At 43.9% G+C, this 72,089-nt stretch overlaps 1 protein-coding gene across 1 annotated transcript; it reads left to right on the top strand.

The window, feature by feature from the left end:
• Window positions 1-15,907: 15,907 nt before the first annotated feature.
• On the top strand, window positions 15,908-47,238 carry LOC311248846 (tripartite motif-containing protein 16-like; the record flags this gene model as incomplete). The annotated part of the gene is made up of 7 exons (XM_084338076.1): window positions 15,908-16,138; window positions 16,834-17,208; window positions 20,423-20,530; window positions 29,160-29,393; window positions 29,697-29,856; window positions 39,240-39,749; window positions 47,141-47,238. The coding sequence occupies 7 exons, from the start codon at window positions 15,908-15,910 to the stop codon at window positions 47,236-47,238; spliced, it is 1,716 nt and encodes a 571-aa protein (XP_084194202.1).
• Window positions 47,239-72,089: the final 24,851 nt, after the last annotated feature.

Here is a 72,089-nt window from a genome sequence, read left to right as displayed (position 1 = left end):
ACAGCCTCTCCCTGAACGTCAGCAAAACAAAGGAGATGATTGTGGACTTCAGGAGGTCGGGGGTCAAGGACTACAGCCCCCTCAGCATCGACGGGGCACCGGTTGAGAGAGTCAACAGCTTCAAGTACCTCGGAGCCTACATATCCGAGGACTTGACATGGACCACACACATTAACAGTGTGGTGAAGAAGGCACGACAACGCCTCTACTTCCTCAGGCGCCTAAGGAAGTTCCAAGTCAGCCAGAAGATCCTTAAGAACTTCTACTCATGTACAATAGAGAGCATCTTGACCGGCAACATCACCTCCTGGTTTGGGAATAGCACTGCAAAAGACCAAAGCAGACTACAAAGAGTGACACGTTCAGCCGAACGCACAATTGGAGGGGGGCTCCCCACCCTCCAGAACATTTACTACAAGCGTTGCAAGGGGAAGGCTAAGAGAATTATTAAGGACTCGAGCCACCCGAACAACTGCCTCTTTGAACTGCTGCCGTCAGGCAAGCGATACAGGAGTCTCAAGGCGAGCACAGAAAGACTCAGAAGTAGCTTCTATCCCCAGGCCATCAGGCTGCTAAACGAACAATGAATGAACACTACACAACAACAACCACCAAACACACATAGCACACACATCCACACGCACACACTCACTTTAAACAAACACACTGTAGCACCCACTCCACACACTTTATAGCACACACCCACTTTAAACAAACACACTGTAGCACCCACTCCCCACACTTTATATTTATGGATGAAGGATTGCACTACAACTCGTACACCTTACTGTAAATTGTACCTAAAATTGTACCTCATCCCATTTCTGCTTTGCACTAGATAGTACTGTACATTAGTACACTGCATAGTATTGTGTATTGTATATTATATGGTAACTCAGAACATTGTACATATGTCTATACCGAACACTGTGACCTCATTTTCTTCTTCTAAATTCATGTTATATTATGTTATTATGTTATTTGATACTATCTTGTCTAGCACAGTCTCTGGAGCGTAACAGTAAGAAGCATTTTGTATGAAAGTATTCTGTACTTCTGTATGACAACTATTAAAGAACTTGAACTTGAACTTGAACTTGAAAATAAGTTATTTTAAAACAGGAGTAAACGTCAGTGAAACTTACAAGGGCAATTCTGTAATTTAATCACCCTCCAAGTGCCATTTCAGTGAGTTTTTCCAGTTTGACTGGAAGTACTCTATCCTAAATATAAGAGAAACTTTAAGAAGCTAGTTTGACCAGGTTTGGACTAGTGGTCGGTGAGTATCCATGCACAGATATCCTCCACTCTGTTGATGCAAAAAAGTATTTTACTTTGTGAACGTCTCACCCAGGCCTATGACCTGTGTTTTCCCCTTGTACAGGCATCTGAGTCCCAAGCCTCATCATAAACTGATCAAACCATGGATAACCCCAGCTATTACCAAATCCCTAAATACTAAATGTAGAGATTGTATAAAAAATATCTTCTCAGTCCCACACCATTTTATCTTGCTCAATTTACTAGAAATAAATTAAACCACATTATCAGAGGAGCTAAAAAACATTACTACAATATGGAATTATCTAAAAACAAAAATAGCATGACTCTCTTATGGAGAACAATTAACTCTATCCAAAAGAAATAAACGTAATCAGTTGCCTATAATGAATTTAAGGTTGATGGGGGTATTATCACTGACGCGCAATTAATTGCCAATCATTTTAATCGTTTTTTTCTCAGAAGTTGGTCCAACTCTGCTGAAGATTCCATTTAGTAATCATAGTCCCCTTCAGTTTATGAATCCTCCAATCAATGACAGTTTTAATTTATTGCCGGTTAGGACGAGGTTCGGGAGATCTTGATCAATCTGGGGGACTCTTCTCCTGGTTGTGATGGTATTGGAGGTAGATTACTGATATCCATTCAAGAATCCATTGTGAAGCCATTATCTCATATTTTTAATATATCACTGGAGAAGGGAATCGTCCCACAGGAACATAAAATAGCTAAGATCATCCCTATTTATAAAGATGATGACCCAGCCGTCTTCAACCATTACAGACCTATATCCATCCTATACCTGCCTTGTCAAAAATACTTGAAAAGCTTGTCTATAAAAGATGAATTGAACATCTTAATAAGCACAATATTATTTACACTCACCAGTACGGGTTCAGAAAGAAACATTCAACATATATGGCAATCACACATCTAATTAATGAAATATGCAAAGCTAAAGACAAATGAAAACACTATAGGTATTTTTTTTTTAGACTTATCAAAGGTATTTGATACAGTCAATCACCATATCCTCCTGCAGAAGCTCTCACATATAAAAAACAATGCACTGCTATGGTTCACCAGTTACCTTAAAGAGATATCAGTCTGTATCGGATACATTCTCCTTTTCTTCCTTTACTTTGCGGTCTGCCCCAAGGTTAAATTCTTGGGCCTTTGCAATTTTTGTTATATATCAATGACTTCCCTAACGTCTCAGACAGGCTGTAGAAATTTTTAATGTAGATGACACAAGTGTATTCTATTCACATAAAGATCCTGATACCATCATTAGGGTCTTAAGTGAAGAATTTAACAAACTATCAATTTGGTTTAAATGCAACAAATTATCACTAAACATTAAAAAAACAGATTTCATTTTTTTGGGTCTCAAATCTGTGATTTTTAACTCCTCATCTAAAGTAGTGATCAATGACATCCCATAGGGTGTGTTCTACACGATTCCTTGGTGTTCTGCTTGATTAATCCCTATCATGGAAACCTCATATCACTATAAAAATGGCCAAGAGTATTGGTATTCTTGGAAAAACACATCACTTGTTGAGCACTGAGGTTGCCACAATGGTATATTACTCTATGGTTTACCCATATATCAATTACTGCAATTTAGTTTGGGGTAGTACTCATCAGACTCATTTTCGTGCACGCATTGCGTGCCCGCTTCATATCCCTGTGTGCCCCCCTGTGCCCCAGTACAGTGCTTGGTCTAGATACGCCCCTGGGGGGGGGGGGGGGGGGTTAATATTTTATGTTGATATAATATCAGTGTAATTTTGCTTCCTGGTGAATGCCACATGCAAGCCCCTAGAGGGGTTTTAGGCAATTCTCCTACACATCCCTTTGTGGATCGTATTGTATTATGTAATTGTTTTATATGTGTAAATAAACAAACAAACAAACTAAAGGAGGGGCGCACAAGACGGTGAGAGTAGGCTAAATAAGACAACAACACCATACATTAATTAAATGTTTTTTTGTTTTGTTTTTTTGCAGAAAAACAATACGTTTCCCAGGGATTAATGACATATTAAAATCAACTCACAGGTATTGATAGAAAATATAATAGTTATTTTAAAACAGGAGTAAACGCCAGTGAAACTTACAAGGGCAATTCTGTAATTGAATCAAGTGCCATTTCAGTGAGTTTTTCCAGTTTGACTGCAAGTCACAGGAGAACTCAGAGACTGAAGAACTCACTGAGAAGAACACAGGTGAACTCTGCAGATACCCCCTATTGGCCGGCTCGCTGGCCGAGGTGTCAACGACGAAGGTGTCAATCGGTGGCAGCGTTTAACATTCCAGGTACAGGCAGTAACCAATCACGCATAGGCTCAGGTTAAATAATGTGGCCAATCACATCATTCACATGATCATCCTGATCCCGCAGGCAGAGTAAAGCAAACATCTGTGTTCTGAATTTCAGCCCGCCGATCGCTTTGTAGAGAAGCGAGGAGAGGCATAACTACCGACCACCTGAGGCTGTATGTTGTTTTATCTTGGCAAACAAGGGCTTGCTCTAAGAGGACATGATGAGAGTCCGAGTTCATCAAATCGTGGAAACTTTTTAGAGCTACTGTATGTACATTGTTTTCAACGGTCTTTCTCACCAAGACGAAACGTCGCATTTATCTGCATTAAGGTAAGACAATGGTTCATATATTATTGGATGCCTTCATTTGAACACTTAATTTGCACTATATATAAATGAGTGGGGCTCGCTGTAGTATAGCCTAGTAGTGTGTGTGTGTGTATATGAAATCAGAACCTGGACAGTTTGCGTGCAACCAAAAATAAGGGGCGTTGGGTAGGAGTGGGTGGGTGGGGGGTTGGATAGGAGGGGTGGGTGGGGGACACTGTACAACTGTACAAGCAAAACTGTACATTGGAATATTGACAAGACCATACTTGGTCATTTTTACTGTACATTGGAGGGGGTTGTGTTCGGACATTTACAGGGGCCAGTTTCGAATTTCAGTCAGTCTCCTGTAGGTGTTTTTTGAGAGTGTTTTTTAAAGTGGGTAGTGATTCACATTCCTTTACAGCTTTGGGTAGGGCGTTCCACATTGATGATAATTGCGAAACGTGTCTAGTCCCTTTAGTCCCGTGTGATTTCCTGTTATGCAAAGAGAGTAATCTTCGGGTAAAAATGACTAGTGGGTATGAAAGGTGCTATACAAATAAAGTGCATTATTATTATTACTACTTAGGGGGGGGGGGGGGGTTGGACATTACACTCGGGGGCCAGTTTCGAATGGCAGCCTACTGTAGGTGTTCTTTGAGAGTGGTTTTGAAGGTGGGTAGTGATTCACATTCCTTTACAGCTGTGGGCAGGGCGTTCCACATTGATGTGGCATAATTGCGAAACGTGGAGTTAGTTATTTTGGGGAAGGAAGTTTAAATGTGAATAGTTTATCGCCGGCCACTAGAGGGCAGCGTCTTACCAACCATGCTGAGCGGCCATCTTTGTTTTCACTCATTCACTACATATTATATGTATTATATTATATGCATTATATATATATATATATATGTGTTACCATAGTGTTGCTATCTTGTTCTGTTTCAAGTTCAAGTTTCTTTAATAGTTGTCATGGTACATGGTACAGAATACTTTTATACAAAATGCTTCTTACTGTTATGCTCCAGAGACAAGATAAGTATGAAATAAAATAACATAGTATAGCATGTAAATTAGAAGTAAAAAAAATGAGGTCACAGTGTTCAGTATAGACCAGACCATGTGAGCGGATCGGCGCGGGTGAGAAATCCGCTCTTCGCTCTTTAAAGCTTGGTCCGCTCCGCTAATTGCTCATGTTGATCCCACCGCTCAGCGCGCCGCAAATGCTGAAGACAATTAATGCAACAGGCTTGTTATCAAACGAACTCAGGAAATCACATAGCTAATATGCCTATGAAAATAAAAATATAACTCGACATAACTGTCTACAAAGTGTCTCACAGTAAAACACAAACGAAATACTCAATGTGCAAGTTTCATATAGCCTTTGAAAAACTCGAATACAATCAACCAATATAAAAGTGCTGTTGGATATGCTACATTTATATAAATGTATAAAATCTAAAACAGAGTGCTACATTCTTATGTATGAAATAAAAAATAATGGCCATTAACTTTAGGCAGGCCTATTGCATTTTGCAATAAAGTAGGATATTATAGGCTATTCGTTTTTGTCACTTTGTGCATTTTAAACAAAATAAAACAATGCTCATGTGCCTATATCTGCCATGCAGTGCCACGGCAGCTACATTATCTTTGAGTTCACTTTCAAGAACACGAGTTTAGCCAATGTCTGAGGCTTCAAACTCATGCGGTGATTTCTTGACATCAAACCAGCAGCGGAAAACACCCTCTCTGCGCTCGCAGAGCCACTGGGAATACTGAACACTTTGCGGGCAACTTTACTCAGGCGTGGAAGGGACTTGGAATTGTGTTTCCAAAATGCAATGACATCTTTGACATCGTCAGGGTTTGATCTTGGGGACGAGAGGTAGGTTTCAACTTCAGTTTTCGCATTGCCTCCTCCCGTGGGCTGATTCTCTGAGAAGTATGATCCAAATATACGAGGCCTCTTGATTTCTTCGGGCACGTCAGATTCTCCGCCGTCGGACTCGGGTTGACCTGCTGCCTCTCCAGCACCAGCGACTGCTGCGGTCATCTCCTCTGTTTCTTTGACGAGGAGGTCGCGTATTTCTCCAAGTTTATTACAAACCAACTCATCACGGATTATCCACTCTGTTTTGAAACGAGGATCTAACAGCGACGCGAAGAGGAGGTGTTTATCATCATAGTACATTCTGAAGCGAGTGGACACGTTATTGGACAGTGTTTCCGCGAAAGAAGCTATTCCTAATGAAGGGCAGCGTTGTTGTTGACAAGCAGGGAACTGATTTTAATTTTTTTTGAAATAGAGAAGCTGAAAAAGGTAGCAGGATGTAGCCTTCAATATATAAAGAAATTATATTGTCAACAGATATGGTTGAAAAACAAACAATGTTTTAAATGTAATAGTAGTTACAATTTCTTTAATTGAATCAACTTAAACTAGAAAAGTAAATACAAACTAAATTAACAATGTAAGTTACATTGTTAATTTAGTTTGTATTTACTTTTAGTTTAAGTTAATTCAATTAAAGAAATTGTTTTACACACAAACACAAAAGCAAACTTAAAATAATCAGACAACTTGTGTTTACTTGAAGTTTGTGTGTGCATGACTCCTAGTGCACAGCAAGGGAGGTTTGGTGATGAACCTGTGGTGCGCTCACACCCACTCGCGCGCGCAGTTAAATACACACACACGTACGCACACACACACACACACACACACACACAAGCGCATATACGCAAGTGCAATCTCACATGGCCTGGTGCATTGTGGACCGGTGCCGTCTGGTCTGGGCCCTGTTTCTTGTACCTGGATAACTGAGTTAGCCGGATAACTTTAACTGGATAACTGGGTTAGCCGGACTTTCCGGTTTCATGTACGTGGATTTTCCAAATCACCATGACAACATATCCAAAAGTTTGAGCCTGGTCGAAAGCAGAGTTCAAGTTCAAGTTAGCCGGATCACGCAGAGCCACGCCCCCGCAAAGAAAGTGACAGCCCGTTTCCTGAAACTATTCCCACAGTCTACGATCTGCATTATACCATTCTGAATTACGTTTTTGTGCTCCATTCTTCCAGAGGGGGCTTTTGAAGTGTAAAATAGATCCAAAATGCTGATACTAAATTCACTTTGTCCTAAATAATGCACGTTATATATACCGTGGCGACGGTGGCGCTCGCTCGTGCGATGTACACATTATGTGGTTATTTTAATTGTAACTGGGATTAAGATGTCTGATGAGATGCGCTGTTTGACGGATTTGAGAAATTGAATGAGCCGTTGACGTCACATTAATGAATGAGGATAAAGAGATAAACTTCATTCAAAACAAAGGATATTCTAAACACGGGTCTCTCGTTCATTAATGTATAAACAATGAATTTATCCCATCTGGCCCAGTGGCCCAGCGGTAGTGCGCAAGCCTGCCAACCCAGCGACTGGGGTTCAAATCCCGGTGTTTCCAATATGATTTTTTTGAATATAATATTAATGATTATACGCCAAAGTAGCCTGGTTTTAAGTTAAAATATTATAAATCTACATGCATTGAGGATGGTATTCTTTATATAGCTCTCAACGTGCACCAAATTGAATTATTCCTATATTGCAAAAAGTAGGAGACGACTAGGGTCTCGAACCCCGGTCGTCCGTGTGAAAGTCAAAAGAACAACCCGTTAGACCACATTGGAGATAAGTTAAAGATTGACTATACATCAATCAATGGGTAAGAGAGCCGTATCGTAATTCTGTATAACAGTTAACTAATTATTTTCGCTAGCAAGATCTCATTTGATTATTCAATCCAGCAGGCAAGTTTAAAGAAATATAATCTGATTGATTGAGGTAATGAGGGACTTAGAATTAGCCTATAGATAACGCATTTAACTTGTCGGTGAGGCGATTGAGCCGTATTGCAATCTGTCAATAAAGTCTTAAATCAATTAATCAATCAATGCCGTTGAGAATCAGGATCTCTGCCATCGATACGTGCTGGCTTTTCACCTAAAACGGCCGCGCGCATTTAGCCTGAGTCGCAAGTCTGGCTTGAGTTAACGAGACTGAATCCACCTTTGTGAAACAGGAAAATCCCGGCTTCAAACATCGGGTTAACTGAAGCTGGATAATGACATCTTGATCGACTTAGTTGAACCACGTACAAGAAACAGGGCCCTGGTCTGGTAGACGCCTCCCAGACCAGTGCCGTGCGCACTGAGGAGCGGACCTGAGCGGCTTGGAGCGGAGGAGAACTCTCGCTCCGGTCGTCGCGCCGACCAATTTTAAAACCCACTCCTCGCTCACGTCAAAACGGCCCGCTCCGCGCCCCGCGCCGCGCCGCTCACATGGCCTGGTATAGACATATGTACAATGTTCGATGCAGAATAGACGTAACTGAGTTACCATATAATATACAATACTGTGCAGTGTACTAATATACAATACTATATAGTGCAAGGCAGAAATGGGATGAGGTGCAATTTAGGTACAATTTACAGTAGGTGTACGAGTTGTAGTGCAAATCCTTTATCAATAAATATAAAGTGTGTTTGTGTGATCTAAAGTGTGGAGAGTGGGTGCTGCAGTGTGTTGTTTGTTTAAGTGAGTGTGTGGGTGTGTGTGCTGTGTGCATTTGATGGTTGTTGCATAGTGTTTATTGTTCGTTTAGCAGCCTGATGGCCTGGGGATAGAAGCTTCTTCTGAGTCTTTCTGTGCTCGCCTTAAGACTCCGGTATCGCTTGCCTGACCGCAGCAGTTCAAAGAGGCAGTTGTTCGGGTTTCAGGGTGTCTTCATCTTTGTCAAGTATTAAATACTATTAAATACTATACTACTATTATTTTATGTTGTACAACATGCAGGTATGCAATATGTGCAGTGACCAGAAAACTACAGTTATTGTATTTGATGTCCTCTGTAGGTATGTGGCACCATACATAATGCAAACATGTTATTTTCATTAACTCATTCAAGGGTACTACGACTATGCTTGCACCTCATGGTACCAAAGCACCTCAAAGGCGTTAAAAACTAAATTAATACAAACATTTCAAAACAAACTGGTCAGACTACTGCTTGATCTGACTCCTAGAACCCACCTCACCCCTGCCCACTTTGACAACCTAGGATGGCTTAGAGTAGACGACAGAGTACAGCAACTTGCAATGGGCCTGGTCTACAAGATACAATACACGACTAAGGTACCCATGTACATGTCAAAATACTTCCCAAAGGTCAGTGAATACCACAACACCAGAGGGCAGGGTTCGAAATTAACGGGACTGCAGCAGCAGCAGGACCACATGACTCACAGCAGGAAGCCATGATACTGATGTCAACGTGGCACTGCAGCCCAGGAGATCAGCGTGTTTTTGCGACAGCGCCACCTACCATGTTGGATGACAATCAGAGTGTTTGAGTACCTTGAATGTGAATCAGAAGTTTTCTTTGTTTAATTTAACGTTAACAACCATTCCGAGGTGCGTAGAAGTTTAACGACCAAGGCAAACGTTTGCAAACTATTTCAAACGTTAGATTTGTGTTCACCGCAAACGCAAACCTTTGTTCAAGTTCAAGTTTTGTTTTATTTGTCACATATAGGAGTACATTATTACAGTGAAATGCTTGGTTCTGTATGAGTCCTCCCACCCACCCACCCCCTCCTAATGTACAGTTTCCTCCCCCTCGTATGTATATATTTTCTGTTAGGATCTCTGTTTAACAGTACTGTATATTTGCATATTTTGTATGTCACAAATGTAACAGTACTGTATACCTACCTGTATGTCATGTATGTCATAAATGTCATGATATATATCTGTATATCTCTGTATGTTGTGTATGTCATAAATGTCATTATGAATTGAAAAATGGGGGACCCTGATGTAATCAAGACGAAAGTATTTTTCTGGTTTGCATCCCCTTAACAATTGTGTGTATTGAGCCATACTGTATTGTACCCATTCTGCAATCTGTTAATAAAGTTTTCAATCAATCAATCAATCAATCAATCAGCCCCCTGAGAATGTGCTTCATACAGTAAAAAAGTTTAAAATAAAGTCCAAACACTATACAAAGTATACAATATACAAATTAAAGTACAACCTATATGTAACTGAGGGGTTACAAAACCCTGACTGTATTAAAGATTGTGATAGATTAAACCACTGCTAGTTATGTACTTTAATTACTGGCCAGACAGTACATCAAATATAGATGGTGAACACCCACAAGAATACGGCATTGACAAAGAAATAGTATTTGAGGGTAATTTATTATTATTAGGCAACATTAGGTTACAGAATGAGAATTAGGGTTGCGCTTGTATGGCGAAGAATATACGTAAAGTCAGTCAAGAGCATGAGTCACTAAGAATAGCAGGAATCCTACGATGGGTCTAAGTTGACACCACCTGTCGTATAGTAGCAACTATATAGGGCAACACTGGTACCGACTGGAGACAATGGGTTCCCTCCGGGGGTGTAAGGCCTGGAGGGTAGAGGAATGTTCGGGTACTCCGTCTGATTCAATGAGGAATAAAGAGACTCCAGGTACAGGAGTCGGTTCTTGTAAACTCCCTTGATCAGCAGCAAAGTAATAATTGTAATCCAGATGCTCGACAGCATTGATGACAGCTAGCCAGCCCCGTCCACGAGGCCGGCCCGAGTTGTAATCCTCACGAGGTTGAATCCCAAACGATAGTGGAAATCAACGATGCTCTTCTCCGGGTACCACGTTCCAAATCAATATAATCCAACCAGTAATGGCTCTGCAATCGCCGACGCCGATTCTCCTGTGTACATGTCCAACGGTTCTCCGCCTAGGACTCCTCGGGTGTGGGCGACGTATTTAGGCCACACAGCCTGGTTAAGTACACTAGCTAAAGACACGACGAACCGCTGGGTAATGCTACACACGGACAAACTGTGGCCGCACGATATACAATAAATGAACGACTATTTACTTCACATTAGATTAAGTCGAACTCAACGTTACTTCATTAAACTCTGACACTTTTACCATTCTATTCGCACGTGGTTCTAAATGCTCTGTTAGACGCAAGGTTGCTCACTTCACTGCACGTTGACTCGTGGTGAAGGTGGGGTAAGGTACTGAACGAGGCACGGTGTGCGCACCTTGCGCTGTATTTATACTTAAGTGAATATCTAGTCCCAACCTCAGTCCTTGTCTGGTATCACTACGCTGACTCCGGGCATGTCCTGACATGCCTGCAGTTGTCTTTGAACTTGCCGTTGGGGGCTTGCGCGCTGGCGCCTGGGGGCGCTGTCCAATAGGAGAGCGAATATTACTCTGGTCTGAACGCAGGTAAAGGGATATTCCGTGTATATATATAAATAATATACAAAGTATATCAAACAATAAAGGTAGATTCTCAGTTTAATCTGGCCCTTCACAACACTATAAGTAGTACAAAATGCAAGCTATGAAGTACAAAATGCAAACTTAATAAAAAAAATCATAATAATAGGTAGGGATGTAGTGCAAATCTTTTTGTAATAAATAGATTACAAATATGGCGTAGTGTTAAAAAGTGTCTAAAGTGAATGTTAAAGGTGAGTGTTTGTTTAAAGTGAGAGTGTGCATGTGGATGTGTGTGATTGATTGATTGAAAACTTTATTAACAGATTGCAGAATGGGTACAGTACAGTACAGCTCAATACATACAATTGTTAAGGGGATGCAGACCAGAGAAAGACTTTCGTCTTGTTTACATCAGGGTCCCCCATTTTCAAATCATCATAACATATATGACATACATGACATACAGATAGACAGTACTGCTACATCTATACATTTATGACGTACCAGATTTGCAAATGCAGTACTGTTTGTGGTACAAAAAGTCGAGTATATACATTTTACGTAGAAACTGTACATTGAAGGAGGTTGGGTAGGTGGGGGGGGGGGGGGGTTGGGGGGGGGACTGTACATTGGAGGTGGGTGGGGGGTTGGGTAGGAGGGGTGGGTGGGGGACACTGTACAACTGTACAAGCAAAACTGTACATTGGAATATTGACAAGACCATACTTGGTCATTTACTGTACATTGGAGGGGGGTGGGTTAGGACATTTACAGGGGCCCTTGAAAATGGACAAAATGCCCTCCAAAATCAGTTAAGGGGGGCACAAAATGCCCCAGACAGTTTACTAATTATATATATTTATCCGGTAATGGAGCGTCTCGTCTGTGTGTCGTACGGTTCAAATCATTTGGTGGAGCCGGGAGAGGTGAGCACTGGCTGCAGCAGCAGCAGCACTGCAGCCAGGTGCTAGTCAGTTTGTGTAAAAATGGCAAGCACAATATAAATCAATCTTCATTACGACTTTAAAAACATAGCCATTAACATTACATAGGCCTACACACATCTTGCCATAACGTTAGCAGTTTGTACAACACAACGCATGTTTTAACTATGGTAGTGTGACCGGTGTACTCTTGACGGCGTTGTTTATTAATGATGACAGACATGGATGACTGTTGATGATCTTTATTTCCTCCTGTTAGATTACAATTCAACACATTGCACCAGCATTAGGAACAGCCACCTGCACTGCACGTGAGCTACAATTGGGAAAAGACGTGATTCCATTAACTACCATGTCACCAGCGCACGTGGGTGCAAACCTCCTTACATGCTAGGCTACTAATGTGCATTTATACAGTTCCCTAACCCAGTCAAAACTCCCACCAAACAATTGCACAGGTACATATTATCAACAGGAGTTACATTACAAACTCGTTTTACAGTTTAGGAATGTAACATACAATTTTTTTTTATTGATCTTTTTCCCCCTCCATTTTCCTCCGATTTTCTCCCCATCCCAATGTTAGTCGTATGCCAATTCCCAATCCCCTTCCTGGTCGCTGCGCACTTACCCCCCACAGTCAGATCATCTGGGAGAGTGGAGGCTACCACGTGCTTCCTCCGACACACGTCCAGCCAATCACCGCTTCTTTTCACCTGGCAGCGCGGATCCTCCCTGAGAGGGCGTAGCGTGTGGAAGGATCACACTACCCCCCTCAGGTCCTATCCGCGCTTAGCAGGCGCCCCGACCGAACTGTAGGAGTCGCTGTTTACAACGACCCGGACCCACCCCGCCAGCTTCTCCCACACTCTAATACTGCCAATTGTATTAGTGTGAACGGCCAGCCAAGCTGGTGACAACCCCGGAGCTGGATTCAAACAGGCGAATCAAGCTCACAGCTCCGGGGTTGGTGACGAACGCAATCTCCGCTACGCCACCTAACCGCCCTGTAACATACAACTTCTAACAACTTTGAGACCGAAGTCTATCATTGAACATAAGAGCTAGGACCTCACCCTCTCTGAGTTCCGGAGAGACTGACGTATCAACCAAGAAGCAGGCAGGATGTCTGCTCCGGAAAGGAAGTGTGTCGATTTCAAAATAAAAGCCTTAACTCCCAAAAGTGCAATAAAACAAAACGAAAGGAATGAAATCAACTCAAATCAATAAAATAAAACGTTTAGGATTATTAGTGGAAAGTGTATTTTGTGATGGGGTGTAATTATCTATACAAGGCAACAAGGCACTTGTTACAGTAGCACTAGCCCCAGCTAATACAGTCAATGAAATGTTACCGTAGCTACTAGCTAGCAGAGGAGGGAATGAGAGTCTGAGAGGCGGGGTGTTTAAAGACAATGATAGGCGTTTATTCAACATCCAAGAAGGCTAACATACAACTGTGTTTTACTAACTCCAACCGGGACGCTTAATCATTTTAGGCAACCAGCTTGCGCCTAGCCACGCCCCCGCGGAGCTCTGCCGCGGCATTATGCAGCCGTAATCCCCCCTCTTTTAACATCGACGGTTAGCTCAACTGGTTCGCCGCCTTGCTGTGGATCCTGCGGTGCGTTGGTGACAAGTTCGAATCACTTCAATTTTTTTTTTTTTTTTTTTTTTTACGTGCATTCTTTCGCCGGTTAAGTTTAGGCATTAAGGTTAGGGTTAAGTTTAGGCATTCTTTCGGAGTTGGTTAAGGTTAGGTTTAAGTTTAGGCATTGTTTCGGAGTTGGTTAAGGTTAGAGTTTGTCGCAGAGCATGGCAATAGAATGCAGCCTATTTCCGCACTGCCGCTCTCTCGCGCTGCCGTGGTCACATGGGCGTCGTGGCCAATCAGAGAAACGCTGAACACAAGTTGGTTGCCTAAAATGTTGACGCAACCGGGACTATTGCCGCTTTCGTGCTGCTTGTTGATGTTATGAACTCCTCCTAACGTGACCGGAGCTGAAGGTGCCACACGCTAAAATGTCCGTGGGGACCCGGCGCCAACCCATAGATAGTTCCAACTCAACGAATTACGTAATCCACCACAGTTGCACTCAATATTTAAATAATGTTAGTCTAAATAAATGTAGACAGATACATAATAATTTCAAGCAGGAAACGAATCTTTCCATTAAGAACTGACAATCAGGGAATTTAAACATGGTTGACATTGTTTTTTTGTGTTTATATTAAAGAAAGGAAAGTCTAGTGCTGGCTGAGCATATTGTTTGTTTGCATCTAAGTTAATACTTTGACAAATGTAGCCTATATTTTTCAGTCAGTTCGGTCTTTGTGTGCCAAACATTATTTAAGGCTGTAAACACTGTAACACTGTAAACTTTTTTTTTAATATATATATATATATATATATATATATATATATATATAAATGAGAAGCATGTTTAGATTTGAGTGTTATTTTTTTTTTTTATAAAAATTAACATATATCGAACCGAACCGAAAACCGTGACCCCAAAACCGTGATACGAACCGAACTGTCCATTTTGTGAACCGTCCCACACCTACCGTTTATCATAAAAATGCAGTGCCCCCGAAAAAAAAAAAACCCAGAAAATCAATTAAGGGGGCAAAAAAAGCCCTTGAATTTTCTTTTTAATTTCTAACCTTGCCAGAGGGAGTTCCACAAATCATGTTAAACACAGATTCGGCTCAAACAAGGGACTAAACATGTTTAGAAATTATGCCACATCAATGTGGAACGCCCTACCCAAAGCTGTAAAGGAATGTGAATCACTACCCACTTTCAAAACCACTCTCAAAGAACACCTACGGGAGACTGACTGCAATTCGAAACTGGCCCCTATAAATGTCCTAACCCAACCCCCTCCAATGTACAGTAAATGTCCTAACCCAGTAATACACGAGACCCTCTTTTTGGGACCAAGTAAGGTTTAGTCGATATTCCAATGTACAGTTTCCCCCACCCGCCCACCCAACCACCTCCAAATGTACAGTTTCTACGTCAAATGTATATACTCTCTTTTTTTAGACTATTTTTGTATCACAAACTGTACTGTATTTGTAAATCTGGTATGTCATAAATGTATAGATGTAGCAGTACTGTATCTGTGAATGAATGAATGAATGAAAACTTTATTTAACATTGCAGAATGGGTACAATACAGTACGGCTCAATACACACTGTATGTCGTGTATGTCATATATGTTATGAATTGAAAATGGGGGACCCTGATGTAAACAAGATGAAAGTATTTCTCTGGTCTGCATCCCCTTAACAATTGTGTGTATTGAGCTGTACTGTATTGTACCCATTCTGCAATCTGTTATTAAAGTTTTCAATCAATCAATTTTCAACGTTATATATTGTACCAGTTGCATTTCCTGCTATGTCCAGCAGGTTGTGCAAGTTTACCAATTTGGTTTATAGACCTACAAATGTATGTTATAGGCTACTGTGTTCTGGTACATTGTGTTGGCAAGTAGAGATTGTATAATACATGTATTTTTTTATAAATACTGTGTCATTGAGACATTATAAAAAGAGCAGTCTTGTAGCTATCTGCTGAGGTATGCAAGATGTGCAGTGACCAGAAAACTACAGTTATTGTATTTGATGTGTCTTCTGTAGGAAGTAAATAGTCGACAGCAGTCTCTTCAATCTCGGACCAATTGAGAACCGTTACACGTGGGTAAAATGGCTGACCAGCAGGAGGGTGTTGTGTTGGACAAGGACCAGTTCTGCTGTTCTATCTGTCTGGACCTTCTTAAGGAACCAGTCGCGATCCCCTGTGGACACAGTTACTGCAGCAGCTGTATTGGAGATTACTGGGACCAGGGTGAGAATAAAGGAGTCTACAGCTGTCCCCAGTGCAGACAGCGCTTCAATCCAAGGCCCGCACTGAATAAAAACACCATGCTGGCGGAGGTGGGTGGCTCGATGAGCAGGTTGGCACCTTGCATGGCTCTGCCGTCGGTGTGTGAATGTGTGAGTGAATGGTAGAATGTGAGGAACAAATTGTAAAGCGCTTTGGATAAAAGCACTATATAAATGCACCATTTACCAGTTTAAGAGGGGAACAGATGACCTATGGCCCAAAACTGGGGGAGGGCTCTCAGTGTCTTTACTGAAAGGTTTGTTTTAAAAGTTTAAAAAAGGTGTTTTCTTCCTGTGCAGGATATTGAGCTTTTTGTTCTATGAACATTTTAAACATAAGGGCATTTTTGAATGTGCAATAATAACAATGCTAACTATACGAATCCTCATTTTTACTATGGATGTGTCAATCATCAATGAATTAATGAAAAAGGCACAGAAAGATCTTGCTATGCCCCTGTATACATAGTGTTCCTGCACATTTCAGAACTTTTCTCCAGGCCTACATTTCTTTGATTGAATTTAAAGTGTTTGGTCAGTGTGCAATATGAAGTAACTTATGCTAATAGTAGACTCAATAACAACAAATATCTCTGATGGTCAGTTTTGCGTATCGGTACTGAACCCCCCCTCCCCCCATGTACATGAAGAGAGACAGAAACACGTGTAATTTCTCATTGCAGATGTATTGTTTTCCTTGTTTTGTGCTCATCAGTGACTGAGCCGTCCTCCTTCTGTCCTCCTAGGTGGTGGAGCAGCTGAAGAGGACAGGGGGCCAGCAGGCTTCTGCCTCTGCTGCTCTGACCTACGCCGGACCAGGAGACGTGGCCTGTGATTTCTGCACTGGAACCAGACGCCACAAGGCCCTCATGTCTTGCCTGGTGTGTCTGGCTTCTTTCTGCGAGACCCACCTCCAACCTCACCACAGTATCCCTGTGTTGAAGAAGCACAAGCTGGTAAAAGCCACGGCCCGACTGCAGGACAAGATGTGTTCTAGTCACAACAAGCTGCTGGAGGTCTACTGTCGTACGGACCAGCAGTGTATCTGTCTGCTGTGCGTCATGGATGAACATAAAGGCCACGACACGGTGTCGGCTGCAGCAGAGAGGACTGAGAAACAGGTAGGACCAGAACATCTACTTCATGACGAAGATCACATTTAAAGAATGAGGAAGGTCCACAATGAACAAAGGTGTTTAATTAGATCATCACGAAACACAAGTGAAACAAGGTAATGATTACTCAGGAAAATAGACTAAAGAACATCAGAGTCAGAGAGTCAGAGATTTTATTTGCCATGTCTGGACAAATCCACATTGGAATACAGATACAGAGCAAACACTGTGTCTACGACTAATCCAATACAGGAGCAGAGTAGAAACGGTACAGAATAAAAAATAAAAACATAGACAATATAAAAGGACAAATGCTAAGGTTGATATCAACATCCCCTAAAAGTGCATATCATAGTAAAGTGCATAATGCATAGGGGCACAATTTTCAGTAAAAGTGCATATAATCAAAGTGCGTGATGCACAGACACACAGAAACAGCACTTCCACAACCTGACTAATAACACCAAAATAAAATAGGATAATATACAAATCTATCCTTTGGAGTTATTCAGGCTGCGCACAGCACTGGGTAAGAAACTCTTAGTAAACCCAGAGGTAGAGCATTGATTGATTGATTGATTGAAAACTTTATTAACAGATTGCAGAATGGGTACAGTACAGTACAGCTCAATACATAACATTTTTAAGGGGATGCAGACCAGAGAAAGACTTTCGTCTTGTTTACATCAGGGTCCCCCATTTTCAATTCATCATAACATATATGACATACACGACATACAGATAGACAGTACTGCTACATCTATACATTTATGACATACCAGATTTGCAAATACAGTACTGTTTGTGATACAAAAATAGTCTAGAAAAGAGAGTGTATATACATTTGACGTAGAAACTGTACATTGGAGGAGGTTGGGTAGGTGGGGTGGGGGCGGGGGGGGTTGGGTGGGGGGGGGGACTGTACATTGGAGGTGGTTGGGTGGGGGGGTTGGGTAGGAGGGGTGGGGGGGGACACTACAACTGTACAAGTAAAACTGTACATTGGAATATTGACGAAACCATACTTGGTCATTTACTGTACATTGGAGGGGGTTGGGTTAGGTGATAGATAGATAGGTTAGGTGATATGTGATAGAGCTGTAGCGTCTGCCCGACGGGAGGGGGACAAAGAGGCCTGCGGCATCATACTGCATAACCTAACAAGAGATGCAGGATGTTGCAATATGCTCTCAGTGCAGGCCTCCTCCCTTCCGGTTCAAAGATCAGCCTTCATGTTGACCTACTTCTAACGCAGTTATACAATAAAACATTCCCTTTTGCTCGGCATTCACAGGAGTCGGCACAAACAAAGTGCAATGGCCAAGCCTCACCCAGTGCGATCTCATCAACAGCCCAATTATTTTACTTGGCAACAGCTTTGGGCAATGATCATCATTTAGAAAATGTATATATAATATAAATGAGACATTTTGATTGATTGATTTTTTATTTTATCTCGAACCAACACACATAACTATCACAACAAATTTGATAAAAGCAAAAACAATATACATACATACATACATACATACATACATACATACATACATACATACATACATACATACATACATACATACATACATACATACATACATACATACATACATACATACATACATACATACATACATACATACATACATAGATACATACATACATACATACATACATACATACATACATACATACATACATACATACATACATATATCTACATACATACAAACACATACATATACACACAAACACACTCACACATACAAATAAAAAGAAAGAAACCAAAACATAGAATTTGGTTCGAGAAGGGTAGAAAGAATTAGTGCTTATCTAGTCCTGCCCCTTCCTTACATCACACAATTGACAGATTCTTGCTCTCTATCTATAGTGAAAAAAGTTGTAGAACGCGCTCACCTCACTAGACTTGACACTGGGTGCTGTAACCTGATATCATACATAACAATAGGGAAACAATGTCCAGGCACGCACTCCAGGTTTTTCAAATTGATTGGCAGCCTGAAATAAATCATATCATATCATGACGTTTCGGTGTGAACATATAGTAAATGATAAAAAAAACGGAAAAAACTGAGAAGAGAAAGCAGTATTTGCAAGGAATAGAATATGTCATCATAATCGTAAGTAACAGTACTCTTCCATGTATTTGTTTAAGAATGTTTGTTTATAACCGCTTTTAAATGTTCTAATATTTTTACACAATTTTAACGTCTCATGCAGGCTGCTCCAAAGTGACACCCCACAGACCGAGATGCCCATTTGCTTCAAGGTCGTACGGACCCTAGGGTGTTTTAGGAGCTGTTTCCCTCTTAACCCGTAGATACCACCTCTGCCTGTGAACATGTACTGAATGTTACTAGGCACTGTATTATTGATTACTTTAAACATAATTTGCGCTGTTTTGAATTTAACCAGGTCAGTGAATTTCAAAGTTTGATTCTTTAAAAACAGAAGGTTAGTGTGATGTGAACAGCGTGGCCAAAGGCCGCCAGCACGTCTCTTGTTTTCCAGTAACCAGCTAGTGTTACTCAGTTGTGTTTTGAGAAATCATGACATGACTGGTTGGGCAGTCAGAGTAAACGCTAGCGTTTTCTATTGGAAGCAACTTGTGTATCGCTGCTGTCGGGACAAAACCTCATAACTCCATTTTTTGAATTTTTTTTTTATTATATAAATCAACTCCGTAGATCATCCTCCATATGTGTGTGTGGGTTTTACAAAGTTTAAACAATGGGAAAGCATTAAACCGATCATCTGTCTAAACCTCCTAACTCTATTCACCCTCAAATCTGTGTTAGTTTTCTTCATCTGCTGAAAAGTTGGGTTTTTGGAGTTATGAGGTTTTGTCCCGACAGCAGCGGTATGCTAAAGGCACATCAATCCCAATGAAAACCACAAACTGCAAGAAAGCACTTGTGACTCACACACCTCCTGAACAGACCACAAGAGACGATATAAAACATATGTATACATGCCATACCTCCTTCACTCATTGGGGGGACATATTTATTCCCAATTATATAGCATGTCGCGGACATTCTAGTTTGTTACTGTTTTCTCTCATCCGCCATGTTTAAACAAGATGCAATTACCTCTCATGGCCACAGGGTGCAAATCTTACACTATAGATAAAGCTGTCGCTAGTGTAGCTTTAAATGAAGTCCCTAACTAAAACTCTTCTTCCTACGTTGATTTGTTACAGAAACAGCTGGGGGGGAGTCTTCTCAAAGTCCAGGAGAGAGTCCAGGAGAGAGAGAAGGAGAGAGAGAAGGAGCTGAAAGCACTCAGACTGGCTGTGGAGACACTGAAGGTGAGGTCATATGAAACTGGACTTTGAAGAAGAAGTCTTTATTTGTAGCACATTGCTACATCGTCATGCAGCGAACACACACATGCGAGATGGGTGACACATCCTGTAGGACACATGCATTTTTTTCGTCTGGTAATCTGAAGGTTCCCGGTTCGATCCCAGCTCTTCCTGGAAGCATGCCGAAGTGTCCTTCAGCAAGACACAATGGGCCTCATTTACGAAGCGATATAAGAACATATTTAGTTCTTAACACTTTGATCGCCATGGTTAAAATTCATAATTTACCATCCCTCGCCATCTCTATTTGTCTATGGAGAAGTTCCCCTTCTTTGCAGGGATATAACTTTTTAAATTGTATTGCTAAATTGACATTATCATGGCCCATTCAATGTCCTATATCTATTGTTCAGTGTGTAGCAACGTTATACTTTTTCATTCACATATTCATACTAAAATACGGTCTAAAGTATAAGTATGTTTTTATCGTTTTCTGCAGCTTTCTTCAGAATGTGATTTATAGCCCCAAATGCATTATATGCATGATGAAATACAGTTTGATAGCGATCTGTGCCAGATAAAAAATTTCAACTGGAGGTACTTCTAGAAGTTACTACGTATCATCTGATCTTGACCGGATGGGCGGGGGGTCGTTTATAATTCCGTGGGCAGCGTTAGATGATTCATCCAGTGTGGGTCATATGATCATCTTAGCAGTTTATATCGAACACGGTAATACTACACGCTAAAACTCACCCCAGTCTCCTCGGGCCGTTGGGCGATCAGCGTGGAGTAGACAGTTTTCGATTATGGGATGTTGATCCTGATTAACCATTTCCAGGTTGTATAATACTATATGTCCAAATAATGTTGTTTATTGAGTTAGGGCGAGCGATTGATTATCCAGTGTGTGGAGATAGAGTCAGGCTAACGATCGCGAGTGCCCGGACGACATATGGATGAGCACTTCCTGTTCGACGAGTTCGACGAGTCGGCCACCAGATGGCGCTCTTGAACCGCTAGAGAGTTGAGTGGAGCTTTGCAGTATATCTCAGGGCCCCGGAGGGGAAATATGATTTCGATCACAGATTTTAGAAATATTGATATCAAAGACGAGTTACGGCGTCTTCGGCAGAATGAGCATGGCTAGGAATGACGTCTAAACACGTCATCGGCGATTAAAGTGTTAACTAGCATTTTTTTTTTTCTTACTTTTTTTAACTTTTTTTCTTAACATTTATAGACGAACAACACTTACACCATATCTACAATGACATCAACAACACAACAGTACATCCACATGGGCCCCTTGAATTCGGCCGCGCTCAGCCTCCCAGACCTCCATGAGAGGGACCCCCCTCCCGCCATCCACCCCTAGAAACAGGGCTCCCCCACATCCCAGGGCCGTCTCACGCGTGGCAGAGTATTCAGCGACACGGGTACCTTGAATTTGATTGGGCCAGGGCCAGTAGAGGGGCGAGGGGTGGTACTCCCCCCCCCCCCCCCCCACCCCACCGAGCCAAGCCCGCTACCTCCCATGCCACCCAGCACCCCACCCCACGGCCGACGACCCCACAACATCCAAGACCCCACTCTCCCGGGCCAAACCGCGGAAACGATGTTCCCCCTCCCCCGACATCCCCCCCCCTGAGTTAAGCCCATAGGAGCCCCCCATATCCCAGGCCGATGCGCGTGCCGCCGGGCCCCCAGCGACACCGGTCCCTTGAATCAATTGGGCCAGGCCCAGTAGAGGAAAGGATGGGGGACCCCCCCGCCCACGAGCCAAGCCCGCTATTTCCCATGCCACGAGAGCCCCATGCCCACCGACCCCCCCCCCCAACACACAGGACCCCGCCTGGCAAAGCCCAGCCGCTCTGATCCCCCTGAGAGAAACCACTTCCTCCTCGCCCGACCACCAGGCCCCCGGCCCACGAGAACCCCAAGCCCAGGTCCGCAGAAGGCCAAAGCACCACGCCTCAATGATCCCCCGCGACCCCAAGCCCGGTGCCCCCCAGGCCCGGTGACCAGACCGCCCAGGCCACGGCGTCCGAGGACCCCTGGAAACCCCACCCCCCACACCAATCCCACAACACGCAAGGCCCCCCCTCCCCCAGGTCGAACCGCCGGAACGATGCCCCCCCCCCCACTGAACCCCGCCTGCCCACCTCTGTACCTCCCATGTCACCGACATCACCGCATATATTTATGAAAAAATAAACGAACAACACAATAAGAAAAAATTAACTGAACATAAATGGTTATATGGTTAGCACTCTTTCCCCGATTGGCGGTTTGGGGGGGGATCAGCCCTCCCACTCGAGAAGCCCCCCCCCCAGAGATGGTGATACCCTCCAAAGGAGATTCTCCAAGCCTCTCTTCATGTCCAACATTTTGAATTCTTGTCCTTCATATTTGTCCATGTGCACATTTAAAGCAACTGCTATTCTAACATAAGAAGAAAATAATATAAAAGAAGACTAAAGACAATTGGCGCTTCCCAGGTAATTCTTTTTAACCCTGTTTAACCCCCGTTGGCGGGCTGGAGGGGTAAGGCTCTCCTGGAGAGGGCCCCTCCTATAACGACGTAGATATCCCCAATGTGGATTCTCCAATGTCCCTATTATTATCCAACATTTTATTTGAATTTCTATCTTTCATATGTTAGTACATTTCCAGAGCTCCCGGTCCGGTCTCCGAATGTGATTCCCCATGTTCCCTGTCATCTTGTTTGTGTGTCATGTGTGCTAGTGTCTACCGTTTAGTCTAGTACGTGTTATTTGTATTATATGTCCCGAATCAAGTCCCAACCTCCCCAACGAATGCGTTTACCTTGTCTGTTCCCAGTGGTCTGTGTGTTATCTGCAGTGTGTCTCGAACCATAACCTCCATTCTAGGGCTGTCTTAAATACTTCGAAGCTTCGTTCGATGGCACAAGCTTCGAACATTAAAAAAATTATCAAAGTAAAAAAAATTATAATAATAATAATAAAAAAAATGTAATACTTTTTTTATTTTTTTTGCCTCCAAAATCTTGCGCCTCCATTCCAATGAAACGGAAGTAAGCGGCGCCTCGACTCCACCTCTCTACAACAAGCACGTGGAGATTATCTGTGTTGAAAACATGTGCAGCAGACATGTCGACGAAGAAGCGAAGCAATGACGTTTGTTATTTAAGACTATGTCGGACAGATTTGTGTTCATTGTGCTGCTTTTTTAAAGTGTCCCGACCCATATAAAAATATGTCTTAATAAAACGTGCTTAATTAAGTCGAATTCTGCCTTTGTCTCTATCAACTACATATAAATATTTATATAATTGTTTGCTTGATAGACGAAGGTTGCAACATAATTATGTAATGTCATGTCGTCGGCTGTGAGAGCAGCCCCACTGCACCCAGGCAGCGCAGCCGAGTGAAACCTTGTTGGCTGCGTCACAGTCACGAAAGGGGCTACTTAATTAATTAATCCAATCCACTTTATTTATAGAGCACATTTAAAAACAACAAAGTTTACCAAAGTGCTGTACAAGTCCCACAACATAAGATAAAAACAAAAAAAAAAATATATATATATATATATTTTTTAAGCTTCGAATTAAAATCGAAGCTCGGCCCCGAAGCTTCGATTGCCAAAAAAAGCTTCGAAGGTCAGCCCTACTCCATTCACTATCAAATAATATGCTTAGTTGTGCGTCATGTGTGTTTGTGTCTACAGTTTAGTCTAGTACGTGTTATTTGTATTAGGGTGCTTTCTCACTCACCATCGGGGTCGAATCAGCTCCGTTCCGTCTTGGGTGTGAACTCCCCCCCCCCTCTCCCCCCTCTAGTTTGTGTACACACTTCAGTCTTGGTTCGCTCCGGGTTCTGTTTACGGTTTGCGTTTTGAGCTTGTAAGCTTGCCGTAGGCGATGATGTCATGCTCGAAAATGTAAACACAGGAAGTGTGTTAACACGGCCATGAACACGGCGGTGGAGACTGAATGCTGATATAAAATAAACAAATAACCAATAAATATGAAGTTATATTTGAACCTCTGTTGTCAAGCCTTGTCAATATAACCCACCCCCTTTTCTCACAAATGGAACTGGTGTTGTGGAGTCCGCTTTTGAGCGTTTTGCAAGGTTAACGATAACGCTAAGCTAATGGCTAACGCTAGTTAGCTTAGCCTGTTCAGCAGCTAACATTATCCCATCGCTCGTGGCAATTATATTGCATGTCATTGATCTACTGGTCGACCACGGCCGACTGGTTGGGCACCACTGGTCTAATAGAAATAAATGCATTCGAACAAGAAACCAATGTATAGACATAGCAATGGCAAACAAAATTGCCAGGCCTAATGCGAGCCAGGGAAGTGTTGCGCTTTGTAACGTGGCTTCATGTTTTCATCCACTGAGCTGTGAGGCTCCACATGCTTGTTTTGGTTGAGGTCTGAACTCGCAAATTGCCCATAAATATCGTTTTTGTGGGTATTGTCCAGTTGTTGCTGTGTGGTTTTATCTGCCCAAAATTCAAGCAAGCATGAAAGCATTACAGTAACGACGTTGTGTGTGTCACGGCTGTCACGCCCCCCGCTCCCACTAGCGCGCACCCGAGACCACCTATTTCACCGGTCCAGGTTCAGCGCCCCCGGGGACGAATCAGCAGGGAACGGGGGGGAGCGTTCTCACTCAGACAGACACACCCCTTTTGGGTGCGAAGCGGTGCTGATTCGACCCCGAATGGTGAGTGAGAAAGGGCCCTTATATGTCCCGAATCAATTGGTGTGTGAAACCTCGTTATTCAAGTTCTGGCTGGTCCGGTTGATCTCGGTGCTCGGATCTCGGTTGGTGTGTGTGGCCTCCGTGTTCGCATCTTGGCCGCCCAGGCGACCTCCGCGCCTGCATCTCGTGTGCGGATGGTCCGGCCGACCTCGGTGCCCGAGTCCTGGTTGATCCGGTTGTATCCAGCGTCTCCCCGTCCCTCCCCTGGGGGCTGTCCGTTTCACCTCTCCCAAACCAGCTTGTATCCCTTGCTGCGTCGCATTCATCGTGTTAACTTCCATGTTAGCTTGCAGCTCCTTCTCCAGCCAGACCTCGCAGCGGTCCAACATCACGTTAGCTTGTATCCCTTGCTGCGTCGTATTCATCGTGTTAACTTCCATGTTAGCTTGCAGCTCCTTCTCCAGCCAGGCCTCGCTGCGGTCCAACACCACGTTAGCTTGTATCCCTTGCTGCGTCGTATTCATCGTGTTAACTTCCATGTTAGCTTGCAGCTCCTCCAGGCCTGCGTGCTAGCTTGGATAGCCCGGATAGCTCGTGTGTTAGCTTTGATAGCTTGGTTAGCTAACTCAATAGCCCCTGTGCTAGCCCGCATGTCCTGGGCGATCTGCATTTTAACTTGGATGTCAGTCTGTATGCTAGCTGCCCACTGCGTCATGCTAGTCTGAATCATTCACTTTATATTTCGCTTTGAATTGTTTTACTTCCTTTTCTTGATATTCACCGACCGGGAGCTCTTTCATGTGGCTGCTCACCAGAACGTCGCAAACCGGAAGTCCTTATTTTGTTCTTACCTGGGCTTCAGCAATGTTTTCTATTTTTGCTTTTCTCTTAGGCAAGACCAAATTCTAAGAGTGTTCGAGAGCACTCTTACCGAGATAAGAAACTCGTACCCAGATAAAACATTTATTTAAAAGCCTACCATTGGTCAATTGCTCCCAAATCCGACTTTAAAATCCCAGTGTGTTGAGATAACAGTCGGTTAAGCAAAAATATAAGAAAAATAATAAGAGTATTGGTGAATGAGGCCCAATGTGCCCAGAGATGGTGTAGTGGTTAGGACCCTGCCTCTGGAACCACATGTACCCCTGTTAGCCTGCGATCCAATCCTGCCAGAGCCTTCTTTCCTGTATCTGCCCTATTCTGCATCCCTCTCCACCATCTTACTGTCTACATAAAGAAAACATACTCTCTTAATAATAATAAATAATGGTTTTAATAAAGAAAAAGACACTGACGGAACCAACAAGCAGGTTAGTGCCTTGCATGTTAACCTCAGCCTTCGGTGTGTGTGTGTGTGTGTGTGTGTGTGTGTGTGTGTGTGTGTGTGTGTGTGTGTGTGTGTGTGTGTGTGTGTGTGTGTGTGTGTGTGTGTGTGTGTGTGTGTGTGTGTGTGTGTGTGTGATTGAATACTTTATTGACACAACAGTAGGACAACATTTTAACTAACAGTGTCATAACGCTGGTCAAATGGATAAAACGCAATAAAGCCGTGGCTTGTTTCCATTGTGGTCCATTTACATGGAACATAAAAAGGCACAAAAACACGAATGGACATGTGTACACAGACAGGACACCCTAAAAGTAAGTACAAAAAGAGATAAAAACTAGTGCTGTCAGGCGATTAAAAAAATGTATCTAATTAATTACAGGATTTGTAATTAATTAATCTAATTAATCACATTTTCACAATCATATTTCAAATTGCATGTGTCCGGATGGCAGAATTCAGTACTGTATCATCTTCCATTTATTCATTTGCTTAGATTTTTCAGGTCTGGTCAATTTTAGCATGATGTTATTCCCAGTCAAAGATAAAAAAAAAATTTAATTGATATTCTCATTTGGTTCATTACAATTTACTCAAGCTTCGTAACAGACACAGTATTTCTGACACTGGGAATACATTCCCTGAGATCCATAGATGTCCCTAGAATCAGATACCAAGAGCATGCAAATGGACCATATTAAAAAAAAGTCTGTAAATGTGTATTCTACGTTCTTATGGAATGAATGAGATAAAAAAATATATATATTAAAAAAAGAGAAAAAAAATTATTAGCTTTTTTCTGTATGAGCCCCTGAGAGTGTGCTTCATACTGTAATAGATAAAAGAAAATAAGTAAAAAGTATGCAGAATAAAGTAGTGTTCAGTCAATATACATATACAATACAGAGTCAAATTAGTAACAGTGAGGTACAACGCAGAAATGGAATGAGGTACAAAACTTAGGGTAAGGTGCAATGAGGTATGAATGAGTGCAAATCTCTTTGAATGTGAGGCATAAGTTGTTTTGTTTAGTTTAATTTATTCGGATCCCCATTAGCCATTGCTACAGGCATAGGCTACTATTACTGGGGTCCACACAAATCAATACAATACTCAATACAATACAATCAATACAATACAATAAAACAATACAATACACCTCAATAACGCATACAAATATTATATAATAAAATATCTAAGTTCACCAATCACACATACCCATCTACTCTAATGTTTCAAGACATATATGTTCACTTAAAGTACAACAATACATCTCAATACAACATACAAATATATTAAAATTAGGGATGTCCGATATTATCGGCCTACCGATATTGGCATAAAAATGTGATATCGGAAAATATCGGTATCGGTTTTCAAATATATATATATATATATTTTTTTTTACATTTATTTAAAGGGGAACTCCACTTTTTTTTGGAAATTAGCTTATTTAACATCTTCCCTGGAGTTAGACAAGAAGATGCATACCTTTTTTGTCTCTGTGCGTGCATTTTAGCTTTGGGAATAGACGCTCCGTTAGCATAGCTTAGCTTCATCACTGGAAGTGAGGCAGGACAGTAGCCTTACAGTGCCTTACAGTGTATTGCAAGGTCTGACATTGACCAAACTTGATATGCATGACCTTGGTGGGCTCTAGGTCAACTCCTGAAAAGGGGGTCAATGTCAGACCTTGCAATCAAAAGTTAGGGGGCGCACTGAAATTATGGCAAGGGTTATTAGCCCCCTAACTTTTGATTGCAAAGTCTGACATTGACCCCCTTTTCAGGAGTTGACCTAGAGCCCACCAAGGTCATGCATATCAAGTTTGGTCAATGTCAGACCTTGCAATACACTGTAAGGCACTGTAAGGCTACTGTCCTGCCTCACTTCCAGTGATGAAGCTAAGCTATGCTAACGGAGCGTCTATTCCCAAAGCTAAAATGCACGCACAGAGACAAAAAAGGTATGCATCTTCTTGTCTAACTCCAGGGAAGATGTTAAATAAGCTAATTTCCAAAAAAAGTTGAGTTCCCCTTTAACCTTTATTTACCAGGCAAGCAAGTAAGAACAGATTATTATTTTATTTATTGTCAAAGTATGCATAATGTTGTGTTAATTACACGACAAGAGATATGTAATGTTAATTACCTGAAATTATTCAGTTTTTGGGGGGGGGGGGGGGACTCTGCATATATCGGTATCGGTTGGTATCGGTTGATATCGGTATCGGAAATTAAGAGTTGGACAATATCGGTATATCGGTATTGGTAAAAAAGCCAATATCGAGCATCCCTAATTAAAATCTAACTCACCAATCACACATACCCATCTTCTCAATCACCCACTATGTTTACTTAACTGACGGTACGATTCTTTCTTATATGATTTGTGTTTTTTAAATGTCTGTTTTTCTTCAACCCTAGTTAATGCAGGTGGTAAGGTATTCCATGCAGTCATGGCTCTATACATCACAGTCCTTTTCATTGCATTTGTTCTTGGCATCTTTACAGTACATCTTTCCATTGACACATAGTTGTAAAGCTCTTTAGAAGAAAGTGCTATAAAAGTGCAGTCCATTCATGTCTTTGTGTCTTAACAGAGTTCTGCCCAGACAGCAGTGAAGGCCAGTGATGAGATCTTCTCTGAGATGATCCGCTCCATACAGACGAGGCGCAAGGAGGTGAAGGCCCTGATCGGAGCCCAGGAGAAGACTGCAGTCAGTCAGGCTGAAGGGCTCCTGAAGCAACTGGAACAGGAGATAGAGGAGCTGAGGAGGAGAGGGGTGGAGCTGGAGCAGCTGGAGCACGCTGACGACCACATCCATTTCATTCAGGTTCACTAGATGTTAATATATTCTATTCCTTTTATATTTAAACCATATAGATCTACTTTAAAATGTCTGTTTCTGCCCATGTACTATTTGCAGTAGTAAAGTCAATATAAATGTACGGTGAATCACTAGTATCCCTGTGGTTTTACCAAAGAAATACTATGTATATAGTTATTTCTATAGTGATTCACTATAGTATTTCTACAGCCATTTGTACATCTGGAAAAAAAAAGAAATACTAGTTTTACTGTAGGTGATTTTCGTATGATTCTGACTCTTTGTTTAATATAATTTATCTCTATCCAGGGTTTCCAGTCCTTCTCCAGTCCCAGTGTATCTCCAGACTTACCCAGTATCGCTGTCCATCCTCTACGTGACTTCAGGAATGTGAGTGATGCTGTTTCTGAGCTGAGAGACGAACTGACGGACATCCTGAAGGATACGTGGCCGAAGATATCAGGAGAAGGTGAGATGAATATATATATATAGACTGTTGTAAAACATGAAGATATCAGTTGTTACCAAGTAAACAAATCATGGAACGTTAGCCACGTTAGTTAGCCAGCATCAGCCAGGTCCTGTTAGCTCTCAGAACGTTAGCCACGTTAGTTAGCCAGCATCAGCCAGGTCCCGACGTTTGCTCTCAGAACGTTAGCCACGTTAGTTAGCCAACATCAGCCAGGTCCTGTTAGCTCTCAGAACGTTAGCCACGTTAGTTAGCCAGCATCAGCCAGGTCCCGACGTTAGCTCTCAGAACATTAGCCACGTTAGTTAGCTAGTTAGCCCGCACCATCCAGGTACTACTATAACATTAGCTCCCAGTCCCAGAACGGTAGCTAGTTAGCCCGCACCATCCAGGTACTACTATAACGTTAGCTCCCAGTCCCAGAACGGTAGCTAGTTAGCCCGCACCATCCAGGTACTACTAACGTTAGCTCCCAGTCCCAGAACGGTAGCTAGTTAGCCCGCACCATCCAGGTACTACTATAACGTTAGCTCCCAGTCCCAGAACGGTAGCTAGTTAGCCTGCACCATCCAGGTACTACTATAACGTTAGCTCCCAGTCCCAGAACGGTACCTAGTTAACCCGCACCATTTTTAATCAATAGAAATTGTAATCGATTGTACATCGATCACTCAATCCAATCAAATAGCAACAGATAACAGACAGAAAGAGTGAGAGATAGATGCATACAAAGACAAATAAATAAAGACAAGTGACATCACAATAGAAACCCAGAATGAGCCTCCCTGTGAACCCACTCGTCAGGACCTCTGGAACAGCTCAAGGAGCAAATCAGAAATAAGTGATGAGTTCTATTGTTTCATCCATGTTGATAATAACATGCTGTGACTGATATTTTGTGTCTCTAGTTTCTCCAGTGGCTGTTCTACTTCAACCAAAGCCCGGGACGAGAGAGTACTTTTTCCAATGTGAGTTCAACAATGACATCTTTCTATCACTTGTGTTGTCGTGTGTCGGCTGACGGACAGACTCTGACATAATAGGGAGGTGTAGTGGTTACGTCATTGCTGTTTCCGGCCGGTCCACCATCTTGAAAACACAATGTATTTGCCCATTTCTAAATTGTCTAGTTTAAACCAAGTAAAGCATGAACATTTGCATGGTGTACCTTTCTGTGCGTATTCATCCACAATCTATAGCTCTACATGAAGATATTCGCAATTAATAGTAAAAAGAAATCGTTGAATAAAATTTTAACCAAAAATGCTTAAACGATAATGTTAGTGATAGAAGGGAACACATCTTGTGCAAGAATGGAAAGCTTTTAAATGTTCATGCGGCAGAATTGTTACAATAGCCGATGATCCATTTTCCCAATGATGAATCCTTATACGGGTGGACCTCGCGGGCGGTCCAGAGTGACGTCAGACTGCACCTCCCTTTTTTGAGCAGCAGGGACAATGACGCCTCTGATAGCGTGGGTGGCATTTTGCCCTTTAGAAGGGAGTCGTTATATACTCTCAGTAGGAAAGGGGCAACCAACACGGAGTACGTTTTATAAAATTCTGTAGTATAGCCATCTGGCCCTGGTGATTTACCACTTTGTAAAGATTTGATTACCTCAGTCACTTCAGAGATGGTTATAGGCATGCCTAACTCTTCAGCTTCCGCTTTATTCGCTTGAGGGTACTTGAGAGACTTGAGGGGGTTTGGGCGATCCCAGTCCTGCTGGGAAGACTCCGACGTGTAAAGTTTGGAATAATAGTCAGAGAAAATTTCAGAAATTTCCGTAGGGTCTGTTGTAGTGACACCTAATTGGGATTTTATCTTGGGAATCAGTCTAGAGGCACTCGCCACTCGTGCTTGGTATGCAAGTAATTTTCCTGCCTTGTCCCCCTGCTCGAAAAAACGTTGCTTGGTGTGCAGGAGTAGTCTCTCGATCGTACTAGTTGAAAGCAAATCATATTGTGATTGAAGCTGGAGTCGTTTTTTATATAGAGCAGGGGTGGGTTTAGACGAGTACTGGATGTCTAATCGTTTAATCTCATCTGATATACCCGTTAATTTGGATTGTTCCTGCTTCCCAAAATGAGAGGCAAAGGAGATAGCCTGTCCGCGGAGATATGCCTTAACCTGTTCCACCCCAGGTGAAAATCTGCATAAAATGTATACCTAGGTAAATGGAATATTGCTCCACTTCTACAAGGGCTATTTGCATATTCTTGGTATCTAGGAACATCTATGGACCTCAATGAATGTATTCTCAGTGTCAGAAATATTGTGTCTATTACTAGGCTTGCTTAAATTGTGATGAAACAAAGGAAAATATGAATTATGATTTTTCTTTTCATCTTTGACAGTGAATAAAACCATGATAATAATGACCAGACTGCCACTGCCACTGAGCTCATTCAGTACCCTCTTGAGATCATGTGTACAAAATATCTAAGGAAATTAATAAAGGGAAGATGATAAAACTGAAGGTTCTGTATATACAGTACTGAATTCTCCCATCCGGACCAATGCAATTTGAAATATTATTATAGAATATAGAATATATGCTTATACATTACCTTATTATAGCCAATTCGCACATTTATATATATATAGTATCTTTCAAATGGCTGAGTTCAATTTGGATATAGTATCACCAGGCGTGCATAATAACAGATACTGATATTTACTGTAATCGACTGTACTTTTTTATTTCCCCCACAGTGTAACCATTTTGAAACTAATTTCAGATCTAATTCTTCCTACATGGTAACAATAGTGAGGAGAAACTGACTGCGTTTCAATATTTGTCAAAAACGTTACCTTTTGTAGCTTATTATCGCGAATCATAACAATTATTGATATGATTCATTCAGAACGCTGAACTTTGAACCACCATAGTATGTGACAGGAAGTGTAGATCGGAGAAATTTCAACGCTGGCCGATAGCTATGAATCTCCTCTACAAAATGGCAGCAAAAAAACTACAATTCCCATGGTTCAACATTTCCATTTCCGGTTCCGGGTCAGATAGACGATTGCATATCGAAAACTTAAAACGATATAAGAACACTTTTAACCTATTGCTAAACTATTGCCAACCTAACGTTTTACATTCTACATGCATTTGTGACATAGTAGTGATGTTAATACTTGAAAACGGTTGATTTTAAAATCACAAATTATTTCCATCATTCATAAAAATATGCCAAAAGGGGTCGGTACTGACCCTGTGGGGGGGAACAAAGGCCTCCCAGAGTATGTCCCTGCTAATTTCAGTTGTGTCATTTATCGGGGAACAAAGGCCTCCCAGAGTATGTCCCTGCTAATTTCAGTTGTGTCGTTTATCTCAAAGAAGATTTTTATTTGTGTATGAATAAAATCCTTAAATTCAGGTTCAGATAATAAGTGGGAGTTGAATCTCCAAAATTTAGAGGGTTCTTTCCCAGCAACATCTATGCTATGTGTTTGTATGTTTTGCAGATGTGTTTGTCAACAACCTCGGTGTGGGGGGGATGGGGTGGGAATGAGGGAGGGGAAGGGGAAATTAAAGGGAAAAAAAGAAAAAAATATGGAAAATGTACAATATCTACAACTGAAACTGTTCAATAATTTTTTTTCTTGTAATAAAGAAATAAAATAAAAAGAAAATACTGCACCTACTCTCTACCTACTCAGTACCTACTCAGTACCTACTCAGTACCTACTCTCTACCTACTCAGTACCTACTCAGTACCTACTCAGTACCTACTCAGTACCTACTCTCTACCTACTCTCTACCTACTCAGTACCTACTCAGTACCTACTCTCTACCTACTCAGTACCTACTCTCTACCTACTCAGTACCTACTCTCTACCTACTCAGTACCTACTCAGTACCTACTCAGTACCTACTCAGTACCTACTCAGTACCTACTCTCTACCTACTCTCTACCTACTCAGTACCTACTCAGTACCTACTCAGTACCTACTCAGTACCTACTCAGTACCTACTCTCTACCTACTCAGTACCTACTCAGTACCTACTCTCTACCTACTCAGTACCTACTCTCTACCTACTCACTACCTACTCAGTACCTACTCTCTACCTACTCAGTACCTACTCAGTACCTACTTACTACCTACTCACTATCTACTCAGTACCTACTCTCTACCTACTCTCTACCTACTCAGTACCTACTCAGTACCTACTCTCTACCTACTCAGTACCTACTCAGTACCTACTCAGTACCTACTCTCTACCTACTCAGTACCTACTCAGTACCTACTCTCTACCTACTCAGTACCTACTCTCTACCTACTCAGTACCTACTCTCTACCTACTCTCTACCTACTCAGTACCTACTCAGTACCTACTCAGTACCTACTCTCTACCTACTCAGTACCTACTCAGTACCTACTCTCTACCTACTCTCTACCTACTCAGTACCTACTCAGTACCTACTCAGTACCTACTCAGTACCTACTCAGTAGCTACTCTCTATCTACTCAGTACCTACTCAGTACCTACTCAGTACCTACTCAGTACCTACTCTCTACCTACTCTCTACCTACTCAGTACCTACTCAGTACCTACTCAGTACCTACTCACTATCTACTCACTACATACTCTCTACCTACTCTCTACCTACTCAGTACCTACTCAGTACCTACTCAGTACCTACTCTCTACCTACTCAGTACCTACTATCTACCTACTCAGTACCTACTCAGTACCTACTCAGTACCTACTCTCTACCTACTCAGTACCTACTCAGTACCTACTCAGTACCTACTCTCTAGCTACTCAGTAGCTACTCTCTACCTACTCAGTACCTACTCTCTACCTACTCTCTACCTACTCTCTACCTACTCAGTACCTACTCAGTACCTACTCTCTACCTACTCTCTACCTACTCAGTACCTACTCTCTACCTACTCTCTACCTACTCTCTACCTACTCAGTACCTACTCAGTACCTACTCAGTACCTACTCTCTACCTACTCAGTACCTACTCTCTACCTACTCACTACCTACTCACTACCAGAGGTGGGACCAAGTCATTGTTTTGCAAGTCACAAGTCAGTCTCAAGTCTTGGTACTCAAGTCCCGAGTCAAGTCCCAAGTCAAGACAGGCAAGTCCCGAGTCAAGTCCCAAGTCCTAACCTTTGAGTTTCGAGTCCTAAACAAGTCATAATACGCGTTTTACCAAAAAAAATCATTATCAACTTGTTGGCAAAACATAATCTAATTACTATAAATGTAATAATATTCAGGATCAGGGTTAGTTTTACAACTAGATACATTTGGGCAAGAGCTGCTTGAGAAAACCAGTTCAGGAGTATATTGAGAAAAAAAATAATAAGGATCACCATATCCATTTTAAAGGTAGGATAACAATAACCAAGATATTGTCTTCCCACTTGGACCAATCATTTATTTAACGTCTGCCTGCCCTGTATATACAGTCTAATGAGTCTATGGCACATGATCCATAATAGCAGGCCTTGGTTCAACTAACTAGTCTACCTTAACCCTTTATCAATTTTGGGGTATAAAAAATCTGTACTGAAATGACAAGGCATCTTTGCATTTCGTATATTAGGTAGTTTATTAGGTATTAGAATTAGGTAGGGCCTAATTCGTGTGTGAGTTCTCTCTCTCTCTCTTGGATCAAATAACAAACTCAGCAAGGCCAACGGCTTCTCTGTTACAGTGGGTGACAATATTGTCACAAGGAAAGATGAAATTACCTACCTGGGTTCCATCCTAGAGGCAAATCTTTCCTGTGACAAAATGGCAACAAATGTAATAAAAAAAAGTCAACCAACGAACAAGATTCTTGTACCGGATCTCCTCTCTGGTAAACAAGAATACCCTGAAGACTCTGGCAGGAGCACTCATTCAAGGGTACTACGACTATGCTTGCACCTTGTGGTACCAAAGCACCTCAAAAGCGCTAAAAACAAAATTACAAACATCACAAAACAAACTGGTCAGACTACTGCTTGACCTTACTCCTAGAACCCACCTCACCCCTGCCCACTTTGACTACCTAGGATGGCTTCAAGTAGACGACAGAGTACAGCAACTTGCAATGGGCCTGGTCTACAAGATACACTACACCACTAAGATACCCATGTACATGTCGAAATACTTCCCAAAGGTCAGTGAATACCACGACCACAACACCAGAGGGAGTTCCACAAATCATGTTCAACCCAGATTCGGCTCAAACAAGGGACTAAACACGTTTCGCAATTATTTAAATGATAATACTTTTATTAATATTAATTAGGCTACTGCTGGCCATTCATCAAGCGAGACATTGCTGATTATGTATTTTATAAGACAAGACTACAGCAGCCGTGTATCTTGGATGTAATGATTGATTGATTGAAAGAAAATTGTATTAACAGATTGCAGAATGGGTACAATACAGTACAGCTCAATAAACTAAATTGTTAAGGGGATGCAGACCAGAGAAAGACTTTCGTCTTGTTTACATCAGGGTCCCCCATTTTTAATTAATCATAACATGACATACATGACATACAGATACAGTACTGCTACATCTATACATTTATGACATACCAGATTTACAAATACAGTACTATTTGTGATACAAAAAGAGTCTAAAAAAGAGAGTATATGATAACGTTAGCACACTGTCGATGGCTCATTGATTTAACTGTAGCTAGCAAGCCAAGTTACTTACTATGGGGGACCCTGATGTAAACAAGACGAAAGTCTTTCTCTGGTCTGCATCCCCTTAACAATTGTGTATATTGAGCTGTACTGTATTGTACCCATTCTGCAATCTGTTAAATAAAGTTTTCATTAATTCGTTCATTCCTTACCGATCTTTGTGCAGCTTCTTAGTTCAAGTGTCGAACGAAGTTGGATGTTGCATCTCCATCTGTGATCCTCGAACCGCACGTTTTGCATACTGCGATTCGTTTTTTGTTTATCACCGCATAGTTTTTATAACCAAACGCAACAATCCTGGGTAGCATTTTACATTTCCAACTGGATGCGCCGTTCTGAATGAGTGAACTCAGCTGTAACGTTACTTCCTGACTGTGGATTGCTCGTGCTATCGCGCAACGTGATTGGTCGGATTGTTTCAAAACAAAGTGGATCTGGGAAATGAAGTGTGGATTTGCACAAAATGAATTAATATATATATACATTTAATAACATTAATTTTTAATCGTTGGGCATGGGGGGAGGTATCGAGTCTTTTCAAGTCAAAAGGCTCAAGTCCAAGTGAAGTCCCAAGTCATTGGTTTTAAAGTCCAAGTCAAAGTATTTTTTGTTTTGGTCAAGTCGAGTCTAAAGTCATCAAATTCGTGACTCGAGTCTGACTCGAGTCCAAGTCATGTGACTCGAGTCCACCCCTCTGCTCACTACCTACTCAGTACCTACTCAGTACCTACTCACTACCTACTCTCTACCTACTCAGTAACTACTCAGTACCTACTCACTACCTACTCAGTACCTACCCACTACCTACTCAGTACCTACTCAGTACCTACTCAGTACCTACTCTCTACCTACTCAGTACCTACTCTCTACCTACTCTCTACCTACTCTCTACCTACTCTCTACCTACTCTCTACCTACTCAGTACCTACTCAGTACCTACTCTCTACCTACTCAGTACCTACTCAGTACCTACTCAGTACCTACTCACTACCTACTCACTACCTACTCTACCTACTCAGTACCTACTCAGTACCTACTCAGTACCTACTCTCTACCTACTCTCTACCTACTCAGTACCTACTCAGTACCTACTCAGTACCTACTCTCTACCTACTCTCTACCTACTCTCTACCTACTCAGTACCTACTCTCTACCTACTCTGTACCTACTCTGTACCTACTCTGTACCTACTCTGTACCTACTCTCACTACCTACTCACCTTGGAACCCGTCTAGCACACTCAATCAATGGATGAATGATTCAATTAACCAATCAATCAATCGATACATGAAAGATATTCGCAATTAATGGTAAAAAGAAATCGTTGAATAAAATTTTAACCAAAAATGGAGAGGCAGTTAAATCATTTTGTGTCCTGTAGGAGGTGAAGGAGGTTGAAGGAGGTGAAGGAGGTAGAAGGAGGTGAAGGAGGTGGAAGGAGGTGAAGGAGGTAGAAGGAGGTAGTGGATCACAGTGATGCAGCAGGACAGTGGATCACAGTGATGCAGCAGGACAGTGGATCACAGTGATGTAGCAGGACAGTGGATCACAGTGATGTAGCAGGACAGTGGATCACAGTGATGTAGCAGGACAGTGGATCACAGTGATGTAGCAGGACAGTGGATCACTGTGATGCAGCAGGACAGTGGATCACAGTGATGTAGCAGGACAGTGGATCACAGTGGATCACAGTGATGCAGCAGGACAGTGGATCACAGTGATGTAGCAGGACAGTGGATCACAGTGGATCACAGTGACGCAACAGGACAGTGGATCACAGTGATGTAGCAGGACAGTGGATCACAGTGATGTAGCAGGACAGTGGATCACAGTGATGCAGCAGGACAGTGGATCACAGTGATGCAGCAGGACAGTGGATCACAGTGATGTAGCAGGACAGGTCTCTCTTTCTCTGTCTCTCTCTTTCTCTCTCTCTCCCACGGCTCCCACGGGCCGAATATTACCCCGATCCTTGCGAGATTAAATCCACAGGTACCTCTCGGCGTGCCGAAGCTTTTCCTAAATCACTTCCATCATCGAAAACGAGGGGAAAAGGTCGGCTTGCGACCCTGAAAATGTTGCGTTATTTTAAAAACGCTGTATTAAGTGAGCCTATTATGGGATCCACGCAAGCTTTCTACCGTGGGTACATCTGGGCGTCCCGCAACTTTCACCCATTCACATGTAGCCCCGAAAACGCTTAGAAAAGGAAAGTTGAAAGCGTGGAATAAACTCGCCGAAACGGTAAAGTGTCCCACGGGCGCGCCGTGATTCCGATCCGCGTGAAAATATTCACGGCCATAGAGGAGACCGTGGGACACCTTTTTGGAACCGAATATGTGTCTCGAATTTGCTCCCACGCGGCGCGCAAAATCGCGCGCCCAGCCTAGTGAATGAGAAAAGCCTGCCCCTAGTGGAGCAGGACATTCCCTACACAATTACAACAGTACAGGACACAAAATGATTTAACTCCTACTGCAAAAATGCTTAAACGATAATGTTAGTGATAGAAGCAAGAATGGAACGCTTTTCAATGTTCATGCGGCAGAATTGTTACAATAGCCGATGATCCATTTTCCCAGTGATGAATCCCTGTACGGGTGGACCTCGCGGGGCGCTCCAGAGTGACGTCAGACTGCACCTTCATGTAGAGGTTGTGTGTTTAACTTGCTCTGATTTGATGTCATGTCTTTTTCTCCCAGACGCCCGTCCCCTCTCACTGGACCCAAACACAGTGGAGGACTACCTGTCCCTGTCAGTGGAGAACAGGAAGGTGACTCAGACAGGAAACAACCACGACTACGCTGACCATCCTGAGAGATTCCCTACCTGGCCTCAGGTGTTGTGCAGAGAGGGTCAGTCTGCACGCTGTTACTGGGAAGTAGAGTGGAGCGGCACCTTGGTTCAGACAGCAGTCTGTTACAGAGACATGAGAAGAGATGGTGCTGATGATGAGTCATGCTTTGGATACAATAACAAGTCCTGGTGTTTAAAGAGCTACAGCTACAGTGCAGGAGGCTACATGTTCTATCACAATAGTGTTCCCACTACAGTCTCAGGCCCTGAGTCCTCCAGGATAGGAGTGTACCTGGATCACAAGGCAGGTACTCTGTCCTTCTACAGTGTCTCTGACACCATGACCATGACCCTCCTCCATACAGTTCAGACCACGTTCACACAGGCCCTCTATCCAGGGATATGTGTTAACCCTGGTGCAACAGCAGAATTAATGAACATATGGTAGAGCCTGAGACCAGCGTATCTATTTTTGAATATAATTGATACCAATTAGAGATGTCCGATATCTTCGGCCTACCGATATTATTGGCCGATATTGGCATTAAAATGTAATATCGGAAATATATTTCTTTTTCTTTTATCTTTTTATCTTATGCAACAAAAAACAAGGTTATGTGTACTGTACATGCATACTGTACAAGTAAATTAAATACAAAATGACAGTAGCAATAGTATACAAGGAGAATTACAATAAATAAGGGAGAGAGAAGGAAAGAGAGAGAGGGAAAAGGGAGAGCGAGAACCAGAGGGAGAGAGAGAAGAAAAGGGGAGGTGCACAGATAATGTTTACATTTAGAAAGCCTTGTTGATGCATCCAGTGAAATTAACCAATGCGTACTTTTATTGTCAAAATGCATAATGTTGTGTTAATTCCACGACAAGAGGTATGCAATGTTAGTTACCTGAAATTTATTTGTATGTGCCCATTTCATCATTCATGTCTTTTCTATTTTTTTTTTTTTTTTTTTATTGGTCTTTTTCCCCCTCCATTTTTCCTCCGATTTTCTCCCATCCCAATGTTAGTCGTATGCCAATTCCCAGTCCCTTCCTGGTCGCTGCGCTTTACCCCCCACAGTCAGATCATTTGGGAGAGTGGAGGCTACCACGTGCTTCCTCCGACACACGTCCAGCCAATCACCGCTTCTTTTCACCTGGCAGCGCGGATTCTCATTGAGAGGGCGTAGCGTGTGGGAGGACCACACTATCCCCCTCACGTCCAATCCGCGCTTAGCAGGCGCCCCGACCGAACTGTAGGAGTCGCTGTTTACAACGACCCGGACCCACCCCGCCAGCTTCTCCCACCCTCTGATACAGCCAATTGTATCAGTGCAGACGGCCAGCCAAGCTGGTGACAACCCCGGAGCTGTGAGCTGGATTCGAACAGGCGAACCAAGCTCACAGCTCCGGGGCTGGTGACGAGCGCAATCTCCGCTCGACCACCTAACCGCCCTATGTCTTTTCTATTCTAATAAAACTGAATCAAACCATAAACAAGGTGGCCTGTTGGAATGTTGGATCCTAATGTGAAAAACTGTGATTTTATATGTCTGCTCATTTTACTCTTGCTATTATTTTACTTATTTTTACTTTTGTCTTTACGCCCCACTATCCGCTGGGTCCATACTATAACCTGTATCATGTTTTGTAACAGATTACAGAAATTCAAGAAGCCTACGTGAGGTTCTGATATGATTTGATTAATATATCTGCATTTATCCCACTTTATGCTTTGCTCTTGCTGCTTGTTTTACACTGATTTTATGTCTTATTTCTTACTGATGTAAAGCACGTTGAACTGCAATCCCCTGCATGAAAGGTGCTATAAAAATAAAGTTATTATTATTATTATTATTATTATTATTATTATTATTCAGTTTCAGTTTATTTAAAAAGGACAGTACACATTAATAAACATTTCTGTAAATGTGTCAGTTTTAGCCAAAAACATATTATTACTAAATAGACAACTATCGTCCTGTCTCTCTTCTCTCCTTTCTTTCTAAAACACTTGAACGTGCTGTATCCAACCAACTTAGTGATTATCTCTTACAGAATGACCTGCTAGATCCTTATCAGTCAGGCTTCAGGACTGGTCACTCCACAGAGACGGCCCTCATAGCGGTCACAGATGCTCTTCACTTAGCAAAAGCAAAAGGCCTCTCCTTTGTCCTGATTCTCCTGGACCTGTCGGCAGCCTTCCACACAGTCAACCATCAGATCCTCCTCACGTCCCTCACAGGAATGGGAGTGGCTGGCTCTGACATCCTACCTCGACGACCGCTCCTACCAAGTGTCACGGAGAGGGACCCTGTCGGCCCCGCCCCCTTCGGACAGGTGTCCCCCAGGGCTCGGTCCTTGGACCCCTCCTCTTTTCCCTCTACACAAAATCTCAGGGTAACATTATTACGTCTCATGCCTTCTCGTATCGAACAAGCGAGAGTAGACTATTGCAGCCGGGGGGGAGTCAGAAAGTCGAACACTTCATAGTTGACAACAAGCCTTATAGCCTGCTCGCCTAGTCTCGCATGGCAGATATCGCGTTCATGTTCCCACACACACACACACACACACACACACACACACCTGTCCAGCTCATTACAATCAAGGGGCGTGTCACACACACACCCACCCCCACACACATACACACACACATGCAGATTCCTCATGAGCAACGTCAGAAGGATCTGCCCCTTCCTGACAAAAGAAGCCGCTCATCTCCTTGTCCAATCAACAGTCATGTCTCGCCTTGACCACTGCAATGCACTGCTTGCTGGTCTACTGATCACCACCACCAAGCCTCTTCAACTCATCCAGACTCACCCGTCTGATCTCCAACCTACCAGAGTCAGCCCATGTCACCCCACTTCTTAGGGACCTGCACTGGCTCCCCATCGCCGCACGAATCCGCTTCAAGGCCCTCGACCTGGCATATTGTGCAGCGAAGGGAACGGCTCCCGCCTACCTCCGGTCAATGGTCTCGAACTACACACCCTCAAGACCCCTCCGCTCTGCATCTTCTAACTACACACCCTCAAGACCCCTCCGCTCTACTTCTTCTGGCCGCCTCAGAGCCACTCCTATCCGAGCTGCGGGAGGGTCGTCAAAGAGAAGCTGCATATTCTCGGTCCTCTCTCCACAATGGTGGAACGAACTTCCCACCACAGTTAGGACAGCCGAAACCCAATCAGCCTTTCGTCGTCGACTAAAGACATACTTCTTCAATCAATGGGTCTCATTCCACAATATTTTCCAAAGAGTTCTCTTGGAAGACTTATCTTGTAACCGACTGAGACAGAATCAATGACAAGTTCACTCTGAGTCCTCAACACGCTGGTAATATGTCTTAAGTGTCTCAAACGTTCGCACCTGAGATATCTGCGTTGGGGAATGGCACCAGTCTGAAACGCGAATGCGCGTCCCCGTTCAGGTAATTTGCATACAAAACGCCTCCAGAGCTCCTTATAAGGCAACTAATGATGCAGCCGTGGGAAAATGGATGCGGAAGCGTTTTGCGACCCATCGAAATTAGATTAGATTAATTGTATTGTCATCATATATAGTACAGCTCAGGCACCTGCTGCAGCGCGCGCAGTATACTGTATAGCCTACGCGCGTAATGAATGAACGCAGTAAAGGCTTATTATTCCATTAATTACTTGTTTCATTAGGATTTAGTAGATACTATATATATGCTCTGCCCTACGTACAGTATAAGTACAGACTGTACTTATACTGTACGTAGGGCAGATCATATATATAGTATCTACTAAATCCTAATGAAACAAGTAATTAGAATAATATAAGCCTATATACTGTTCATTCATTAGACACGTAGGCTATACTGGCGCACACAAGACTTATGGAATATTAATGCAGTCTATTTCCACGTGATTAGCTTTAGTTCTTATTTATTTATTTATCCACTGTAATTTCAGTGTTGGTGTATAGGCTATATAGTGTATTTCAATATAAGTTTAATTGATTAATGATATATTCGAAGGAATGCAGGTTTATATCTATATATATAGCGTCTTTGAGCACCTGGAAAAGCGCCATATAAGATAGATGTATTATTATTATTATCAAACAAAGGTCTGTCCCATTGTATACCAATCAATGGGATATATTGCATGTTGACCTGCATTCTTTCAAATGTATATAATTAATCATTAAAACAGATATGTAACACATAAGAAATACAAATTCCACAGAAGGCATAAAATAATTATTATTTTCAATCATTTCACAATAATTGCATAATTGTGTTTGAATATCTAAGTAATTAAAGTAATTATACATGTGTCCAAAATAGCTGGTTTAGATATGGTTAATCCAGCTGCCCTGTGATCAGATGAATCCATATTATTTATTTTTCCGACATCAAATGCGTAATTTCTCATCGTACAAATATTGTCATATTTATTTTAATTATGATTAAGTAATTAATTCCAAGGAGGCCTGTAGCGTTGACACGAAGGAATCACTATGAGAACACAGTCTGTCAAGTTAATACAATTTTCAATTAGTCAATCAATCATAAGTGTGCTCCTCAGCAGCACTCTTAAATCTGCTCTCAGCCACGCTCAAATCCCATCTCAGGAAAATTTGTGGGAATTGCGCTACCAGCCCTAATATGTCTTAAATGGGCAGAAATCTGCCTAAGAGGAAATCTTTGGTCGTAAATCCGTTCGGGAATGAGACCCAATATCTGAAATGAAAAAAAAAGAAGAAAGATAACCTTCTTAACTGTCCTCTACTATCATGCACTCTTCCTACTATACTAACATGTCTCTACTGCTCTGCACTCACCACTGCAGCCCCCAGGTGGCAGCACTGTTTGATGAACATTGTTAGTCAGCTGTAAGAGTTGTACCCTTCCTGCTGACCTGTTGTACAGAACGCGTAAGTCGCTTTGGATACATAAGTCAGCTAAATGACTAAATGTAAATAATCGTCCTTGCCTATATCACTACCTACTATGGTAGTATGTCTTTACTACGATGCACTCAAGACTGTAGCACTCAAGCTTAGCACTGTTTGACAAGCAGTGCTACTTCGTTGAAGGAGTTGCACCCTTCCTGCTGACCTGTTGTACAGAACTTTTAATGAGAATGACTAAATGTCATTGGTGGAAGAAGTACACGGTTCCTTTACTTAAGTAAAAGTAAAAATACTCAGATAAATGAGTAATCTGGTAAAAGTAAAAGTCCTCCATAAAAATTCTACTTGAGTAAAAGTAGAGACGTTTTTGCTATTGATATGATATGATATTTGCATTTATAATGCACCCCCAGCTAATATTTATTTATCGGTTCGGGGCGCAGCCCGGGGGAAAAATAATACGAATAAATGGACAGGACAAAGAAAACGGAACCAGGCAGACGGACAGACAATCGAAAGCTGCTCCGAGCCTCCCCAGTGAATGTGGTAACAGATACTGCTTGCCCGAGAAGGGAAACCCCGGGAGCGGAGTTTTTTTCTGATGCACAGTCCCACCCAATCCAATCCAAATTATGTGCAATACCATCCGGGAGACGATAGGCGGCGGTATTTGCCCTTTTCGAGCTCAGACCCATTCCCAATGATAACGTCAGGCTGGATGGATGAAAAATGTATGGATATTGCGAATAAAAGAAATAACGATTAAAACCAGAGTTTTCTCTGGTCTTGGCACTCAACGCATGGCGAGTTAACCCGACTTAAGGACTATCTAATTTGCATAAATGGCATGTTGATAAAGAAAATTCAAGTGAAAAGAGTTTTGATGAATAAATCCATGGCCTGGGATCATCCTGCTTTTCTTTCTTCCATTTCTGCTATAAATATGAGTTTCAAGCAAAATTTTCACAACTATCTAAAATCAGGATTTTAAATTGCTCATGTATGCAAACATATAAAAACACATTTCATTCATGTTTCTACCTTGTTTAGTCAAAAAGATATGCACTTAAATAGATTTCAGCCTGGCGCTGGCGGCCATGTTGGATTTCTCAATTTTGAGGCCTTATTTGAAATTTTGGAGCTTGGTATACAGCAGATTTGGATTCAGCACCCCTTAAAACCCTTTGAGTGCCACGGACGACATATCTCGTTTTATCAGCCCAGTGCCTGAGTGCCCACGACGACAATTATCGTTTTATTTTTTTATTAGCGATCTGAATTCATATTTCATCAACCGAGTCTCCCGTTGGTACACCAGCCCCATCAGGAGCTCATATTGGAAAAAAGCGCCCCCTATCGTCTATCCCTGTGTAACTGCAGGTCAGTCGCTTAGACTGACCTGGGATCTGTAGATCTCTAGAGGTGGAGCCACCTGGCTCCTTGTGCTGGCAAGCCGTCTGATGAACATGGAAGTGATCGCGGGACGGAAATCAGCCTGGAATATAGATTTACAGCAGCCAATAATCAATCAATAAGCGTGATCGATATTTGGAATGGCGATCAGGAATTGGAATAATCTTTTTGGAGAACATCTGATCTGAGGTAAGGAATCTATTTTACCAGTCTTAGGATAATAAGACCTGTTTTCACAGCGATTTCAGCATTTGCCCTATGTGTGATGTGGCTGTTTGGCTGTGATCGCTGATGAGGAAATAAGAGAATCGATTTTTCAGATCGCCTATATAGCGTGCATACGTACACATATACTATCGATAATCTAGCGTTTATTTGAAAACGATTCATAAATAGGCCGAAAAATTACGTTTTTGTGTATTCTAGAATATTCCAGTAAATGTCTTTTATCACGGAATCTTTATATTTTCCTTGAAAACGAGGGCTTTTCAAAATGCTATAAAACGAAAATGAACCGATAAAAAAACAATCCGTTTCGACAATGTTGACTGCAAACAAGTCATTGATAAGCGACGGGCAAATTAGACACATAGCCATAATTTAAAACATAGATTAGGCGTTTTTAACGCTAACATTGAAGTGGATGATGGCATTCAACAGGGTAAATCAACGTTAATCAAAGGCACTGAAAGTGTTAATACCCCTAGAAATGTTGTGTCAATGTACCCTGTCTACTGGGGTCAAACAAAATTGAGAATAGAATAAACACAAGTGCAATAAAATAAGACTTCAAAGATTTGTGAAGCCCCATCTACAGTGTGACATCACAATCCCCCAATTAATTAATTAATTAATAATAATGGTAGTTTTCTCAGAAAGGTTGTTCATCACTGGGTAGCTCATGACAGTCTTGTTTCTCATACATGGACCTGCTTTTAGCAACCCAGCACAATATCCAGCCCAATAATAATAATGATAAATAATATTTGTATACCACATTTCATACAAGAATTGCAGCTCAAAGTGCTTCACAGCAGTAAACAAATAAATAAAAAGACAGGCATAAAATGAGCACAAAATTGTTCAAGTACACAACGCATGTAATGACATTTTTGTATTTCGAGCTCAGACTCAACAGTGCACAACAATGAAAACAAGAATGATAACAATAAGTAGTAGCAGTAATTTTAAATATAAAATGAGATAAGATGAAATAGTAAATTATTTACAGAAAGGTGCGTGTGTGTGTCCAATAACACTAAGTAGTAGTAGTAGGGAAAATAAAATATAAAATGAAGTAAAATAAAATAGGGGTGTGTGCCATGGCGCTTTGAAGCAGTTATGGTTCACAGTTATGGTTCGCTCCATAACAGCTCAATCCACTTCTAAATCCTGTTATGGAGCGATCCATAACTGTGAACCATAACTGCTTCAGAGCGCCATGGCACACACCCCGGGGTTAACATGCTATCGCTCTTCCGTCAATTCCTTTATGTCTCGACCCTTGAAGATTGGGCCACCCCCAACTACATACAGCAGCTGGGGATGTCGCACCTGGGACACCCTAGGGAGGGATCTTCAACAGGGGAGCGGCACCCAGAGCACTAAGGGTCCAGGTCTAGCTCCTTCACAAGTGCTCGTATCCTGGATCAGTCCCCCTCGCACTGGCCGTCCAAAGGCACCATAACTGCTTTAAAGCGCCATTCATAATTCCCTTGTATCAGCCATGTGTACTCATATTTGCATGGCATGATTTAAACGCACCATTCGTAGTTCCCTTGTACCCATGGTACAATCTTTAAGACAAGCATACGCTACTGGCGGGATTAACCAGTTAGCCTCCATCCGAGGTGGGCCCACGCGGAACCCAGTTTACGGCACCCGGGGACGCCGTGAGACGTGACCCGAGAAGCGAGGCGCTCCCTGGACCGGCAGTGTGCCCAGTATCACACCTGCACTGTTATCGCTGCACAAACAACCCTGCTGCCTGTCGCACTGTCCACAGATGTGACCCAGGTTTCACTTAGTCTTACGGAATGCGAGACGGAATGCGAGAGCGTCAACGCAACCCTTTGTACAGGACTAGGAGGTACCTCCAACCGAGGTGGGCCCACGCGGAACCCTGCCTACGGCACCCGGGGGCCGAAGTGCCCCAAGAAGTGAGACGATGCACCTTCGCTCCGGCAGTCTTGCCCCGCTGCACTGTTATCGCTGCACAAACAACCCTGCTGCCTGTCGCACTGTCCACAGATGTGACCAAGAGACTGCACTGCCTTCGGCTAGGGCCACAGCGCTCAACACGACTCTTTGTACAGGAATAAGAGGTAGAATACGGAGTACTCTATAACACGGAGTACGGTTCTTGGAATATGTGTTTCCTTTGGCCGGGGGCCAAAGTATTCGGACTACCAGGTCAGACGGGCCGACTTAATCTCGCTGTACGAGGGAGGGCTGGCTGGGGAGGACGAATGGCACCGCGCCACTCGTACAAATGGCCCGCGCCACTCGTGAGTTTCCCCCGACCATAGAGGCGAACCCGCAGGCGGTAGGAACCTTCCGGCGTATTAGGCCGGAGGCCTTACCAAGGCAGGTCACGTTTTCCATTCGGTCTAAATGTTAGGACTGGAGCCAGTGTTGAATGCGCAGGCCATGCACCACACGCCCATCGACCACGTGTGGGAGCGTACGATACGGTCTCTGGTCCACTGCGGCCCGTGAGCCGCTCGGATCAGCCGCCTATGCGCGTCGTCCACATAGGCGACTGCCTTGCTATACGTCTCAAGACATGACCTGGCAAACCACTGTTTAAGTATCAGTGCATCCTTACTTAAAATATAAATATGAATCAAATGATGTTAAATTAGCGTACCACCCTCGCAAATAGGAACCCCAACTAATATCTTAAAAAAAATGTAAAACACGTGCTTGTCACCTTTGCTATATAAAATTACTTACTTCCTGACTAGGGTATTGAAATCTCTACCCGGGCATGGTCTCAAATAACACAACTCAATACTCGCACTAGACGGTATATAAATAATCTTATGAATACACATTTCAACCCTCTTGTATACCGTTACCTACTGTTTAATACAATACAAAGCAAAGCACTGTACCAGCCATAGTAACAGCACAATATATTGTGTTAGCACACAGTGAGTGAGGAAACCGCAAGTGTCTTTATTTTGACCCAATGTCCGAGGACAACCAGGCATACTTAAAAAGAAAACACAGCAAAATTCTTAATTTTCCATAACTTTATTTATACTTTATAATTTATATATAACAAATTGATACAGATAATACAGGTTAAAATCGCAAAGTTGTAATATCCAGTCTATAGTTTGGAAAGTGCAATGTTTATAATCCCAGCACTGTTTGCATGTGACTTTTCCTCAAACGGAAAAAGGGGAGTCAGAATGCAATCTGACGTGATTGCATTCGCAGGTAAATAAATACAATGCAACAATAGACCATATTACAACTGAAACAAAACATATGAAATATATACAAATATCTTTATTTAAACAATTTTAAAAGACGACGGACAGAGACAGAGAGACTTACAGAAACAGAGTGGGAGAGAGAGACACAGAGAGCCTCTTTGAGTGGTCTTTTACAGCTGACTCTGTAGGAAGAGAAACACCAGACATTATTATTCGAGCTGGGTACAAATAAATTATATATATACACACACTCACTCTAATTTCAAAATTGAGGACGAGCACTTCATTGAGTCCCTTCACTCCATTCGCTAGTGGACCAGGAAATTACTGTTTAAATGGCTAATCGAACAAATTGATTCTACTGTCGGACGGTCCGAAATAATCAAATCTGTTAAAGGAATTGTTCTTCCCACTACAGAAACAGTTCACCAATTTACATCTTACAATAGCGGATGCTGCCCGATACCCAGGCTATCTATATACAGTATAGCATAAAGTACTTACAGTGAAGTCACTGTAGTCAGTGTAGCCTGTAGAGGGGGCCTCATGGGGCCATCTGGACACACACACAGAGAGAAAGAGACAGTCAGAGGAGAGGTGAGACACACTCTGTTAAGACTCCTCCATGTAGAGGACCTTTCACCAGGCACAGACCAATATATCCTTTTGATATACAGTACAGGGCCAATAACGGAATGTGATTTTGGGAACAGTGTCCTGGTGTGATCTGATGATAAAAGTCTCATTGAAATGCCAACTGTAGCCATAGAATGGGGGCAGACCTAATAAATACCACACATGCCCAATGTGGTGAATAAAGATCTTCTGTAGTGTTACAACCAGGGTTGGGCGATACACCAAGTCACCAAACCCAGAATCTGAAAATGAGGTTGTTTGTCTTAAAAGGATAAGGGCAGCGTTACATTTGGCTTTTTCTTTCTTATAATAATTTCTATGATAGCATTTGTTCTACCGTCAGTACTCTTCCTCCCCTCTTCAACCACGAAGCCCTACTGTAGCCATGTCTATATAACAACAAAAACCACTAATCACACACACATGGAAAGGGAAACATTCCAGAACCCATAAATCAACGTCACAGAATTGTCCCAGTAATGAAAGCTAACTAGCCGCATGTGGCGGTCCTCTCGTTCACCCTTGCAGATCCCTCCCCTCCGGCCCCTCTTCCAATGGCTTGCTCCTGCCTCCTCTGCCACGTGTCCTTCCCCTCCCTGGCACTCTAGCGAGAGAGCGAGAGGGCGGGGCCGGCCGGCCATAGATTGATGGGGGGGCTGGGCCTGGGCGCGTGTACCGCTTCCGCAACGGAATTCGGTTTTCGGGTTCTTCTGATTGGCCGCAACCCCCACGTGACCCGCCCCCCTATCCACCGCTCTGCCGCAGAGCGAGCGGCCGCGGACTCGCTCGCTTCCTCAATTTATATGCATGGAAGTATAAATTTCTCTCAGCGCAGGAGAAAGAAGATAATGAATATGCACCAGGGCCGTACTTCCCACAGCGGGGCCGCACTGTCCCTGGGGCCTCACCTAGGGGCCCCATCTCCACCGGCACACCAGCCACCATACCCTGCAACAACCCGACGAAGGGAACGCATAAATGATGGTAAATGTTTTAACTGCGATAAAGCAGGCCACATAGCCTCTGAGTGCCAGGCCCCAAAGAGTGACAGGACCCTCAAGTACGAGCAGCGGGTAAGGAGGAGGGCCGGGAACAACGATTGTAACAACGACCATGACAATGACATCCTCTTAAATGAGGAAATACCATTACTGCACTTCAACGCCAGCAAAGATTCGGGCCCACCCATGGACGACGTCCCAAACCCTTATGCATAAGTAGGACCTACCCCACCACACCAACGACGACCCCGGCCTGTACAAACAACGCCCGCTACGAATATCCTACCTCCCTACTCCCTGCACCTGGTGTGCTGCTGTATTCAACTATGGGGAGATGACTGCTACTGTACTCAACGGCATCCAGCCTCCTTGCAACAGATATATCGTTCTGTGTGTGAAGGAGTGAGAAGACACCTGACTGCTAATGTACTCAACGGCATCCAGCCTCCTTGCAACAGATATATCGTTCTGTGTGTGAAGGAGTGGGAAGACACCTGACTGCTACTGTACTCAACGGCATCCAGCCTCCTTGCAACAGATATATCGTTCTGTGTGTGAAGGAGTGGGAAGACACCTGACTGCTACTGAGGACGACAACAAGGGAAGCCAGTGTGCATATTAAAAAGTCAAATTTCTGATTTAGATATGGGTACATATTCAGAGTTTGAAAATACTACTTATATTAAGACTGCCATTTTATTTTATTTGTTCTTTGTTTCCTATTAACTGCTGTCGGCGCTTCGGGTCACTGAGAATCGCTTTATAGGGCGCCAGCGACCAATCTGTCCCCGGCCTGGGACTCCTCCCCTTTTCAATTTGCACCTGAACTTTTTTTCCCTTCTTTCTTTCTCAATAGTTATTGTTCTACCTTATTATGGTTGTTTTTTTATTGTACCTAAGGATGCAACATTTTGCAATTACCTGCTTGGAATTATCGTCCTACTTAGCCAAGTATGACATTATGATGTATTAATGTTGATTGATTTGATGTTCTGTATGGTGTCTTGAGACTGTGGTTTAGTGATATTGATGGTTGAAATTACCAGGATGTGCCAAAAATGGCACAAAGTGGGGAATGTGAAGGGTAATTTCACATCCTCCCTCCCCTCCTCCTCCTCCACCACCTCATCGTCCTCCTCCTCCTCCACCCCCTCATCCTCCACCTCCTCCTCCTTCCCTCCTCCGCCTCCTCCTCCCCCTCCTCTCTTTGTGAAGTCAGGATTTCTGTTTAAAACAGGGCACCAATCATCTGGCCTGATAAGTTTATCAAGGTCAGCGCCGGCTAGAAGCCCTTTTTTGGAGCCTCCCAAGAATGCATCGAAGGAGGCGTCTCTATTCCACTGTGTTAAAACACATGACACTTTTGCTTTTTGTCACTTTCACTCTGACAGACCTGTGAATATGCACTCTGACAGACTGAAAGTCCGTCCGTATGGGCGTACTGTATATATATATTTTCTTTTCCAATAAACCTGTATTGTATTCATTTAACGTGAGTATTCTGGCTGTCTTATCTCCTGTTTAATTATTTCAGAATACCTGATTCGCAGTGTGACACTGTTTTAGGCTGCTGGATGTCCGTGGAGAACCTGGTGGTTTGCATGCTGATTTAAGGCCAATCTCTTGTCTCTGTATTTTACTTAAGCATCCCTGGAGACGTCAAAATCCACCACATTACGCATGGCGGAGAATGACGTTAACACGTCATCGGCAGAGAATGGGTTAAGAAGGCGACGATATTATACTTAATCGATTGGCATTTCGTCCCTATCCACGCTACAATTAAAATTTCAAATGCATATGATCGGTATATATTATGCTCCATCATGCATGAAGGAAATGGGGAGGGGGGGGTCGTTTCTGATTAATTGATTGTCAATAGCGGCTTTCTTTAGTACAACATCATACGTTGATCAGATGGATTGCAATGAAAGAAATGGACAATCGAGCTGGAATTAACCTTAGATTCCTCTTACCTCTGGCCGATGATAATGGAGGAAAAATATTCCAATTATTTGATTGCCATCTGCTAGATCGTATGTCCATTTGGCCAACACCATAAACTCCAAAAGCATAATGATTCTTGTGTCGCGAAGGCGATTCAATGCACTCGACTGTTCATCTGGATTAACGTTACAAGAAAACTGCGCCGGGATGACATTCACCGATGCACAGAGTCATACTTCCTGTAGAAAAGTAAGTTCAACATCGGCCAAAATCCACCAGGCGGCGGTATCGGGCCGTTGCAATCGCAGACAGAGTGTCAGAGTTTCCCAGAGCCTTGCTGGATGAATTATGAATAGCAATAGAGAATAAAAGAAATAACGATCACAATAACGAGTTTACTCGTTTTTGGCGATATTCGATTGGTGGGCAATAATGAGTTAACTCGTTCTTGGCAATTAATGTGTTAAAGGCTATTTAGGTTTAGAATTTGTTTCCATTAAGCCTATATGTAGGCAAATGTTTTTCTTAACATGCAAGACGAGACTATTGCTGAACTTTTTGCAAAACACTTTGCGCCGCGGTAATACTTAGGCTATTTGTAGCATTCAATTACACAAAAATGTGTAAAATAACATTATACTTATTCACATATTCCTATCCTCGCAGTTAATTTCATAACGTGTTTGAAGTTGCCTTTTAACACTTTGAGCGCCACGTCACAGCTTTTCTCGGATTTATTTTTTTAATTTTTTTTTGTGATCTGAAATCATATTGCATCACCCGAGCCTACCGTTGGAAATCCAGGGGCCGCCGGCGATCAGATTAGAAAAAAGCGCCCCCTATCGTCTCCCATCGTCTCCCAGATGGTAAATCACCCTTTTGGAATGGACTCAATGAAAATGGATGGGGGGAAAAAAATATTCCAGTCCACATTTTCCAGTCCGCTGATGCAGCCGGAGTTACCAGAGTTCATTCTGGAGCCTCTGAGCTGCGGCGAGCATGGGTTATACTGTACACACGTTGGATCAATATACTTATCGATTTTTTCGAATGGTGATCAGGAATTGGAATATACCATTTGGATACCATCTGATGTCAGGTAAGGAATCTATGTTATCAGTGTTAGGATAATCAGACTCGTTTTCACAGAGATATAAGCTTTTTTGTGATATGTGCTCTAGCTGTTTCACTGTAAAATCCATGAGGAAATGAAAGCAACTATTATCAGCGTGCGGCTCGAACGTGCATGCGTATAAACTATTGATCATCTAGCGTTTATTTAAAAACGATTCATAAATAGGCCGACAAATATCAACATTCTGGAATATTCCAGTAAAAGGCGATTATCATAGAATAATGTTGTTTTTCACCTGAAAACGGGTGCTTTTCAAAATGCTCTCAAACGGAAATTAAGCGATAAAAAACCAATCTGCCTTGACAACACTGACTGGAAAATGATTCTTTGATAAGCGACGGGCAGATTAGACATAGCCATAATTTAAAACATAGATTAGGCGATATTAAGGTTAACATTGGGAGTGGACCGTGGCATTCAAGGGGGTAAAAAGGAAAACACGGCGTGGCACTCAAAGTGTTAATAAATGTGACAAGAAACTTTGGAATATTGCCTGCATCCTTTTTTAATTTATTTATTCGCGGTTCGGTCGGGTCCGGGTCATTGTTTTATCTGCATGATAAAGGTTCGGATGAGCTTCCATTTCTGCGTTGGGTGGGTGCGGGTAAAAAAAAAAACTGACCCGTGCATCACCAGTTCCCGGTTTGATTCGGGCTCCTCCCAGCAGCGAAATGTCCTTTGACGAAGACACTTAACCCCCAACTGCTCCTGATGAGCAGGTTGGTACCTTGCATGGTCACCTCTGCCATTGGTGTGTGAATGTGAGGAATGGGTGAATGTGAGGCATAAGTTGTGAAGCACTTTGGATAAAAAGATGTTACATAAATGCAGTCCTTTTCAAGAAATGAATATGACGACAAACTGAAAAGTCAGCATCTATCACTATAAGCAAAGCAGGCACGTTTATTTATACAGCACACTACATACACACAAGCAATTCAAAATAAACATTCAAAGAAATAATGTGTGTTCCTCCTTATGACAATGATTTGATTATGCTGCTATTATGCTATAGAAAGGAATTGCTTCTCTGTGCATGTAATTCCGCTCCCGTCGTTCAAACTCTGGCCCTTTCTTCTGTGTTCTGCCCTGGTTTAACGCTCCTGAATGTTGTCCAATATCCTCTCCATATTGTTGCTCTACAAGCAGTTCTTTTCATTGCACTATACATTGAAAAAAAGCCTCCTGACTAGAAGATGGGTCACGCTTCCCAGAGAGGCGAACATGCACTGGTGTTTGGATGCTGATGCCATTGCGCAAACTGGGTAGCAGTGGATCACTGTGCCATGACAAAGAAAATTCCACCCCTGGTTTTAGGTCTCATCATTATTTAGGAGAAAGACCAGATTTAAATTGCAGGCAAGGACAGAGAATGCTGTTTTATATCAATAGGCTACAATCCTTAAAATGGTTCACCCCTGATTTTTGGGTACCGGTCCATAGTAAATGGTCCATTTATTATAATTCTTTATATAGCTTTTATCCAAAGAGCTTTACAATTTGTTCCTTACATTCACCCATAGAATCACACACCGATGGTGGAGGCGACCATGCAAGGTGCCAACCTGCTCATCAGGAGCAATTAGGGGTTAAGTGTCATGGTTTTTGCCTTATTTCACCTTTCTGTGAGGGACAGCTGTCTATTTTTGCTTTATTTCACCTCCCTGTGAGGGATAGCTGTCAATCCCTGTTCCCTGTGGTTAATTGCCTCATGGGTCGACAGGTGTGTGGGCTTGATAGCACCTGATGCAGTGCAGCTGTGCCTATGGCCATGTGGAGTCTATTTAAGTTTGGAGATCGCAGTGTCAACTGCTTTTTCATTTCCTTGTGCTGGCTATACTTTTGGTCAGGCTTCTTATATTTAAGTGTAGTGCTGCCCTATTCAGCATTTAGCCTTCTTTAGCTATACTCGTTTTCATCTACTGGCTTAGTTTACACTTTATTTTATAAAGGCTGAGTCCTTTATGGTAGTGTTTTCTTTTGTTCTTTTGGAACTGCCCATTGCACATAAACTCCCTTGGTGGAGGTTTATTGTTTTATGTTTGCAATATAAACTCTGTTTTTATGAGTTGCCTTTGTGGCTTATTTATTTTCTCTACAATACCTCTAACACTTTGATTGCCCAAGCTTAATTCCTTTTTACCCCCTTGAATGCCCAGGGCCACTTCAATGTTAACGTTAATATCGCCTAATCTATGTTTTAAATTATGGCTATGTGTCTAATCTGCCCGTCTCTTATCAAAGACTCATTTTCCAGTCAACATTGTCGTAGCAGATTTTTTTATCGCTTCGTTTCCGTTTTCTAGCATTTTGAAAATCACTAGTTTTCACGGAAAAAATAAGACATTCCATGATTTTTTACTGGAATATTCTAGAACGTTGTCATTGTTCGGCCTATTTATGAATCGTTTTCAAATAAACGGTAGATTATCGATAGTATGTGTGCGCATGCACGCTTGTGCAGCGTGTTGAAAATCGATTCTCCTAGTTACTGATCGCTCGCACAGCCAAACAGCAATATCACATAATCACATAAAAGCTTATATCTCTGTGAAAACTAGTCTGATTATCCTAATACTGGTAACATAGATTCCTTACCTGAGATCAGATGGTATCCAAATAGTTTATTCCAATTCCTGATCGCCATTCGAAAAAATCGATATTTTTATTGATTCACCGTGTATACTGTAAAAACACATAATCTCCGCTGCTCTGAGGCTCACTAGTGGAGCTGATCGACCCCGGCTGCGTGAGTGAGTTCAAGCCAAAAGGGTGAATTACCATCTGGGAGACAATAGGGGGCGCTTTTTTCACATCTGAGCGCCTGGAGTGGTTGGATTTCCAACGGTAGCCTTGGTTGATGAAATATGATTTCAGATCGCTAATAAATTTAAAAAAAAACAAGAAAAAGCAAATATTCTCGTGATGGGCCTTCAACCAGCGGGGGGTAAACCCGAGAAAACTCGTGATGGGCAATCAAAGTATTAATGAGTGTCGTCCTGTTTTTTTTTACATTACTTATCTTCTTGAATACTCACTTTGAGGATTCCACCTGTAAAGGTTGTTTTGTGTTTATTTTTCCCCTTCTCCTAAAACGTCTGCATAAGCAGTTAGTGGTTATTCATTTTACGTATAACTTTAAGAGTCCCTATTATCTGCTCATGACCCACACACACACCCACAGCCCTCAGATTAACACATTAACACTTTCTTCGCCAGGCTTATGTACATCATTATACCCCTCTCTGCCAGCTCTATTTGTCTATGGAGAAGTTCCCCTTCTTTGCAGGGCTATAACTTTTTAAATTGTATTGCTAAATTGACATTACTATGGCCCATTCAACATCAAGTATCTATTGTTCAGGGTGTAGTAACGTTATACTGTTTCATTCACATATTCATACTAAAATACGGTCTAAAGTATAAGTACTAGATGGCGCCGCTATGCCCGGTCGCCTGTCTGTGCGCTCCGTCGAGATTGTGCTTACTTTTGTTAACCAACAGTAGGTGCATTTAATGTGTATGACCGTCAGTCACTTATAGACATCGGATTACGGGAAATTTACCGATTGGATTACTCCCTGGATCAGCTTTCTGAACCGCAGCAATGGCCTGTGGAGATTCTCAGGACAATGGGACCAGATCCTGACCCCAGGAACAAAGGAACCACCAGACGGCGTGGGAAGAGAGCTGGGATCCGTAACAGGCTGAGATCCAGACGACACCGAACGCCACTACCCAGTATATTGCTAGCCAATGTACAATCAATTAACAATAAACTTGACGACATCCGAGCAAGGATTCAATTCCAGAGAGACGTTAGAGACTGCAATGTTCTCTGCTTCATTGAAACGTGGCTGTCGCCAGAAACCCCAGATCACGCCATACAACCGGCCGATCACTTCTTCATCCACCGCAAGGACAGATCAGCAGAGTCCGGCAAACAGCGTGGAGGAGGTATCGCCTTCATGTTTAACAACAATTGGAGCGATCCAGCTAACGTGAAGGAATTATCGAACCACTGCTGCCCAGACCTAGAATATATAACCATCAAGTGTCGTCCTTTCTTCCTCCCGAGGGAGTTAACGGCGATCGTCCTGGTCGGAGTGTATATTCCACCGCAAGCCAGCAATAGTGTCGCGCTCTCCAGACTCCACGATGAGGTAAATAGAATCCAAGCGGCGAACGTTAACGCCGCCATTATAGTTGTTACAAAGGATCAGATTAAACCGAATATATATATTTATTGATTGATATATATTGCATAGTATTTGTATATCGTTTGATATCCCTTGTATATTCCTTGTACATATACACGGAATATCCCTTTAGCCTATTACAGACCATAATATTTCATTCTCCTATTGGACAGCGGTCCACAGGCGCCGGGGCCGTGCCTCCAGAGTCAGGTTCAAAGCCACCGTCAAGACATGTCTGTACATGCCCGGCCTTGCCCAGGGATACGAGACAGAAATGAGGTTGGCACTAGATTGTTCGCCGTGCATATAAATATGGCGCAGGTGAATACAGAAGTAGAGTTACCCAATAAGTTGAAGCCTCACCCACGATACTCCGTGCGGTGAAGTATGGCCTGTTTGGCCCCAATATAGAGCATTGAGACCGCGTGCGAATTAATAACTGAATTGTCAGAGTTTGGCGCTATACCGTCGAGTGCGACATATTTCTATTAAGTCAGTAATAGTCTATTTGTGTATAGTGTATCGTGCGGCTAAAGTTCTACAGTGACCAGCATCACCAACGCTTCCTCGTATCAGCTAGAGTGCTTATCCAGGCTGGGCTGCTTTCATGGCGCTTTCACCCGAGGAGACCTAGACGAGAACCGTGTGGACATGTACACTGGATTAATCTACCCGACGACTACATAGCCCTTTGCGGCTGGATTATATTTGTTTTGGTCCTGTGATTTATGGAGCGGAGAATCGCAGACGCCTACACGTGTTGGATTTACCCTGTGAGGAGACCAGTCGAGTCTGCGCCTCAGAGAGCCTGAGGCCGGCTAGCTTTCTTCACTGTGGAGCTACAGTCTACGGAGAACAGCTGTATTCGTCTGTGGATCAAGAGACTATTGCACCGTCTCCTGTACTTGGAGTCTCCTTAGTCATCGTTGACCAGACTCTCTACTACCGACAGATCCTCTACCCCTGCTGGCTTACAACCGGGGGGACCCTTCCAGTATCTCCCGCTATATATTACTAGTGTACCATAGATATAATTCCCTAAGATTCAGGTTGTATAATTACCTCCTGCGTAACCAGAGAATGGACATTCATTATTGATTTGCCTACGCACATTCCTTTGCCTTATAAGCGCATCCAAAGTAAAATACAGAGAAGTATATTATGTACCTTTTGCTGCAATAAATACTTGATTATACCTTTGTGTGGAACCGATTCATTGTGGGAAGTGTTCATCATATTTATATATCATGTACTGTATGGCCAGTAATTAAAGTACATAAAGCGGTAGTGGTTTAATGATACCATACTTATCAATACAGTCAGGGAATTGTACCCCTCAGTTACAATTGGTCCTTCGAGCCGGAGGGTAACTAGTGTAATATTAATATAGTGGTATTAATATTGACATGGCCTATGATGAACACTCCACAAAACGGTTCTCCTAAAGTAGATCGCCCGCAGCGTAGACGGCAGACACCTCAGTACTTAGAGGATTACGTTGCCAATATACTACCTAGCTTTCTACAGACGGTAAACGCGGAAAAAGTAGATAGTAAAATTATGTCCGACCCTATCGACCAGGCTACCCCGCCAATAGAGGCCCTAGTGGGTTCTAACGTAACTGACCAAGCTCACGGTAGGGACCAGGAGGGACCCGACATGACTTTACCCCCCGCCAAGACCGAAGAAGTAGTCCCCGGAGAGCTCCAGGATAAAGACAGCTCTCCAGGGATGGAACTCTACCCACTACAAGAAGAGGAGAGCACCCCGGAGATGGATCTCCAGGACTCGCCACAGGAGAACAGATCTCCAACGAGTACTGCCAGGAGCGGATCACCTCAACCAGCGTCTTCCCCCAGCGAGGCGGACAAGATGCTGGCACAGGCATTCCTCGCCAGCCTAGCAGCCTCAACAGAGCGCGATCGACTCCAAGCACAGACGCTTAGTGAGCGCGAACATTCTTCCATGGAAAGAGAACGCCTTCAGGCGCAGCAACGGAGCGACGAAGATCGTATACGTCTAGAGATTAGACGCCTTCAGACGGAAGAGAATATGGTAAGGGACCGGGCCGAAGCCCAGCGCGCCGCCGCCGAAGCCCAGCGCGCCGCTGCCGGTGCCCAAAGAGAAGCAGAGCGCGACCTCGCTCTCACCAAGCGCGAAGCCGAGCGCGACCGATTACAAGCGCAGATAATGGAGCAGCTGATCACCAGGGCAACACCCCCTCCCTCCGCACGGGGTTCCAGGGCCTCGTCAAGACAAGGGTCAAGGGCACCCTCCCCTACCCGATCAAGCGACCCTGAGCCCGACCACCAGAGAGAGCCTATACCCCCCTCCGAACTCCTTCCCCGACCGGTCCACGCGAGACCCAGCTACAAGGAAGAAACGGTCTACACCGCGGAGAGGCTAAATAGACGACTACAGGATCTAGAGGACCTGCCAGAGGAAGAAGAAGAGGGAGAGGAGGAGAGTCAAGCCCGACAGCAGCACAGTACTCCACATGACCAGGAGGTCCAGTACAGCCCAGGCTCTACCCCCGCGGCTCTGCGCTACAGACCCCCGACTCAATTCACGGGTGAGCTTGATGCACGACCAGCCCCGAGGAACAGCACCTGGATACGCGGGCCATGGTACCCAGCAGGTACCAGCTCACCAAGAGGCGTAAGAGGAGACTCGCCTAGGAGGCCTCTCTTCCAACGCTCACCGATGTGCCAGCCATCCATGGCATCATACATTGGCACACCGACGTTTCCGGACTTCACCCACGAGAACAGAGCACAGTACACGGAGCTACGAATGTGCTTAGAGACAATGATGTCCGATGTAGCTGATGAACCGTACAAGTATGCTATCCTACTGAAGCACCTCAAGGTGCCCCGAGCGCACAATATAGCGCTGGCCTATGCCACCTCTACTACCCCATACACAGCGGCTCTAGCAGCACTCGACCAAAGATATGGACGCATATGGGACTACGTAATACAAGAGATAAGGCATATTGACCGCCTACCCCCAGCCACAGACAATCGCTCACTAGATGACCTGTCTATCAAGGTACAATCCCTGGTAGGGATGCTGGGGGCGCAAAGAGAAAAGGGTATGCACGAACTGTACGCGAACTCTAATGTCGAGAGGATTTTAGAGAAGCTTCCGCCCGCCCGACAAGAGCGCTTCAGGCGGCAAAGAGACCACCGTGATCCTAACGGTCCCGAGCCATCCCTCCTAGACCTAGCCGACTTCCTGGCGAGAGAAGTCAACAGCCTACGGTTGGATACGTTCATGCGGAGCACACCAAGCTCCAGAGAGGGACCTAGGAGAGCAAACGATGGCCGCAGATTGGTGACCGTCATGCACCAATCAGAATCAGTACCGAGCAGCAAGAACCACAGTACCCCCTCGATGAAAGAGAAGTGGAAGATGGTGTGCCCGTACTGCGAAAAGGAACACTGGTTGTCACAATGTGACACGTTCAAGAAGATGACCGCCGACGAGGTGAGTCAATGGATAAAGTCCAACCGACGCTGTTACCGATGTGCGCGCAGTCACATGGCAGCCGATTGCCGCTTAAAGAAGAGGTGTAATCGGTGTGACGGAGCCCACCTAGATGTCCTACACGACAGTAACAGAAGAAAGCCTGCACCCTCAAGCAGCACAAAGGCAAGTGTTATGTACATTGACCGCGCCAGCAGCGGGGGCGCCCGGGTGCTCTTAAAGGTGGTCCGCGTAACACTGAGTTACCAAGATAAGGTCATGGACACTTAAGCCGTCCTTGACGACGGGTCAGAGAAGACCCTTCTCCTCGCGTCCGCTGCGGCCCAGCTGGGGCTGCGGGGGAGCGAAAACCAGATGACGATTCGGACAATAAGAAGAGATCTAAAGACGATAAAGGGCGAGAATGTCTCCTTCACTATCGCAGCAAGCGGGCAGCCAGAGAGACGGTATAGGATTACTAATGCTTTCACCAGCCAAGAAATAGGCCTGTCGCAGTACACCTACCCCATCGCCAAGCTGATGGATAAATATGTGCACCTGCGTCAACTACCTATACCGCTCATAGACGGTGCCACCCCGACCCTGCTGATAGGCTCCGACCATGCAGACCTCATCGTCCCGATAGACCGGGTCCACACAGGGCCCAGAGGCTGTCCTGCAGCAGTCGAGACCCGCCTAGGATGGACATTACAAGGCCCCCTCGCTAAGTCTCTTAACCGAACAGCAGCCACTAACTGCCTCCACTCCAGAGTGACAGAAGAAGACACCACCCTCCTACAGCATGTCGAGAGGCTATGGACACTAGAGACAATGCCCTTTAAGAACGAAAAGAAAGACATTCGTTCCAAGTAAGACATTTACGCTATAGCCCTCCTCGAGCAGGGGACAAAGAGAGTCAAAGTCAACGGAGTGATGAGATACGCAACTCCACTCCTGAGGCGAGAGGGTATGCCTACCTTCCACGCCCCAAAAGAAGCGACGGAGCGGTATCTATTGAACACAGAGCGGCGCCTAGCCAGAGACCCCGCTCAAGAGACGGTGTACCGCGCTGAGATTAACAAGCTAATCACAGCGGGACACATAAAGAAAATTGACATTAAAGAGGCCGATCAGACGATTGAATCATGGTACGTGCCGCACCACAAAGTCCACCACAACGGCAAGGATCGTATTGTGTTCAACTGCAGCTACCAGATCGGATCACAAAATCTGAATAAAGAGCTCTTGCCCGGCCCAACACTCGGCCCCTCTCTACTAGGCGTGTTACTACGTTTCCGCCAAGACAAGGTGGCCATCAGCGGCGACATCAAAGGGATGTTCCTGCAGGTGAGACTAGTGGAGGAGGACAAGCCCCTGCTGCGGTTCCTATGGAGAGAGAGGATCGGGGATGAGCAACCAGCCATCTATCAATGGGAAGTCCTCCCTTTCGGAACCACATGCAGCCCATGCTGTGCTACGTTTGCACTGCAAAAACACGTCGCAGAGGACCCAGCAGCTGATGAAGAGGTCCGACAAAGTGTAGGAAATAGTTTCTACGTGGACAACTGTCTGCAAAGCGTCTCGACGCCAGAAGAAGCCGAGGCCCTTCTACTCAAGCTCCGCGCCTCCCTGATCAAAGGCGGCTTTGATCTCAGGCAGTGGGCCAGCAGCGACCCGCAAGTATTGCGCAGCCTCTCCCCCGAGGACAAGGCAGCAAGCAGCGAGACCTGGATGGCGACCATCCCAGGAGAAGCCCAAGAAATGATATTAGGACTAGTCTGGCGCTTCAAAACAGACTCGCTCCATTATAAACACACACCCCTGACCAAGGAGCAGGGAAGGTCGACTGCACTACCGACCACCAGACGGAGTGTATACAGAACACTCGCCAGACAATATGACCCGTTGGGATGTATTCTACCTTACACCACCAGGGCAAAGATGATTGTAAGAGCGTTATGGGACAAGGACCAGGGCTGGGACGACCCCATACCCGAACACCTTGCATCCACATGGAGAGAGTGGGAGACGGAACTCAGCTCACTCCCAGGTGTCAACATACGCCGCAGCTACTTCCCACCCACAGTGAGGCCGGAGACGTGCCAGATGGACCTGCACGTCTTCAGCGACGCCTCCGAAGTAGCCTACGGTTCGGTGGCCTACTTGCGTGCCCGAGAGGAGGGAGGAGAAATACATACTGCTTTCATCCTGGCTCGCTCAAGAATAGCCCCACGAAAGCAACAATCTATCCCGCGTCTAGAGCTCTGCGCAGCCCTAGCAGGAGCGCAACTCGCCACGTTAATCCAACGTGAACTCACCATTCCGGTGCAAAGAACAATCTTGTGGTCAGACTCCACGACAGTACTCACATGGATCCGGTCTGATTCGTGCAGATACAAGGTCTTCGTGGGAGTCAGAGTCACAGAGATTCAAGATTTAACAGAAGTAGCAAGCTGGAGGTATGTGGACACAAAACACAACCCAGCTGACGTCATCACCCGGGGAATGTCCCTGGATGACCTCACCCGTCACAACCTATACAGTGACGGGCCAGAGTTCCTCAAGCTCCCGGAAGAAGAGTGGCCTACACCCACCCCACGGGAAGCGAGTAAAGAGGAGGCCGAAAACAAGAAATCTATGTTCTGTGGATTGAACACACTCGTCTCCACAGACCCCGACATAGACGATTGCCTCACCCTAGAGAGTGCGCAGCTAAAGACATTCCTGTGGCACCACCCAGAGGTTCAGCTCACTACTGACATTACAGCAGCTGACTACGAAGAAGCAGAACTTCTTCTACTACAACGAGCCCAGAGAGACTCGTTCCCCGATGAGCTAGACTGTCTACAGGGAGCAAAGCCCGTCCCATCAGACAGCAGACTGCTCCACCTAGCCCCCGAGAGCGACGCCCATGGTCTCATCAGAGTGGGTGGTCGTCTGCGGAGAGCTCCAGACTTACCGGATGACGTCAAGTACCCGATAGTCTTAAACAGCCGACACAAGGTCACAGAGCTGATCATAAAGAAATACGACGAGGATGTGCATCACGCCGGGGCAGAGAGAGTCTTCGCGGAGATCAGACGTCGTTATTGGATACTGCAAGGGAGAGAAGCAGTGCGGCGCTTCCAGCGAACCTGTCTAGACTGTCGTAAGTGGCGAGCGCAGCCCAGTATACCCCGGATGGCTGACCTACCTCCCTGTCGCCTCCGACTCGGCGACAAGCCTTTTCACTCCACCGGTATGGACTGTTTCGGCCCGCTGTATATAAAGAAAGGAAGAGGAACCGAGAAGCGGTGGGGTATTGTATTCAAATGCATGACCACCCGAGCGATGCATATAGAACTCCTTCCAACCATGAGCACAGACTCATTCCTTATGGCCTTCCGAAGATTCACATCGCGGAAAGGCAAACCGTCTATATTATTGTCTGATCACGGGACAAACTTCAAAGGCGGAGAAAGAGAGCTGAGAGAGAGCTTCCAAGCTATGGGCCCAGAACTTAAGACCCACCTCGCTCCATCCCAGATTGACTTCCAGTTTAATCCCCCGAACGCACCTCACTTCGGTGGAACTTGGGAACGAGAAGTACGTTCAATAAAGACAGCCCTGTACGCCGTGCTTGGGGCCCAGACCGTGGCGGAAGAAGTCCTAATGACAGTCCTCACGGAGATCGAGGGAGTATTGAACTCAAAGCCCCTCGGTTACGTCTCAAGTGATGTAGCAGATGTCGACCCAGTCACCCCCAACACACTCTTGATGGTGCGGCTGGACCCCGCGCTACCACAGACAATGTACAGGCCTGAAGAAGCGAACGGCCGAAGAATGTGGAGGTACAGTCAAGTATTGGCTGACAAGTTTTGGAACAGCTTCCTACTCCACTATCTACCGTCTCTACAGACCCGCCAGAAATGGGTGAAAGAGAGAGACAATTTGACAGAAGGAACAGTCGTCATGATTATCGACCAGTCACTACCCCGAGCTATGTGGCCGGCTGGCCGCGTAAGCAAAGTGATCACCGGTGCCGACGGAAAGGTCCGAGCAGCCGAAGTGCTCGTCCAAGGACGGATCTACACCCGACCCGTGGCGAGGCTAATAGAACTGCCAAGGCTCCCCGATGACCATGACCCCATGACTTTGTGAACTGCCCGACCCCTCACAACAGACATTGAGTAGTGGACAGTGCGGTTAATCTGTCTCTGCTTAGCTAATTAGGTGGGACTAATTAGGAGGCGGCTGTTACAAAGGATCAGATTAAACCGAATATATATATTTATTGATTGATATATATTGCATAGTATTTGTATATCGTTTGATATCCCTTGTATATTCCTTGTACATATACACGGAATATCCCTTTAGCCTATTACAGACCATAATATTTCATTCTCCTATTGGACAGCGGTCCACAGGCGCCGGGGCCGTGCCTCCAGAGTCAGGTTCAAAGCCACCGTCAAGACATGTCTGTACATGCCCGGCCTTGCCCAGGGATACGAGACAGAAATGAGGTTGGCACTAGATTGTTCGCCGTGCATATAAATATGGCGCAGGTGAATACAGAAGTAGAGTTACCCAATAAGTTGAAGCCTCACCCACGATACTCCGTGCGGTGAAGTATGGCCTGTTTGGCCCCAAAATAGAGCATTGAGACCGCGTGCGAATTAATAACTGAATTGTCAGAGTTTGGCGCTATACCGTCGAGTGCAACATATTTCTATTAAGTCAGTAATAGTCTATTTGTGTATAGTGTATCGTGCGGCTAAAGTTCTACAGTGACCAGCATCACCAACGCTTCCTCGTATCAGCTAGAGTGCTTATCCAGGCTGGGCTGCTTTCATGGCGCTTTCACCCGAGGAGACCTAGACGAGAACCGTGTGGACATGTACACTGGATTAATCTACCCGACGACTACATAGCCCTTTGCGGCTGGATTATATTTGTTTTGGTCCTGTGATTTATGGAGCGGAGAATCGCCGACGCCTACACGTGTTGGATTTACCCTGTGAGGAGACCAGTCGAGTCTGCGCCTCAGAGAGCCTGAGGCCGGCTAGCTTTCTTCACTGTGGAGCTACAGTCTACGGAGAACAGCTGTATTCGTCTGTGGATCAAGAGACTATTGCACCATCTCCTGTACTTGGAGTCTCCTTAGTCATCGTTGACCAGACTCTCTACTACCGACAGATCCTCTACCCCTGCTGGCTTACAACCGGGGGGACCCTTCCAGTATCTCCCGCTATATATTACTAGTGTACCATAGATATAATTCCCTAAGATTCAGGTTGTATAATTACCTCCTGCGTAACCAGAGAATGGACATTCATTATTGATTTGCCTACGCACATTCCTTTGCCTTATAAGCGCATCCAAAGTAAAATACAGAGAAGTATATTATGTACCTTTTGCTGCAATAAATACTTGATTATACCTTTGTGTGGAACCGATTCATTGTGGGAAGTGTTCATCATATTTATATATCATGTACTGTATGGCCAGTAATTAAAGTACATAAAGCGGTAGTGGTTTAATGATACCATACTTATCAATACAGTCAGGGAATTGTACCCCTCAGTTACAATAGTGGTGGGTGATTTCAATAGCGCCAATCTGAGAAAGGTCTTACCTGACTTCTATCAGCATGTGACTTGTAACACCAGAGGCGGTAACATCCTAGATCACTGTTACACGCAATTCAAGGGTGGCTACAAGGCTCATTCTGCTAGTGGCTTTGGTAAGTCGGATCACGCGGCCATTTTCCTTTCACCAAAGTACAAACAGAGAATCAAAAGCACTCCTGTAGTCTCGCGAGAGGTGCAGAAATGAGATTTGACGTCAGAGGAGACGCTCCAGGCTGCGTTTGACTGCACAGACTGGAGCGTGTTCCGCGACACAGATAACATTAATGTCTACACGGAGACAGTGCTGGACTATGTTCGTACTTTGGTGGAAGAAACAATCCCCACTACCACAATGAGAGTTTACCCAAATCAAAAACCCTGGGTAGACAAATCCGTCCGTGAAGCTCTGAGAGCGCGCACCAAAGCATACAACGACGGCCTAGTGGCAGGCAACATGAATGACCACAAGGTGGCGCGATACAACGTAAGGAGGACAGTGACAGAGGCCAAACGGCGCTACAGGGATAAAATTGAACTCCAGTTTGAACAGGCTGACTCTAGAGCTATGTGGCAGGGGCTCAAAACGATGACAGACTACAAAGGCGCCTCCCTCAAACTGAACAGTGACATCTCCTTAGCAAATGACCTCAATACCTTCTATGCGAGGTTTGATGCTGGTAATAACAACACCAGCCCACAAGCCACGGCAATGGGGGGGGGGGGGTCTGCTGCTGATGGAGACTCAGTGTTCAGGGTAACAGAGCATGAGGTGAGGCGGACCTTTAAAAAAGTGAATATCTTCGGGTTTAGCGTTAGAATGGAGTAAGTCGCATGTGACACAGCTGCTCACCCGTTATTTTTTTTTTCGTTTTAAAAACATATTTATAAACCATTAATGCGTTTAAAACTTGACGCATATATCAACTAGATTATTAACTAACTATATTGACCAAAAGAATCGAGATGCCAAACCCAAGGAAAGACACAACGAGAACAAAACCAGTCGCAGATGATCCGCCTAAGGAACCAGGATACGTGCGGCATACAGCAGGAAATATAGACTTGACAGTGGCCGCTTCAAGTTCAACCCCTTCAATTACCTCCGCGGACACCGAATATATCATCCGGAGAATGGAGGAAATGGAGAAGTGAAAGGAATTCCCTCATAGTTCTTTTATTGAATGTCGGCGAGGTGAACAGAGAGTGAGACAGAGTCAGATGGCAGTCTGCAGAGTTTTACTGAACCGTCACAGCACAAGTAGATCACAATCCGGACCACGCACCTCCGCACACAGAGCGAGCCAGTGCCAAGTGGTGGCTTCGTCAATACATCGTCACATCATTTATACATTTCTCGTCAGAATGGTGTGTGTATGTTTCTCGGTGTGTATCCATGAATGTCTGTGTGGTGTGTGTGTGTGTGTGTGTGTGTGTGTGCTGGTGTTTGCTTAGATGGGGAAAAGGAGGGGCTGTTTTCCTCCGCTCTCCTTATCAGATGGTGTGTGTATGTCTCTCTGTGTGTTATGCATTGATGTCTGTGTGATGTGTGTGTGTGTGTGTGTGTGTGCTGGTGTTTGCTTAGATGGGGGAAAGGAGGGGCTGTATTCCTCCGCTCTCTTTATCAGATGACGGCATATAATTTGTGTGTGTGCATGTGTGTGTGAGTGTGTGTGTGTGGGTGTGTGTGTGTCGGTGTGTGTGTGTTAAAGTGAGAGACATGAGTTTGCATGTCTAGGTGTCACTCTCGAACAAAAAAGGGGGGGGGGTGTGTGTATCTCTCTCTATGTGTATCCATTGATGTCTGTGTGATGTGTCCGCAGAGTGTGTTAAAGTGTGTGTGCTGGTGTGTGTGTAGGCTTTTGCATGCTCCTGATATCATCATGCACCTGTGTCCAGACTGTTTCAAAGGGGGCCCTATGTTTACATAGAGACCGTTTCATGGGGCGGCCTGTGTCTACACAGAGACATCTGACGTCAGTGTACAGAAGATATATAAGATATTGACAACAGATCAATGAATTAAAACTATCAATCCCCCTTTTGACATATAAATCTATATGTCAACACAACAATTCATTGTGCACCCAACAATATGACACAACCATCAATCATCAAGACATACACTAAGCATGGACCTGTCAAAAGGCCAAGGTCAGGAACAAATAGAGTACATTACCGGACATATACCTACATATCGGATGACCACCAACACTGCCATCAATACATCAGAGGGCGTGTATATCATATAAGCGTGAAGCTTAACTATACGGGGGCTCAGAGGCAAACATAGACATGTGACAATTAGATGGTCCAGTGGTCATCCAGTAGCGTCCAGTGTCGTCAGGGCCGTAGATGGGCAGGCCATAGATCAAACACGTGAAAATACTAATTACAATTACCCAATATAACCCACAACTAACACGAGGATACAGTCATCAAGATTCACTGTATATTCATAAAGGAATGAAAACACAAAAAAAATAACAATAAACTGACGTTGATTTAACCTTAACCAGGACCTGTAAAATATGGAAATGATGCTTAACTGCTTTCGCACAATGTACATGCCTGAAATACTATGTAAGACAGTTCAGCCAGGTCAGTGTTCTTTTGCACAATATCAATCATATTTCAAGACAGTTCAGTTTTAGTTCAGTCACATTTCGCATAATTTCAATCAATTTATACTTTCTCATCTATTATCAATTTATTCAGTTGTTGTGTCCAATTTATTTCAATTTATTCAGTTGCTGTGTGGAGTCCACACAGAGTCCAAACACCGCAGGCCATCAGGCAGAGAGCGGCGACCGACACCGTCAGTCAGCCATCACCCCCAGAGGACACTGCATCATACTGAATTCAGGCCGAAGTCCTGTTGCCGGCCCCTCCCCCTCAATCCGGCACCAGCCCTATATTCTCAGGCGAGCAGCGAGCAACAGCTCGTGACATCGTCGGGGTTGTATTTCCACCCCACCACCGGCGGAGAAGGGCCTCGGTACGGTTCTCAGCATGACCACAGCGTCCCTAATGAAGCGGATGACAGCTGACCGTTCCCCATCGCGTCCATGGTCGCTCAGCCTCTCCCCAACCCGATAGCCTGCGGAAGAATCAAAGCACACAGAACACCACACAGCTTACTCAACAACCAGTACAATGCATCCAGACTTATTTATGAGAAAACCCATTGATTGAAATACATAAAAAATGCGTAAAGAACCACTCAACTTTCAGATTCCAAGTTCCGGCACATCCGCGTCATACTTCGTCACCACCACCCAAACTCACAAAATGAAAAAGAAGCCCACATCAGAGATACATAAAAAATAATGCAATGATTTTCAATGGTTGCAATCTCTATGCCGAAGGATCATTAGAAAATCAGACTAAAATTCACATAAACCAAATCAAAACAAAACACACATTGTCCCACATCAGAGTATACAATATTCCATGAGTAGACAATATTCTAATGAGTATATAATAAAAAGAAAAGAAAAAAAAAATATCTTGTCCCCATTCTCACAACCCTACCACGACCTCATAGAAACTTGCAGTTGGTTCCCCCACATCCTCATCCCCGGATGCCATCATGTCAGCAGAGTCCGGTGGCTCAGACACGGGGGACCCCAGCTGGACAGGAAAGAGACGGGGAGGAGAGCCGGCCGGCGCATCCTCCAAGGGCTCCTCATAGGCCGGTGCCTCGAGCACGGATCCTGCAGTCGCCTCGTGGGCATCCTCTCCATCCCCCAACAGGGCCCCCAACTCGCCCCTACCATACATCCCCCCTCTCCATCACCTACACACCCAGCATCCCCTCCATTCACCATCATCTGGTACCCAGCATCCCCTCCATTTCTGTATTTACAGTGTAACTAGACAATAATATGCGAACAACTTGAAACACACTTGGATTCCATTCATACTAGTCTGCTCATTGGACACCGTGACAGTATCATTTATATAATTGTATTATATTTCCTGGTCAGAGTTGTTATTAGTTACACCATGAGAACGTTGAGGATTCTCTTCCCCTTGCAGTGTACGTAGTCTCTGTAACAAAACAACTTTGTTATGTATTTTGGTATCGTCTAATTACATTATGATTAAAGTGATGATGGAGATTATGATTTTTTAGAGTCGTGACCGACCAGACGGTCCACGTGGGGAACACTTTGACCCTTTTAACCTCCTTCCAGTTAAGAGTACCCTCCTCCCGTTCGGATGCACTCCTTCCCCTACTTAGATGCACCTCTCCCCGTAAGGTTTAGGCAGTCCGCTACGACGCAACAACCAGCTCCTTTCTTAGGACTGCCTTGTCCGACGTCGGCCCCTCTCCCCCAACAGAGATGCAGGTCTCCACTTCCGGCGGTAAGGTCTCCTCACATGAACGGAAAAAGTCCCCTTATTCTACCTTCAGGTGCAGTTTAAGGCTGGGTCCCTTTCCAATCTTAGGAGAGACAATTCAGATTCCTCTGAATTGACACCCCTCATCCCTCTGCTTCCCAGCATTTTCTTTTCAAAAACACTGATCACAGAAGAGCAGAGAAAAAGGGAAAAAAAAACAAGCAACAACATCCAGTCTCCTACCACAACCATAGAAACATGCAGTAATTGACTCCTCTATCACCACTCAGTCAAAAAATTCAAGGAAATATGAACCAAATTAAAACCATATATACGCTTCACACCCCTACTCCAGGAACCATGACAAACAAAACCTATCACTCAAATACAACAACCTTTCACACCGGTACCAACACACACACATGTTTTAGTTGGAATTTAGTATCGTATTAGGCAAACAAACAGTGCCTAATACGCAGGGCTTCCTCCCTTTCTACCCCTAATCTCAGCTAATTCCAGTCTACATCCAGTCTACACCCACTCCCCCTTAGGCCTAAGAGAGAGGGAACACAAGATAGATTAATGGGGATTGAGGGGGGGAAACGTAATCACCCTTCCCTCTCCTGCCCCATTTCGCAACATACCTTCTTTAAAAAATGCTACGTCACGGA

Source organism: Notolepis coatsorum, assembly GCF_963971535.1.
Source record: "Notolepis coatsorum genome assembly, chromosome: 1".
Classification (NCBI taxonomy): Eukaryota; Metazoa; Chordata; class Actinopteri; order Aulopiformes; family Paralepididae; genus Notolepis; species Notolepis coatsorum.
Note: the sequence above shows the minus strand (reverse complement) of the source record. Positions and strands in the feature narration are given on the sequence as shown.